General features: G+C 37.4%; 2 pseudogenes; one reads left to right on the top strand and one right to left on the bottom strand.

The window, feature by feature from the left end:
• The first annotated feature begins 20,352 nt into the window (after positions 1-20,352).
• Positions 20,353-44,012, top strand: LOC108177896 (gamma-aminobutyric acid receptor-associated protein-like 1 pseudogene; annotated as a pseudogene).
• A 5,134-nt stretch (positions 44,013-49,146) lies between these two features.
• Positions 49,147-49,723, bottom strand: LOC149127083 (protein Mis18-beta pseudogene; annotated as a pseudogene).
• Positions 49,724-72,089: the final 22,366 nt, after the last annotated feature.

The raw sequence follows: 72,089 nt of genomic DNA, 5'->3' as shown, positions 1-72,089 counted from the left end.
TGAGGCAGCACAGGGCATCACATATCAAGAGGGAGTGCATGGGTCTGACCATCTAGTCTGTTATAAAGTGACCAGGATGCAATTCTAGGGACTCCACCCTAACAACCCAATCCCCTTCCAAAGCCCCACCTCCAAATACCATACTTGGGTTAAGTTTCCACCCTCTTAGTACAGTGAACATAAGACTCTGGGGCCCAAACCTTAAAAATGTATTTTAATTAGTTGTTTTTCTAAATGTCCATGAAACTGGATGAAAATGCATACTAAGTCCTTTCTTTTTTATTTTTTATATCTGTATTTTTTTGAAAGGCAGAGAGATGGGGAGAAAAATAGAGACAAGTAGAATCTTGCATCCGGTGATTCATTCAACAAAATGCTTGCAGCAGCCAGGGCTTGGCCAGGTCCAGGCCAGGAGCTGACAACTAACTCCAGGTCTCCACTTAAGTGTTACTGGCCCAGGTATGTGGACCATTACCTGCTGCTTCCCAGCCTGTGCGTTAGCAAAATGGAATCAGAAGTGGAGCTGGGATTCTAAGTTTAGGCATTCTGATACTGGATGCAGGCATTCCAGGTATCACCTCAACTGCTGTGTCAACACATCCCTAGTCATTTATTTTTCCAAAATTTATCCATGAAATTAGAATTCAATGTACATTTAAAATTCATAGATTAAACCAATGGAACTATCTTATTCATCATCGTCCTTCTCAATGTACAATTATACGCATTTGTAAAATTCCTAAAATCCTATGGATATTAGCTAATAGAATGAAACATTTTAATTAATGTAATGTCATAATTTGAGGATTAATGATATAATGCCATACTCAATAATATACATGAGACTATACATAAGAGTTGAATGTAGCAGAATTATAAAACACTTGTTTTATATATGTAAAATTTTGGAACAGACTTTGAGGAAAACAAACACAGCTAAAGTTAAGAGGTGAAGAGAGGATCCAAGATGGCCGAATAGTGAGAAGTCACACCGATCTCAGCCACAGAGAGGTGACAGAAAAACACAGGAAAGAGAGGAGTGACAGAACAGAGCAGAGTCTCTGTAGGACAGATAGGAAGAGGACAAACACGGGGATATGCCCAGGTGGGCCACCAGTCAAATCTTCATCCACGCAGCTGGCTGCTAAGTGCAAGGTAGGAAGAAACTGCTGTGCTGCCTTAACTCCAGCAACTTTAACTGATGTAGAATTTCACATCTTCTGCCAACTTCAATTCCAGCCTGGGGAACTGACTGGAATATGATCAGATACATTGCTCTCTCCTTTGCCCTCCGTTCCTCCTCAAACTGCAAGACTCAGTTGAGTGTGGTAGAGTCTGTTCTGACTTAGCAGACAGCAAAAAATAAAGTTTCTAGCAGATGCAACTAGATCCAGAGTCTAAGAATTGATGAGATCAGACCCCTTGTACCCTGCAACTGTGGGAGTGCTGGGCATAAGCCCCAGAGCTAAGCACACCCAGCCTTCATGATCCAGGGTGTTTCCCTCAGCTTCATGGGGATAGTATCAGCAGAACCTATAACATATCCTGACCCTACCTGATAATATCAGGTTCCACTTGTAAAAACCCCAGCATCACCCTTGCAAGCCACCTGAGAACTGGAGGAAGTTCCATCTGCCCGTTGCAGTATTAGGACTGCTTATGTTAGTACAATAATCTTTGAAATAACTTGCACTCACTCATGTTACCTATGATAATGCTCTACTGCATTATTCTGCTTCAGGCAGGTGACTACCAACATCACGAACACCTAGCTCCCACCCTTAGAGACCTGGTTAAAGACCATACTGCAACCTACAACACCAGTACTGTTAACAGTCAGTGATAATTTCCTCAAACCCACTGGAATCTAACTGGGATCTAAGGAAAAATCTACCTGCATGTCACCTCTGTAGACTCATACCTTCTTATGTTAAACCTCCTGCATCCTTTTCACCCTAGGACTAGAGCAGTCCATATCCCTCAGTCCTGGGAATAAAGTGTTTGGAGTTATGAGCCCAGCACCAGTCACACTCTCCCAGCAGAATATGAGGAATATCATACCCACATCACACAGTCCCGTAGCTAGAGCTGTAGGTGCCACAAGCTCCAGAATCACTCCGGCTTCCCAGTGGGACCACAGGACTGCTCACTTTGCCTCCCTCAGCACCGAGAACAAGGCCCTGGCTGTCACAATCACTAGTGCAACTGACACCCAACTCACATTCATCTCAAAGTCACACTTCTTGCCCTACAAACTGCTACCGCACAAGATCTCTGTGTTACTTGCAGACACAACTGATATTGATTAAAGCAAAAGAAGTCACCCAGAGATTACATTGCTGGGCTCATCTAGAATCAGACAAAGCAACAAGGCAAGTGATATCCTACTCTGTAAATAAAGCCCACTCTATAAAAAAGTGGATATTACACCAGATGTGCAAATACCGGCCTAGGAAGACATGAAACATGAAGAAGCAATGTAGCATAAAACCTCCAAAGAACACAATAGCTCTCCAGAAATAGATCTTGATCTGAAAAAATCTATGGAATGTCAGAAATAAAATTCAAAATAATGATTGTTTGGAAACTCAATGCAATCCAAGAGACTACAGATAGACACCTTAAAGGATGATGAAAACAATAGGTGACATGAATGAAACATTTTTTTAAAGATTTATTTATTTATTTGATAGGCAGAGTTACAGAGAGGCAGAGGCATTGATAGAGAGAGATCTTCCATCCTCTGATTCGCTCCTTAGATGGCTGTAATGGCTGGTGGTGAGCTGCTCCGAAGTCAGAAGCCAGGAGCCAGGAGCTTCTTCAGGATCTCCCATGCGAGTGCAGCAGCCCAAGGGCTAGGGCCATCTTCTGTTTTCCAGACCATAGCAGAGAGCTGGTTTGGAAACAGAGCAGCTTGGACTCGAACCAGTACCTATATGGGATGCCACCACTGCAGGTGGCAGCTTTACCCACCATGCCACAGCAGGCCCCAAAACATTTATTATTAAAGAGATAAAAATTCACAAAAGTTTCCTACTACAGAGCTATTGCCATCAAGTTGGAGTTAACTTTGAAGCAGTACAATGAATTAATCTAGAGATTCATGCAAACATTTCCAAAATACTTGGAATTTTATTAGTTTTAAAGGGAACATCATAATTGACAAAAATTTTAGTTAATGAAAGAATATGTTGAACAAAAAGAGAAAATTCTAAAATCCTACAAAAATATGACATATGGAAATTATGCCTATGAATTTTTTCTCAGAAACAAACAGATAAGAGGCCTAACATGAAACTTAATCAATGTGTATTTTTATATTTTAAAAAAATTGAATAATTATTCTTCTTTCCACAGTACCTTGCTATCAAAGATCCTATATATTTTTCAATTGATTTTCATCTTTTCTTTTTTTTTGGGGGGGGGGGGTTTGTACTTTTTTTTTTTAACTTTTATTTAATGAATATAAATTTCCAAAGTACGATTTATGGATTACAATGGCTTCCCCCACATACCGTCCCTCCCACCCACTACCCTCCCATTTCCCACTCCCTCTCCCCTTCCATTCACATCAAGATTCATTTTCGATTATCTTAATATACAGAAGATCAGCTTAGTATACATTAAGTAAGGATTTCAACAATTTGCTCCCAGACAGAAACGTAAAGTGAAAAATAATAGATGATTTTTTTTAAATGATGATGAAATCAGATCAGACCTATTGTCATGTTTAATCCCAGTGAGAGTCAAGTTGGGAGTTGATAATTTTTTTTTTTTTTTACAGAGGATCAGTTTAGTGTACATTAAGTAAAGATTTCAACAGTTTGTACCCCCATAGAAACACAAAGTGAAATATATTGTTTGAGTACTCATTATAGCATTAAATCTCAATACACAGCACATTAAGGACAGAGATCCTACATGAGGAGTAAGTGCACAGTGACTCCTGTTGTTGATTTTACAAATTGACACTCCTGTCTATGGCATCAGTAGTCTCCCTGTGCTCCAGTCATGAGTTTCCAAGGCTATGGAAGCCCTCTGAGTTCTCTGATTCTTATCTTGTTTAGACAAGGTCATAGTCAAAGTGGAGGTTCTCTCCTCCCTTCAGAGAAAGGTACCTCCTTCTTTGAAGACCTGTTCTTTCCACTGGGATCTCACTCGCAGAGATTTTTTGCCAGAGTGTCTTGGCTTTCCATGCCTGAAATACTCTCATGGGCTTTTCAGCCAGATCTGAATGCCTTTAGGGCTGATTCTGAGGCCAGAGTGCTATTTAGGACATCTGCCATTCTATGAGTCTGCTGAGTATCTCACTTCCCATGTTGGATCACTCTCCCCTTTATTTATTCCATCGGTTAGTGTTAGCAGGTACTAGACTTGTTTATGTGCTCCCTTTGACTCTTAGTCCTTTCATTATGATCAATTGTGAACTGAAATTGATCACTTGGAATACTGAGATGGCATTGGTACATGCCACCCTGATGGGATTGTATTGGAATCCCCTGTTATGTTTTTAACTCTACCAATTGGGGCAAGTCAGCTCGAGCATGCCCCAAATTATACATCTCTTCCCTCTCTTATTCCCACTCTTATGTTTAACAGGGATCACATTTCAGTTAAATTTCAACACTTAAGAATAACTGTGTATTAATTACAGAATTAAACCAGTCATATTGAGTAGAACAGACAAAAAAAAAAATACTATGAGGGATAATGTATTAAGTTGTTCATTAACAGTCAGGGCTATGCTGATCAAGTCACCGTTTCCCATAGTGTCCATTTCACCTCAACAGGTTTCCTTTTTGGTGTTCAGTCAGTTGTCACCGATCAGGGAGAACATATAGTATTTGTCCCTTTGGGACTGGCTTATTCACTCAGCATGATGTGTTCCAGATTCCTCCATTTTGTTGCAAATGACTGGATTTCGTTGTTTCTTACTGCGGTATAGTATTCTAAAGAGTACATATCCCATAATTTCTTTATCCAGTCTACCATTGATGGGCATTTAGGTTGGTTCAAGGACTTAGCTATTGTGAATAGAGCTGCAATAAACATTAGGGTGCCGACCTCTTTTTTGTTTGCCAATTTAAATTCCTTTGGGTAAATTCCAAGGAGTGGGATGGCTGGGTCGAACGGTAGGGTTATATTCAGGTTTCTGAGGAATCTCCAGACTGACTTCCATAGTGGCTTCACCAGTTTGCATTCCCACCAACAGTGGGTTAGTGTCCCTTTTTCCCCACATCCTCGCCAGCATCTGTTGTTGGTAGATTTCTGAATGTGAGCCATTCTAACCGGGGTGAGGTGAAACCTCATTGTGGTTTTGATTTGCATTTCCCTGATTGCTAATGACCTTGAACATTTTTTCATGTGCCTGTTGGCCATTTGGATTTGCTCTTTTGAAAAATGTCTATTGAGGTCCTTGGCCCATCTCTTAAGTGGGTTGTTGGTTTTGTTTTTGTGGAGTTTCTTGATCTCTTTGTAGATTCTGGTTATTAACCCTTTATCTGTTGCATAGTTTGCAAATATTTTTTCCCATTCTGTCGGTTGTCTCTTCACTCTCCTGACTGTTTCTTTTGCAGTGCAGAAACTTCTCAATTTGATGCAATCCCAATAGTTAATTTTGGCTTTGACTGCCTGTGCCTCCCGGGTCTTTTCCAGAAATTCTTTGCCTGTGCCAATATCTTGAAGGGTTTCTCCAATGTTCTCTAGTAACTTGATGGTGTCAGGTCGTAGATTTAGGTCTTTAATCCATGTTGAGTGGATTTTTGTGTAAGGTGTAAGGTAGGGGTCTTGCTTCATGATTCTGCACGTGGAAATCCAATTTTCCCAGCACCATTTATTGAATAGACTGTCCTTGCTCCAGGAATTAGTTTTAGATCCTTGATCAAATATAAGTTGGCTGTAGATGTTTGGATTGATTTCTGGTGTTTCAATTCTGTTCCATTGGTCTATCCATCTGTTTCTGTACCAGTACCATGCTGTTTTGATTACAACTGCCCTGTAGTATGTCCTGAAATCTGATATTGTGATGCCTCTGGATTTGTTTTTGTTGTACAAGATTGCTTTAGCTATTCGAGGTCTCTTGTGCCTCCATATAAATTTCAGCACCAATTTTTCCAGATCTGAGAAGAAGGTCTTCGGTATCTTGATTGGTATTGCATTGAATCTATAAATTGCTTTTGGGAGAATGGACATTTTGATGATATTGATTCTTCCAATCCATGAGCATGGAAGATTTTTCCATTTCTTGGTATCCTCTTCTATTTCTTTCTTTAAGGTTTTGTAATTTTCATCGTAGAGATCTTGAACGTCCTTGGTTAAGTTTATTCCAAGGTATTTGATTGTTTTTGTAGCTATTGTGAATGGGATTGATCTTAGAAGTTCTTCCTCAGCCATGGCATTGTCTGTGTATACAAAGGCTGTTGATTTTTGTGCATTGATTTTATACCCTGCTACTTTGCCAAAATCTTCTATGAGTTCCAATAGTCTCTCAGTAGAGTTCTTTGGGTCCCCTAAATAAAGAATCATGTCATCTGCAAAGAGGGATAGTTTGAGTTCTTCCTTCCCAATTTGTATCCCTTTAATTTCTTTTTCTTGCCTAATAGCTCTGGCTAGAACCTCCAGAACTATATTGGATAGCAGTGGTGAGAGTGGACTTCCCTGTCTGGTCCCAGATCTCAGTGGAAATGCTTCCAGCTTTTCCCCATTCAATAGGATGTTGGCTGTGGGTTTTTCATAGATTGCTTTGATTGTATTGAGGAATGTTCCTTCCAAACCCAGTTTGCTTAGAGTTTTCATCATGAACGGGTGTTGTATTTTATCAAATGCTTTCTCGGCATCTATTGAGATAATCATATGGTTTTTCTTCTGCAGTCTGTTAATGTGGTGTATCACATTGATTGTCTTGCGCACATTAAACCATCCCTGCATACCAGGGATAAATCCCACTTGGTCTGGGTGGATGATATTTCTGATGTGTTGTTGCATTCTATTGGCGAGAATTTTATTGAGGATTTTTGCATCTATGTTCATCAGGGATATTGGTCTGTAATTCTCTTTCAGTGCTGCATCTTTTTCCGGCTTACATTATTTTTCCTAAGTCAAAGCTTCCTTTACAAAAATGGACAATAAAACTAAATGGAGGGGTGCCGGCGCTTTGACAGAGCAGGTAAAGCCACCACCTGTAGTGCCAGCATACCATATTTGATTCCCGGGTGATCCACTTCCAGTCCAGCTCTCTGCTGTGGCCTGGGAGAACAGTGGAAGATGGCCCAAGTGCTTGCGCCCCTGCACCCATGTGGGAGAACCGGAAGGAGCTCCTGGCTCCTGGCTCTGGGCTTCAGATCAGCACAGCTCCGGCCATTGCTGCCAATTGGAGAATGAACCAGAGGATGGTAGACCTCTCTCTTTCTGCCTCTCTTTCTCTTTCTGTGTAACTCTAATTTTCAAATAAATAAATAAATATTTAAAAAAATAAATGGAGTAACATTAGAAATCATATAAAGGCAGGTGTTAGAAGGAAAGTAATAAGCCGGCGCCGTGGCTCAATAGGCTAATCCTCCACCTTGCGGCGGCGGCGCACCGGGTTCTAGTCCCGGTCGGGGCGCCGGATTCTGTCCCAGTTGCCCCTCTTCCAGGCCAGCTCTCTGCTATGGCCAGGGAGTGCAGTGGAGGATGGCCCAAGTCCTTGGGCCCTGCACCCCATGGGAGACCAGGAAAAGCACCTGGATCCTGGCTCCTGCCATCGGATCAGCGCGGTGCGCCGGCTGCAGCGGCGGCCATTGGAGGGTGAACCAACGGCAAAGGAAGACCTTTCTCTCTGTCTCTCTCTCTCACTGTCCACTCTGCCTGTCAAAAAAAAAAAAAAAAAAAAAAGAAGGAAAGTAATAGAAATTGCCAGAAATGAGATTACTAGTTGTGAGTAAAGGAGACAAGAGATCTCAGGTTAAGGGAGATGACACTTAGGGAGTTACTTTAATTCTATGAGTCTGTGGTGGTCAAGGCCAAGACTTTAATTATTCAAACATCTCTCATGTAATAGTTTTTTGTAAGTCCTATACTTGTGTTTATAATTTGGAAGAAAATAACAAACATGACATTCTAACTGAACAAATGAAGAAAGAAAAATGGAACAGCATAGAAAAGAAAGACATAATAAACACCAAAAAAAAAAAAAATAGTGATGAGAGGGAAAAAAGACAATAATGGCAAGAAGAAAATGAATCACAAAATTTCAATATAAATTATTTAGGTAGACAGTCTAATATAATATGTCATCATGAGTTCAGGGAAATATAAAAGTTTTCTGAATGATGAAAACTAAGGAATGATGAAGTAATAGTCATAGTACAGTAGATCATAGTCTAGTTTTCCTAAGTAACGTAACAATATTTTTCTTTAATATACAGTCTATCTGAATTTTCATCCTGATTTTCCCTTTACTTGTGTAGCCCTCCATATTTATAATAGTAAATAATGCGTACACATTTAGGACATCACATTTGTCTTGGAAACTCCAATAAAGATTTATTGGCTAGATCTAAAATATTTTTAAATAATAACACACATGTGGGAAGACAATTAAAAATTTATCTTGCCTTATTTTAATTAAGTCATCCATATTTTTAAGTATTTTCTACAGTTCAATAGCATAGTGTCCTTCAGTCTCTTAAGTGTGCTATTTCCATCTCATTTCATATTGTAACCTAAAATTAAACTTATGCAATTATGATATACATTCATATATGTATGTTTATTTTGTGTATAGAACATTGTTATTGAGGGTGTTTTGCTTTTTATATTTTCCTAATCTATACAAAAGATACTTATTAATATTTTATTTTTCTTATAAAATATTAAAGTAGAATATGAAAATACAACTGTGAAATTTAATTATGTGCACTGTTGCAAAATGTAATTAAGCATCTGTTTTGAAAAGACAGTAAAAATTCTATAAAATAAATCCTACAGCTAAGGGAGTACTATTTTAAAAAATCAATTATACTCTGAAACACAGGAAGCTGCTTTTCAGAAATCATAACAAAGTGAACTGCTGGTAACCATCCTACTGTATATCCATTTCTCAAAATAGTACAAGTGCTTTCACAAAAAAATGCCAAGTCATTCATTATAAAATGACCCCAAGGCATAGATTTTCTCCAAGTGAGCTCCACATTTCTCCTTTGCAAAGAAAATCAACTTTTTAAAAATAGTGAGAAATGCTTAGCAACAGCAATTCAGTTGCTTTAAGTATGTACTGATTATAGAGTGTATAAATATATAGATACTTGAATACTATTAATACTTATAATTTAAATACTTGAGTAGATATTTTCACTGAATGTTTAAATGCACAGCCCATTTGCAATAGCATTCATTATGCTCCATACCTATGTACTTAAAGTAAAAATTCATATAATAACATTTGTAAGCTTCTCAAGAAATAATTATTAAAATTATTTTAAGTGCAAATAAATAATTTCACTAGGTGGGTTCTTACAATACAGCCTCCTCAACATGTATAATCTTCAAAATATTTGAAATTATTCTTTTGAACCACTACTTCCAAATATCCACTTTGGTTACTTTGCCCAGAAACAATATAATGTTATTTTAACACCTAGTGGCAGTTATTTTAGTTTCTGTTTTGGAGTTTTACAGATTCATACTAATTAAAATATTTTCTCATTATATTAATGTAGTTAGATAAAATGAAAAGAGGCTTATTAGAACCCGAGTGCTGTAGTTTTGTAGAGATTGGTTTTTGGGGTCTGTAATTTAACTCATCCAAACAATACCATCTGGAAAATAAGTAGACAATTTTGGATAGTGTTCTGTTTACCCTTTGCACAATATTTAGCGAATTTAGCGACATATTTTAAAGTATATGAAAATTATAACTATGCAAATACCTTTCTTTTCTTTTAAAATTGTCTTTAATTATTTGAAAGGTAAAAAGATTTCCCATTTACAGGTTCATTTACAAAATGCCTAAAACAACTGAGGTTGGTCCTGCTGGAAGCAAGGAGCCAGAATCTCAACCCAAGACTTTCAGGTGGGTGGCTAGAGCCCATTTCTTAAGCACCACCACTGCCTCCCAGGATCTTCGTTAGCAGGATCTGGAATCAGGTATTCAACAGGTGTCGCTCCCCCATTCGCAGAGGAATGACACTGGACCCTGCGCTGTTCTTTCTGCTCGGCTCTTCCCAGGTTAGCTGCCGGTCCCTCACTTGTGGAGGAATGACGCCGTCCCGGGTTAGCTGCCGGCCCCTCCACGGAGGTGGAGGGGCCGCTTTCCCCGCTTCCGCAGAGGAACGGCACACCGCCGGCCAGCTCTCTCGGGGGCTGCTCAAATGTTATCCGGATGTTCCTGGTGCATGTTGTCTCTCTCCTCCTTTATAGTCCTCTTCCACCAATCCCAACTCTGCTACCCACACGCCGAGCACGCTGCTCCTCCAATCAGGAGCAGGATCAGCTCCTGCAGCTTATCAGTCAAATTGGCGGGAGGCAGCCACGTGGAAGTTGTTTGGACTCTCTCTCAGCACCATATTGTGGGAGAGCAGATGCATAGAATAAGTCTTAATTCCAGTAACTTAGTCTAGTCTCAGTTGCTCCCCACAAACAGGTACTACACTAGCTTTAATTACTAGGCTAAATGCATGACCCAGTACATAGACTTTTCTTATTTTTCAGGTTATAAATCCTTCTTAGTGTTAGAATGACAAACCCAAAATAGTCAACCATGCCACACACGATTACTGGGAGTCATGTTTGTATATGTAAAAATCTAGCCTAGTTTTTGAGACACGACTGTTTTCTTGAAATACTGGAAAAGAACTTGCCTATACCTTTAATCATAAGTCATATTTATTGTTTCAGTAGACTGAGTGTCTAGATATCTGTAATTCTGATTATTATATCTTTAGACATGCTCTCAACTGGCTACCTCTAAGGTAAAAATAGAAAAAAAAAAAAAAACCCTGTAAAATGAACAAATTCATCTTTGTTTTCTTAGCTTCATGAAATATTTTGGAGATAATATTAATTCATGGGCATAAAACAAAATGTAGATATGTTAACATGGTACAAAGATAACATCATTTTATTTCTGTGTTAGATTTTAATTTTAGTTGCTTCACATGTGTATCTTTGAAGCTCAAAATAATATACTAAACTAAGTGCTGCCAAGAGATCATGATGTTATTAGAGATGGGAAATGGAGGCTCAGTTTCTGTGCATCAAAAATCACAGGGCTGTAAGAATTACCCTTGTCTTCTATATTAAAAATGGTTTATTCCTGGTATTTCCTATGAGTTTTATATTCCATTACATCAGAAGAACCCATCACTTTTCCTTCCACTGGCCTGCATATTGCATAACTTTATATATTTCAAAAAGCATATATAAATTGTATGTATTTGGAAAAAGTTAGATCTACCTTTATTTATTGTCATTTTTAAACAAGTTTGTATGTAAGGGTTTTCAGAAATTAATTTAACATTCCCAATATTTTTACAATTAAACAGTATGAAATAAGGAGATTGACTCAACTTTGATGTTTTATTGCTGGCGAATTTTAAGTCCCACAATTTTCATTTATCTTCTGCATTACATCTGGAAATGTCTGGATGTCCCTTCTCTTGATACAGATAGGAAGCTTCAATTCTGAAAGGCCTGGCCCTTCTTCATAAAAAACAAAAACAATAACAAAACAAAACAAAACCAGACAAAACCTCCCTTCCTGACTACACCCCATAATCATCATAAAATCCCAGTCAGTCTTTTTTTCCTCCTGACAACATTTTAAAGATTTATGTAATCAAAAGGTGGAGCTACAGAGAGGCAGAGGTAGAGAGAGAGAGAGAGAGCGAGCGCATCCATCCACTGGTTCACTCCCCAAATGGCTGCAATAGTCTGAGCTGAGCTGCTCCGAAGCCAGGAGCCAGGGGTTTCCTCCAGATCTCCCACACGGGTACAGGATCGCGAGCACTTAGGCCGTCTATTACTGCTTTCCCAGGCCATAGCAGAGAGTTGGATCACAGGAGGAGCAGCCTGATCTCCAGCTCGCACCCATATGGAATGCCAGCACAGCAGACAGCAGCTTTACCTGCTATGCCCCAGCGCCAGCCCCCCGAGATCACTTTTCAGTCAACTTGGAAAACTGTACTGTACTCCACAGAAAGTCTCATTATGGATGCAGCATAACTTTCCATTCTGCCTTCCTGAATGTGGTGTCGTCAGCAATGCCTTTTTTTTTTTCTTTAATTTTAGATTTATTTATTTATTTGAAAGTTTGTTTTGGTGAAAAGTTTTTGATGAAACAAAAACTTACTGTTTCATATTATTCATTTCCTACGAGCTTTTTGAAAATTTCTCATGACTCAAAAAGAAATGTAAGTGAATTAAATTTATAATCAATGCAGAATGACTGCTTGCAAGGACATAAAACAACATCATCTCAGATCTGTGAGTCTTTAGATTTTTTTTTTTTTGACAGGCAGAGTTAGACAGTGAGAGAGAAAGAGAGACAGAGAGAAACGTCTTCCTTTTCCATTGGTTCACCCCCCAAGTGGCAGCTACAGCTGGCGCGCTGCACCGATCCAAAGCCAGGAGCCAGGTGCTTCCTCCCGGTCTCCCATGCGGGTGCAGCGCCCAAGTACTTGGGCCATCCTCCACTCCACTCTCGGGCCACAGCAGAGAGCTGGACTGGAAGAGGAGCAACCAGGACAGAATCCGGCGCCCCAACCAGGGCTAGAACCTGGGGTGCCGGCGCCGCAGGCAGAGGATTAGCCTAGTGAGCCGCTTCGCCTGCCATAGATATTTTTGTTAAAATCAGCCCATTTTCTTAATCATATCTTATTTTAATGTTCTGGTATTCTGAATGTGCCTATCCCATTGGCTTACATGAATATATTTACTGTGAATTATACGTTGTTGATATTTGAATACATAACCACTCAATGAAATTCTCTATACTTAAAAAGGGTTGACTCTATTTTGTGTGGCTAGAAAGCCATCTAATACCTTTACATGTTAACATTTTGCTATAACTGTGAATCATCTTTTAAAATAATCTCTTGAGTTGCAGTTGGATGTATAGGTGATATAATTTTCCCCATTGTCAATCACTTATCATGATGTAAAACATTTAACCAACAAATAAAATTAATTTAGTCCCCAGCAAGGTGTCTTTGCTGTCAACAATAAGGATCATATTTCTGCTAAAATTCATAACTATTTCTCTGCCATGTGAATATCTCATGCATACATCATCTGTTTTAGATAGATATTCTATACTATAGATACGATGTCAAAAGTATAATCATCTATTTGATCCATAGCATCATATTTGTTCTGAAAAAATGCTTCTCTATTTGTTTAAGCATAGTCTTATATCAGTGGTGGCAACTTTTTTTTTATCAATTTCTATGAATTTTCACACTGACCAATTGGGATTCAAAGTGTATTTCATGTACTGGACTGTGTGATGCACATCTTCATTTTCTATCATTACTTTGGAAAATATTCACAGTTTGGTTTTGATTCATTGGTAGTCTTTTTTTTTTTTTTTTTTTTTTTTTTTTTTTTTTTTTTTTTTTTTTTTTATCTAAAGCTGTGCTAACCTCCTGGACCTGGAGATATTTAGCATCCTGTCAGGCCAAAGAAGGAAAAAAAAATTACAAACATAAATAGGAAATCTTTGTAGGACAAATGATTTGAAGGAAAACCATGGGAAGTTGAAGCCCAAGTCATAAAATACCAAACAGGTTTGGCATTTCATTTCACATTTCAAAATTCCTTCCATTTGATATTTGGTTCAACAAGAAAAGGGTTCCATTAAGGTAACAAGAGATCTTGCGAAAAAATCCACTGCAACAGTTAAGAAAATGAGTTAAAAATAATACAACAATAAAAAGAAATGTTGAAAGTGAACAGCATTCTGGCTAGCAATTAACAGTAGGAGGTCAGTTTTATCCTTTCCTCATGTCATCATGCTTACCAATCCATTTTATTTCATTACTGAAATCCCTGTATACTCAGCACATGCATGCTAGAACTCCCTAATTCTTTCAACCATAAATTACCTGGAATCAATAATTACAAATATCATATCACTTTGGCAATCTGGACTTTGTTCTCTATGCTACAGCATATGCTTCCGCTTAAGCAATTTGCACTTTGAAAATGTACTCCCTGTTGAACCTCTGACTACCTGAATTCTTTATTTTATTATTGCAAGCAAGAGAGATAATCAGAATTCTGTTCTTGAACTAATTTGGAGAATATGCATGGGTCACTTAACATAGCTGAGAACCCTTTTAATATTTAGGTCCTTGCAGTCTCAAAATCACACAGAGAGGATGATAATAGATTTTTATATCAGTTCTCTCAAAGGGAAAAAAAATGACATTGTTTTAAAAATTTTAAACTTGGACAAGTGTTGTGGCATAGAGGGAAAAGCCGCTACCTGCAGTTCCGGCATCCCAAATGGGTGCCAGTTTGAGTCCCGGGTGCTCAACTTCTGATCCAGCTCTCTGCTATGGCCTGGGAAAGCAGTAGAAGAAGGCCCAAGTCCTTGGGCCCCTGCACCTGCATGGGAGACCAAGAAGAAGCTCCTGGCTCTTGGCTTAGGATCAGCGCATCTACGGCCATTGTGGCCAATTGGGGTGTGAACCAGTGGATGGAAGATTCTCTCTCTCTCTCTCTCTCTCTCTCTCCCCCCCTTCTCTTTCTTTCTCTTTTTAAATTTATTTATTTATTTGTTTATTTATTTATTTATTTGAAAGGCAGAGTTACAGAGAGCTCTTCCCCTGGTTCACTTACTGATTGACCACAATGGCCAGAGCTCAGCCAGGCTGAAGCCAGAAATTCCATCTGGGTCTCCCATGGGGTTGGCAGGGACCCAAACACTTGGATCATTTTCCACCCCTTTCCCAGACAAATCAGCATGCAGCTGAATCAGACGTGGAATGGTTGGATTTCAACTGGTACCCATGTGGGATGCCAGCATCGCAGGTGTCAGCTTAACCCACTGTGCCATGTTGCCAGGTCTGGTTCCCTTATTGTCAATTCCAAATCATACATATTCAATATTTCTCCTAAGACGTTTTCCTAGCAATGTTATTTTGCTTCTAATAATTTCCATCTTCCCAATATTGGCTCTTGTCTTCCAAATATTTATAGTTCTATAAAGTACATTTTTCATATAGTTGTTTTTGAGTCTCCCACACTATTATGCTCCTCATCTTTCTGTACATGTGCATATGCTTGTGTGCATGATATTGCTATTATCCATGTATAATATAGATATTGTATATACTTTTATTTACATTGTGAATCATGATTTTACATATTTTCAGTTTGATGCGTTAAACTTGAGTTAGTTAATGGGCTCATTTTTTCTGGAGTTATCAGCAATACTGCAATCATTTTTCCTAAAGGAGGATCAAAGAAGTACATAATTATGTACTGGTCCTGGTAAGATGAGGAAGAGGCCCAGTACCTGGAGAAAAACCAGTGATTAGATTCATTCATTGCTGTGACAGCACAGATTACTGCTGGTATGGATTTATCCCTGGAACTGTTGACATAGAGCACCCATAGGGAAATACAGGCTTTCAACCAACCCAGGCGTTTTGGACAGCAATTGGTCAGGGGAATAAAGGCTCAACTTTACCTTGTCAGTCTGCATATGTGTTAATAAAACCCTCACTTGAGCAGAAACCTATAAAGCTTCTTTTATGTTTCCTTCTGGTCTGGGTGGCTACCTCTAGTTTGCTAAAACTAGAATGACAAGATATGACTATCCTCAAGCAAATGAGAAGAAAGGCAACTTTTCACGAGTCTTTATTTTCCAAAGGTGGGTCTCTCTCCCTCTCTCTCTCTGTCTCTCTCTGTCTCTCTCTCTCTTTCTCTCAGCTAGCTACTGCAATCTATGTATCCCTTTAATTTCTGTAGATCCTCTATTTTTGATATTTAGACAGAGAATTATCCTCCTCACTTATATTGGGAGAAATTATTTAATTCTGTTTGGTAAATATATTATTTAATTACATAGATGTTATTCTTCAAAATTGAAATCTACAGAGACATATCTTATTATATATGTTAACACAATTCTGCCATTCCACTTTGTTTCTATCTTCATCATGACCTTGCTTTAAAATAAACTCTTAGAATGGAAAAAATTTTAGCTATTAAGAAGAATTAAATTCTACCATTTGCAGAAAAATGTATGCAACTTGAGGAAACCATGTTGAGTGAAATAAGTTAAATACAGAAAGACAATAATAGAATGTTCTTCATTTTATGTGGGAGTCAATTTATAGAAAAGAAAACAAAAAATGCTTGTGTGTATCTGCATTGCTTTAAACATAGTTTTGTAAAACTTTGCTTTACACTTTTTTCAAACTAATGGTTAAGAATTATACTATTGTTTTAAAGATCTGTGATTACTTTAAAATTTACAATATGTAGGTGAATTCTTCATTTTTCCATTTTATTATTGCCTATATTTCCTCTAAACTGGAGTCTTTTTGCTTTTTACTTGATCAACTCTTTATTTACTGGAGCCTTAACCCCTGACTTCAATGTAAATTAAATATTCCTAAAAACTTATTTTAATGAACAACGAAAATCTCTGTCCCTTTGATAAAAATAAATTACTTAAAATTAATTGAATCTCTAAAAACTCTTCAAAACATTCCTACAAATCATCATTCATTATCATTCCAAATATTATATCATACTCATTATCCTGGATTGTAGGATCATCCTAAACCAGACTCCAAAATATGTAAATACCCCATCTTCACTCTATCTCACTTTAAGATTCTATGTGTAGTGCTCTCCCATGCCAGTTAGAGTAAATTCAGGCTTATATCATCAGTCCTTTATTGTAGCGGTATTTGAAGAAACTCGGTATTTAATAATTTTAGAGGTCTACCAAGATCCAGATGGGACACCTCCATTATCCTGGTCAAAGATTCTTAAGTGGGAATTATTACAGTGCTCTGAGGCCCCTTGGATTTTCAGGAAAGACAAATTTCACGGACAGGTGGCCTGTGCATTCACACAAGTCCCACATTTATATGGCTCTCATGCTAATTTGAAGGATTTGCTATTAATACCTTAAATTTCATAGTAATGGGGTTGGTGCAGTGGTGCAGTGGGCTAAAACTGTGGCCTGCAGTGCTGTCATCCCATATGGGTGCCTGTTTGAATCTTGGCTGCTCTACTTCCAATCCAGCTCCCAGCTAATGTGCATTGGAAAGTAGTGGAGGATGGCCCAAGTTCTTAGGCAGCTGCACCCATGTGGGAGACAGAAGGAAGTTCTTGGCTTTGGACTTTGGCATGGCCTAGCTCCATTATTGTGCCTGTTTGGGGAGTGAACCAGAGGATGGAAAATCTTTCTGTCTCTCCTTCTCTCTCTGTATAACTCTGCCTTTTAAATAAAGAATTAAATCTTTTTTTTTTAAATCCACAGTAATATTTTAGAAAGAGAGCACTTCGTATATCTTTTGCATGGGGTCCCACACTGTTATAGTCAGTACTGCCTCTCTCGAGATTTGTTATAACTCAGTATGCAATGTTTAACATAAACATATTTGAAAATGGGTAAACATATGAGTAATTAATGCTTCTTTTCTTGATGTGCATTAATAAAAGAATAATCCCTCAGGGCATTTTTAACACTGCTGAAAGACCTTTCACAATGTGCACCTTTAATTAGATTTGGATATTGTAAAGCACACACTTATGAAGCGTTCTTCACAAAGATTACTATGGTAGAAGTAAGTGCATACATTCTATTTCTTGAGTAAAACACAGTAGTGTTAAAACATAATAGTAACAAATGATATTAATTTTGTCTGTGTTTTCCCATAAAAATGGATTAGGACATAAAGAGTAGTTCAATTATTATTTTTAAGCATGCAAATATTTAAAGCATAAACTTATTGTCCATTCAAAATAGAAAATATTTTAAAAGTTCATTGCTAACTATCTTTTAAAGGTAAATATCCATTTCCCAATAAAATATCTAAACTTGATAAATAATAAAAATTATCATTTTTAAGAGAACACTTTCTTTACAGACATTATCTCAATTTTTCTTTATAACAAACCTGTTAAGTGCCATGCCTTTGGATTCAGACATTTCAAATTCGACGTTTCTACATTAGTCAGCTTACATTACTACATTATTAGTCAGTTTTTCATTATTACAGCAGAAATTCCTGAAAGAAGCTACTTTGGAAAGAAAAAAGCTTACTTTGGCTCAGAGTTTTGGTAGTTCACAGTCTAAGATTGGGTGGCTCCAGTGTGTCTGGATCTGATGAGAGAAGACAGCAGGAGTCCTGCAGAGTGAGGTGAGCCAGGAAGAGACTCCGGGAGCACTTTCATCCATGTGGTCTCTGGTTTTAAAACCCCATTATATCCTCACAGGGCTCTACCTTAGCAACCTAACCCAATTCAATCACTTATCCAAGGCTTTGTATTCAGAGACTGTAATTGGATTAAGTTTCTACCCTCTCAGCATCATTAATGAAAGACTTTGGAGCTTAAATATCTCCATGAGCTGGGAAGCCAAAAGTTTTCAGACTATAGCACACTTCTTCAAAGGGTCGTTGAAATAATGCCTAAAAAAAGTGTAAGTATATCTCATTATTTTAGAGATGATATTAACATATTTAAAGAGTAATTATATAATTCAGAAAGGGAAAGTGTTTACCCAGTGCATATCAGATAGAACCTATATGTCATAGCCCAAATGAAAGCAACTGAGTACTGAGTAAATACTGAGGAAGCAGCATTAATATATAGCATATATGACACTTGTCCCTTTAGAGAAAGCAGAGGGTAAAAGCACTAGCATATTAATAATATTAATAGATTTTGTGTTTTAAATTTATTATATTTTATAATTTATTCTACCTTAACTTTAAAATTTTTTTCCTTGATGTATTTTTTAAAAGATTTATTTATTTTATTTGAAAGACAAATTTACCAACACACACACACACAGAGAAAGAGACAGAGATTTTTCCATCCATTTGTTATCTTCCCAAATGGCCTCATTGGCTGGGACTGGGCCAGGCCAAAGCCAAGAGACTGGAACTTCTTCTAGGACTTCCATTTGGGTAGCAAGGGCCTAGTACTTGAATGATATTCTGATACTTTCCAGGTGCACTTGCAGGGAGCTGAACAGGAAATGGAGCAGCTGGAACTTGAACTGGTACCTATTATGTGATGCCAGCACTGCAGGCTGCAGCTTAACCAGCTCCTCCAATTGTGTGTTTTTAAAATAGCCTGCCATCAAGTTCACTCATTCTTTCCTCTATTTGATCTACCTGCTATGAATGTCTTTTATCATGTTTTTAATTTCATTTAGCCTATTTTTTCAGTTGAACAATTTCTGCCTGATTTTATTTAATTATTTCCATCTATTTATCAAATCTCTATGTTGAATATTGTTCATTTCTCTGTTTTCTTGACTTCAATTGAGTTTCTTTTTTGAAATCCTCACGCAGATATTTGGAAATCTCAATTTTTAGGCGAAATTTCTGGTCGCTTATTTCGCTCTTCTGGAGAGGTTATGGTTCCCTGGAATTTTCTGATGCTTCTTAGGATATAAAATCTTTTGCCTAGAAATTCTAAATAATCTATTCTGATGCTAAGTGAGTTTACTTCTCAATACTTTACCTATCAGCCAAAGGTGATGCTTGCTTGGGGTATACCACAGCTCAGCCAAGACCATAGAACTCTACTGGGCATTGAAGCAAGCCCAGAAGCTGTGTCTGGGGTCACCGCTCTACAGATAAGAACCATTAGCATTTTCTCAATGCTAAGTTTTACAAGCTTGGCATTGAGTTCCAAAACAGTCCTGTGATTCCCTACTATCTGTGTAGAGATGTAAAAGGAGTGAAAAAGGTAGCTCCTAATCTACTCATGTGGTCCCTAAGTAGGTTACACCTTGGCCTCATAGTAACTGAGCCCCATATGATATTGAGAGTGCACACCAGGCCCACAAAAGACAGGTGATACTACGTACTAAATCAAGTCTGTCTTACTGTGCTGCAAATCCCCACTTAATACTGAGCAAGTCTAGATACTTCACATCCACTGGCCTAGGAATGGACACTTAGGACCTACCCAGTACTGGGTTTTTCCAATTCAACACTGACTTGCAAGACAAAGTCATTTGGTCCCTTGCTGTCTCTCAGAGTTGGAGGAGTGTGGTAATGGTCTCATGGATTCCCAGATTGTCCCCAGGCTGCTTACCTAAGTTTCTCAGACTCACAAAGCCCAAGTGGTGTCTTCCTGGTCCACCAGCAGAAAGCAGTGACACAAGCCTCAATGAATGTGGACCAATGGAGTGCTAGTCTGTCTGATGCTGGCAAGTTTGGAGGTCAAGAAGTCAGCACCGGCAGGGCGTTAGAAGTTCTTGGGCTTTATTTTGTACCAGGTCTTGGAACAGCATTCTCAGCTTTGATCACTAAGGGCAGCCCTAAGCGCCTTCTCCTGGCTTCTTTGTGTGCCTGGAGTTTTGCTTCTGTAACAGTTAGAGGAGCTCCATATTATAAAGTTTATTAAAATTTTCTATGCCAAGGCCGGCGCCGCGGCTCACTAGGCTAATCCTCCGCCTAGCGGCGCCGGCACACCGGGTTCTAGTCCCGGTCGGGGCGCTGGATTCTGTCCCGGTTGCCCCTCTTCCAGGCCAGCCCTCTGCTGTGGCCAGGGAGTGCAGTGGAGGATGGCCCAGGTGCTTGGGCCCTGTACCCCATGGGAGACCAGGAAAAGCACCTGGCTCCTGGCTCCTGCCATTGGATCAGCGCGGTGCGCCGGCCGCAGCGCGCCAGCCGCGGCGGCCATTGGAGGGTGAACCAACGGCAAAGGAAGACCTTTCTCTCTGTCTCTCTCTCTCACTGTCCACTCTGCCTGTCAAAAAAAAAAAAAAAAAAAAATTTCTATGCCAGACATGCCATGTTGACCTTTTAACTTTATTTTCCTGTGGTTGTCTATGGACTATATAATGTTCTCTTTGATTTTATTACTAATTTCAACATTTTATTTTCATGTTCTTGTTGATAGTGACTAACCATTTCATAACTTTGATATTTACTAATTAACTATAATTCTTATTTTATAAATTTCAAATTTTTACATAGCAAATTATTTTATAAATATGTTTTGAATGCAACAAGACTTTAAAATATTTTCTGACCAAAAACTAGATGTCACAGAGTAATTACTAGTAAACCTTAAAATATGTAAGGTAAGATGAAATTCTAGAATTCTCTTAAATTTATGTATCGAAAACATATCTAAGATTGGTATAAGAAATAATCTCAATCTTTTATATTTCTTCACCTAAAATGCTCACCAGGGTTACTAATTTCAATAGAGCCCCTAATGTCAGTCTATTCTCTACTCTCAGAGATTCATTTAAGTGGGTAAACTTCAGATAAAGCAAACATTTCTTAAACTTTGCTAATATGCTCCTCATACATACTGGATAAAATCACTCCACCCTCAGTTCCTACTGCTTTCTCTGGCTCATTTGAATCTTGCTACTCTGGTCATACACACTACAGCCAGGCATGCTTTGCTGTGTGATTAGTGACACCATTGTTCTCCCTACCTGAAATGCTTTCCCCAAGAACTTCAACACCAACCCCCTAAATTCTTTCAAAGTTTTGATCAAATGACACATTCTGTTTTTAGATATAGTTAGTTATAACCCCCTAATTTGTAGTTATAACCATTAACCTACCACTTCAAATTCTCACTACCTGCTTAGAATTAAATTTCCCAATGTATTTCTCATGTTTCAACGTACAAGAGAAGACCTGCAATCATAAACATATTCCATGAAGCTATGAAACTAACAATATCTTGAGTATACAGTTATTTGTGTATCCATATAAATTCAATATAAACACTATTTAATAAGATTGAGATGTTTAATAGATATTTTAACTGTTTAATAGATGCTGATTCTGTGTCACATATCAGAGTGCCTGCCATATCTTGCTGCCTCAAGCTTTCTAATAATAAAAACACTGCAAGGTAGCATTGATGGCACAATTTATTGGATTACTGCCGCCTGTGTAAGAAACCTGCACTGAGTTCCTGACTTCCAGTTCAGGCCTTGGCTCAGACTGGGATGTTGTGGGCATTTGGTGAGTACATCAGTAAATGGGAACTCCCTCCCTGTCTGTCTGTCTCTCTGCCTTTCAAATACATAAACCAAAAAAATTTTAAAATAAAAACTAAAACAATCCATTATTCAAATATGTAAGTGTGTAAATAGTGAGTGAATGGAATAGTGAATAACTCCAAGTTTTGAGGTTAAATAGATGATGGCTTGAGATAAAATTTAGACAAAGGTGAAATTTTGAGGGGTGGAAAAATAGTGGCAATGACATTAAATTCTATCTTTAATATGAAGGCTTGTGAGTGGATATCCATGGACACATGCTACTTTGGACTAGGAAAACACATTTATATCTATTTATTTATTTATTTATATTTATATATATATATATTATATATTTTATTTATTTACCTTCTCCTGGTCTCCCATACGGGTGCAGGGCCCAAGTGCCTTCCCGAGCCATAGCAGAGAGCTGGACTGGAAGAGGGGCAACCGGGACAGAATCCAGTGCCCCAACCTGGACTAGAACCCGGTGTGCCGGTGCCGCAGGTGGAGGATTAGCCTAGTGAGCCGCGGTGTAGGCCAAAAACACATTTATAGTAAAACGATATTTCATCTATGTGAATATTTGAATGCATATGCATGCGTGTATCTATTGCATTCATCATGTGAAGTTATCAAGTGGCTTACATTTGTTTGATTCTGTTCTTTATATCAAGGGTGATAATTCATACTCCTGTTCTTTAGAACTTTCATACTTCTTTTACATTTCCTACTTTGAAGTATTTAACTTTCACATTTAATTTGATTAATAAATGCACTATAGTAATAGCTTTTAAAATATATAATTTTTGTAATTATATGAGTGAGCATCCTTAATTGTTAAACTTTTCATTTAATTAGACAAGAAAATTTTCATTCTGATGGCTTTGATTATTGCTTTTGTTCTTACATTTCTAGTTCCTTTGTTGGGGAAATTATTTAATATAATATTCTTATCACCATAATCATCTTGTATTTTTGACTTTTTGATTCTCAATTTGAAGAACGCTTTCATGGCTTCTCCTTTGCATTATCATGTCACTACTTTTGTAGTTGGAAGTCTATTGACTTACTTTAAAATAATTTAATTCCATTTCCGTTTTCCCTGAATCTTTATTACATCAAACTATATAATCTTTTTTCTCACTGTTTCATTTTGGTATGTGTTTATCATTTTATACCTTAATTATTTATTAATAAACTATTTCAGAGGAAACAGTCATTTTAGAACCCTGTGTTTTCTTCTTCACTCAGGAAACCTTCACATGGAAGTAGGTTAGATTTATTTTGAATAATATGGTTTGGAAAGGTGAGTCTTTTACAACATGAATGAAGCTGGTGAACGTTTTCTAAAATAAAATAACTCAAACGCAGAAGAATAAACACTTCTTGATTTTACATTCATATGTGAAATTTTTACCAAACTCATGGAAGCAGACAATAGAAAGCAGAGGTTGGCAAGAACAGCAATGGATGGGGAAGTATCAGTCAATAATTTAAAATTTCAGTTAAATGCGATGAGTAAGTTCAGATTTATTGTGCAACGTGGTGACTTGTATGTGGTAGTATTGCAGACATTTTATTCATTAAAATCCCTGGCAGAAGCTTTAAATCATCTCAGATCAAGAAGAAAATAAAAAGGATGCATGTTACTCAGCTTTTTGTCACTAAAACAGAAGTATCTGAGAGAAGCTACGTAAGAAGGTAGGAGTTTTTGCTTCATTGTTTGGGAAATTCAGTCTGAGATGAGGCAGCCCATCAGTGACGTACGGTGATGGTAGTGAGTAAGGTAATACTACAGAGTAAAGGTTATGGGGTCCCCACTGTGGTGAGACTGGTTAGGCCCCAAAATGAGGTGCCAATATCCCAAATGGGCAACGGTTGGAATCCTGACAACACCATTTCAGATACAGCTCCCTACTAATACAACTGTGAAAGCAGTAGAGGATGGCCCAAGTTCTTGGGCCCCTGTACCCATGTGTTGAGATCTGGAGAGAGCTCTTGGCTTCAGACTTTGGCCTGGCCCAGACCTAGCCATTGCTTCCAATCAGGAAGTGAACCAGTGGAGGGAAGATCTCTCTCTCTCTCTGTCCCTCTCTGTCTCTGCAAAAAATAAAAATAAATTTAAAAAAAGATGAAGGATCATGTGATGAGCCAGGATACAGAGAAACACCAGGAACATGCTTACCCTCCATCTCCATGTAGCATATCTTTATAAGGATACCATGATTTGATCACTCCAACAACTTAATACAATCTAATCACTTTCCAAAGGTGTTTAGACATCAAAGATGGATTACATCTCTATCCTTAATTCATCAACCACAAATAAGGACTTCGGGGCAAGGTCCTAACACATGGACCTTTGAAGAACATCCAAACAAATATCTAAATTATAGCATTATCTGAGGACATGGATATGTTTATTACTTTGAATTAATCATTTCACAATGTACCGATATGTGACAAGTATATAAAATGTTAAATTAACTACTTAAAAAAAAAAAATTGGGGCCGGCGCCATGGCTCACTTCGTTAATCCTCCGCCTATGGCGCCGGCATCCCATATGGGCACCAGGTTCTAGTCCAGGTTGCTCCTCCTCCAGTCCAGCCCTCTGTTGTGGTCCGGGAGGGCAGTGGAGGATGGCCCAAGTGCTTGGGCCCTGCACCCGCATGGGAGACCAGGAGGAAGCACCTGGCTCCTGGCTTCGGATCGGCGCAGCACCGGCTGTAGCGGCCATTTGGGGAGTAAACCATCGGAAGGAAGACCTTTCTCTCTGTCTCTCTCTCTCTCTCTCTCACTGTCTGTAACTCTACCTGTCAAATAAAAAAAAAATTATAAAAAAAGAAAAATTGTTCTCTTTTTTTAATAGAAAATTTTCACAGATTATGTCATCTGAATTTGTTAGTTCTCTATGAGACTGAAATGCCTATTGTTTATATGATTAAATTGAAATAAACAATTTGTAAAAGACAATAGGAATTCTGTTATCTAAATTCTATTTAATGGATATAAATTCCATGGGGATGCCATGTGCAGATTAATACAGAACTCAAAATCTGAATATAGAAATTAAGCACTTGTGGGGAAATGTAGACAGAAATACTATACACATTCAGGAGGGTATCATTTACAGTTATAAATAAATGCAGAAAGAAACATGAACAAGTGTTAATGATCACTAATTTTATCTGATCGTTAAGCAATCATCAGGAATGCCCTAGAATAATATTTTCCACACATTACCAGCTTCAAAGATTTTCACAGTCATTCAAATGTAAAAACTAGTGATACAGAAAATGACTCCTTATTCCTAATTTGAACAAAGAATTTATCATTAAACCTGAACAATTCTGAGTAAAATGATTAGAATAAGTAAAATTATACAGGCTTTGAATTATTTAGTATTGACCAATAATAGTTAATAATATGAGTAAGATTACCGTAGCATTCTGATAACATTCTGAAACATTAAAATGAGGGGTTGATGCTGTAGAATACGCCACTTCAAGTCCTAACTGACTTGAAGTGGACTTGAAATGGACTGACAAGTCCATTTCCAATCCAGCTCCTTGCTGTTGTGCCTGGGAAAGCAGCAGAAGATGGCCCAAATGTTTGGACCACTACATCCATGTGGGAAACCCCGACAAAGCTCCTGCTTCCTGGCTTCATCCTGGCACAGTCCTGGCTTTTCTAGTCATCTCTGGAATGAACCAGCATATGGAACATCATTCTCCCTTTCTCTTTCTTTCTGTCTCTCCCTCTCTCTCTGTAAGTCTGCCTTTCAAATGAATAAATATTTTAAAAATCAATATGAGACATGTAAATATATTTTAAAGCAAATATAAAAATAAATTATATGTGTGGTATATTATTGTATGTTCTTATTTTACATTGTTCAGCTGATTTGATTGCTTTTGTTTGATTCTTCTATGGGTGTTAACATTAAATAGCTCTGGGCCAGCCCATATGGGATGCCAGCACCTCAGGCCAGGGCGCTAACCCACTGTGCCACAGCACTGGTTCCTCAAAGTAATTTTTAATTGAGAAATATGTTCATATAGATAATGAGGTCCCTGGAAATTCATGGCAGATTCTGATAATGAAAAGGAAATTTTTCTTCTATTTTGTTTTACAGAAAATGTTTTCTTTTTTTTCCACAATTTTTGGGAAGATGTACAATTCAAATTACCTTTAATTAAAAAAATATAATACTAACTCATCAAATAATTATCCTGTATTTGAAAATTGTGTTTTGCAAATTTGGTCATTGCTAAATCATAGGTCTTCTCAATTTTGTATCATCCTATCCTACTTCCAAAGATAACTTTACTGAATTGAAAATATGATCTAAATCTAGAGTCGCTTTGATAAACTGAGATTCTAAAGTATTATAATTACAAAATTAAATCTTGAAGATTTTTATCATCAAATATTTAATTTGTGTAATTATTCTCCTTCTACTATGGAGATAGATTTTATTTACTTTCTGCTTAGAAGTTTCACTTTTTTTTTTTTTTTTTTTTTTTACAGGCAGAGTTAGTGAGAGAGAGAGAGAGACAGAGAGAAAGGTTTTCCCTCCGTTGGCTCACCCCCCAAATGGCCGCTTTGGTTGGCGCGCTGTTCTGATTCAAAGCCAGGAGCCAGGTGCTTCCTCCTGGTCTCCTTGGGGGCCATCCTCCACTGCTTTCCCGGGCCACAGCAGAGAGCTGGACTGGAAGAGGGGCAACCGGGACAGAATCCGGCGCCCCGACCAGGACTGGAACCAGGGGTGCCGGCGCCGCAAGTGGAAGACTAGCCATGTGAGCCACGGCGCCGGCCAGAAGTTTCATTTTTTTTTAATAAATTTTAAGTCAAAGAATCTACAGAAACTGATGTGCTGAATAATTTTAATATAGATTCCCATTTGGTTATGAATGAAATTCAACCAAAATTTAAAGAAACCATTTACAAAAAAAGATTTACAAATCTTTTTATCTCATGGTAAAGCAGTTTTATTTAAAAGTATTTTTCTGGGGGCTCAATATTTCTAAAACATGATTTATTTCAGAAAGAAGGAAATAATCCTGCACTATTTTCAGCTGTGCTTTTCTTTATAAGGGTAATAATTTTGTACTTACTGTTTAACATTTAAATAGACTTAGATATTTTGCAATTACATGCTTCACTTTCTACAGAATAAATGTTAAAATTTCATTTTTAGTGTTTATATAGGATGAAGTCATCAAACAACTATTGGAATTAACATTTTTTTTCTATTTCAAATGTCTTAACACATATATATAAAACTGGATCATTAACTGTCCTTCTAATATTCTGTTCATACCTCCAGCACATTAAGAGATATCATTTTTCAGAGTGAGTGTAAATAAGCATGTCTTGAGAAATCATAGATACACCAAAGCTATTTCTATTGATTTGTTTTATTTTTTGTAAAGAGGAGATATATATGTATATGTGTGTCTATATATATATATACATGTGCGGAAGAGAAAGAACCTGACTAAAGCTAATATCAATATTTTTTTGTGAAAATATTTGATTGTATAAAAGCTACAGTTCAATTTGGAAACAACTCTTGGGAAGAACGGAAAATGGTAGTGAAGACAGAATTCTGTCTGTACTGATGATTTTAGAGACTATTCATGTATAATTCAACTTAGTAATAAGAGATTTCAAAATATGTACATTTTTTGGCCAGAAGAATGTGAAAGGCAATGAAAATTTTTACATAATTTGAATAAAGAATGAACATGCAATAGTCAGTATGTTTTCCAGTTAGTTTTAAGGAAGTGTTTCATGGGAATTGGGAAGGACACAGAGGTGTAAACATGAACATATAATGATGCCAGGAGTGGGGATTTGGCAACTTAAAAGAGAATGCATTGCACACATACAAACCTTTCGGGATTGCTGATTTGATCAGAGATGTATGTTGAAAGCATTTCACATCTATTTCCCATCTCTTGTTCTACTATGCAATTATTGGGAAAAGCAGTGCCAGTAGTTGAAAGGGTTTTTTTTTCTCAGGATAATTATCCTCTCAGAACTCATTTGGATTTTGGAAGTCATAAATGTCTGGTCTTGATTATTCACTTTGGTTTGCTGTCACTGACAGTTTCTGTTACTTACACAGTAACATGATTTAAATATATAAAAGAAGATAAAAAAAAATTAAAAAGAGAAAAATACAATTATCCAGAACACAATTTGTATAGCTTTTGTAAGTATTCTCTTGCTTTGTGCATATATATATATATTTATATATATATGAATATATCTTGAATTATATACAATGTGTTATAAAGCCCAATTCGTATATTTAAATTATTCATGATTTTTTTGATTCTTAAATAGATTTGTGAAAGTGATTCTTACCGGTGATGGCGCTGTGGCATAGTGGGCTAAGCTCCTCTTCTGATTCAGCTCTCTGCTTAGCCTGGGAAAGCAGTGGAGGATTGCCTAAGTGCTTGGGCCCTGCACTGATGTTGGAGACCCCGAAACAGCTCCTGGCTCCTGGCTTCCAGTTGACTCAGCTGTGGCTTTTGCAGCCATTTGGTGAGTAAATCTGGGTAGAAGACCTTTCTGTGTCACTCCCTCTCTCTGTCTGTAACTCTCTCTCTCAAAGAAATAAATAAAATATTTTTAAAAAATGGTTCCTCCCGCCTGAGGTTTCCACATGATTAATGTATTGTTATCATACAGCAAGTCACTTGTTACTGATGAACACCTTATTGTTGAACATCAAGTTATTTTTAAGTTTAAATCTTAGAATTAAGGGCACAGAAATATATTGCTTTATAGTCTTGCATTGAAATATAATTGTAATTTTTTATTTTATTTATACTTGTGAATTATGTTTTGTTCTTCTTTTCTTATTTTCCATACAAGGTTATTAGGTCTTTTTTTGTGTAATACAAATGACACTGAGTAAACATATTTTTGAAGATGGAAAGACTTCATTGTGCAAATATTTAAATAAGAAAAATGCAATTGAGACATTAAGTTTAAAATATGAAACGAGAGGGAGATTGGTAGCTTTTTGTAAGTTAAGAAGGAGATTATTTCATTATATTAATGAGGAAAAGAAGATAAAGCAGTGGTTAAACAAGATAAAAGTTTGCATTTCTTTTCACTAGGGAAACTCTCATTATTGAATTCCTATATGCTTTTGTCTTCTTGTATTATCATGCTAATATCTATGTTCCATCCAAAGAGATAATAATGGTGCTCATTGCTTTACCCAGGAACAATATAAAAAGGATTAAATTTCAAGTGAGTTACCCATTAATTTTCTTTTCTAGACTTCCCAATATATATTTTTGCTTTATCAATCTACCTAGGATTTTGTCAAATACACATAGACAAACAAAAGTAGTGAAATGTAATACTTTCATTGAGAGTACTGTTTCCCATAATAAAGTCAACTAGCATGTTCTTTTCATACTTAGAAAGATATGGTCTGAAAAATTCAATGATTTTATTTGAGATTTTAGTAATATATGTTAATTATTTTCTAATTTTCTTACAGATCATTGTGTGGCTCTTTCAAGTTTGGCATTATTTTAGCTTATTATAGTTTTCTGATTATTCCTCACTTTTGCCATCAATATTCTACGGAATATTCAATTGTTGCTTTCATTTTATATTTGCACACTACATTTAAAAATTTTAATTTACTATTTTTAGCAGTATTATAAATTTCCTGAGACAAGAACTACTATTTGAAGAAATGATGGATTAATGTGATGCAAATATGTTGAACACCATTAATCTACAGATTTAAGAAGTTCAATACACATCAAGTATATGACACATGAAGATCACTGTTATATTTAGTTACACATGCATATACATCTGCAGAAACTAAAAGCATATGATACCAGGGAAAAAGATCAAAGGAGATATATGTATCTACTTTATTATAGTTGTGTTATTGTGTTACGTATTTTTATAAAATATTGTCATTGCAAGAAATTGAGAAAAGAGCATGCTAGATTTCTTTGTATATATTTTCATAATTGACAGTAAATCGGCAATTATCTGAAGTTATTTTTTTTTACTAGCAACTAGATGGAAATAAAGATAATTCCAAATTTTTCTTGAGAGATAATTGTATGTGACAAGCAATCTGAAATACTTAATGAAAAAGCCCTTCTGTTTAAAATTCTGTACCAAAGTAAATATCTTTCACAAATGGAAAGAAATTTAAGGCTTTTTGAGAAATGCAATAATGGGAACAGCCCATCATTTAAGAGCATCACTATAGAGTGTTAATGTAAAATCAATGACAACAAATTAAAATATGGATCTGCTGGGATCAATGAAAATAATTTAAAATTATTACTATAAAGTTATTCTCTATAGTGAACTTTGTCCTGGAGAAATTGTACACATATCTGTCAATCTCAAAGTGTGAGCTATAATAAGGAATGATTGAATCAGTGGCTATGACTTTTGCCCAGCTTTCTCATAATCCATCCAACCATGCCAAAGTACAGTGTGACATTAACACAGAATGGTAGTTTTCTCCACTGGGTGGTAATGGCAAATGACATTTGCCACCACTTGGCCTTATTGACTACCAGAGGGTGAAACCCATAAAAATCAGCAAAACCTAGGACCTCCAGCACTCAGAAAACAGTGGTCAGACCATTGCTTCATTCCAAATACTCAGTCACTCAAGAAGTGGACGCCCAGTGAACTGAAATACTTCTTGGAAATGACTAGTGAATTCCAGGGAAATCACCTGCATGATTTCCTCACTTTGTTGGTAGACATGAGTCAGAGGATGCATAATCAGCTTGTATGAATGGAGCCACCTATAGACTGGATTTGAATTGGAATTTCATGGAGAATATGACCAACATTTATGTTAGCTTACAGGAGATGCTATGGGTGCCTGAACCCGTAGAACATGATTGTTTCTTTCTTGTAGGTTATCAATATGGACCAGGTACCTGTCACAATTAAGTGGGTTGACAAGTGCACCGTTACGTGAACTCTGCAATGCAGAATTTCTTTCACTAGAAAATGTACTGAATGATGTTACAGCTCTTTTGTGAACCTTATATTGGAAATAAATTTTAAACATTTGAAGTCATGTTGGTGTCTTAACATGTGTTTTTTGTTGTACATTTAACTGTTAAGGTGTTTGTCCCCCCCCCAAAAAAAAAAAAAAAACAGTAAAACAGTAACTTGTTATAAAGATAGGTCAAACACGATAAATAAATTACTGTTTTATAACTGATCATCCAGAGAATGTGGAGAAGAGAGAAATATTAAAATGTGAATTTCTTACAAAACTTAAGTTTTATGGGTTACTTATAGTTTGGGTGTCAGCCAAGGCCCTTGCATGGTATTCCTGGTTGACAACGTCTGATGATAAAGGTTAGTGGAGTGACAGTAAAGACTTGATAAAATTATTATATCTAGGACTGGACCCACTGAGAGATGTTTAGGTCACTGGAGATGTATTTCTCAACAGAGGGTTACTTATGAATTCTAAGCTGACCCAGGAGCTCTCTCTGCCTCCTGACTTGACATGCCATGTTTCCTCTATACATGTTCCACCATCGGCCACTCTCATCAGATACCAAGATATAGAGCCACTTGAACTTGCACTGTAAGCCTCCAAAACTGGAATGAAAAGAAACATTTTTGTTTACAAGTTAGTTTCTCACAGATACTTTTTTAAATAATGAAAGCTGATTAAATCGAAGAGCAATGGTTTTCATAAATCATGTAAAAATGTTTGAGTATTCCTTATAAATAAAAGGTATAATAATTCTGTGGCTGAATAAAACTGTTTCTTTCAGAAAAAGAAAAGTGTATAAAATTATGCATATTTTAAATATTATTTTTTGAGAATATTCTAAGCTTACTTAGAGAAACTTTGTGTATCACTTTAATAAGTTGTCATATATATATAATACACACATACATGCTTATTTTAGGTAAATAAATAGGAATTATAGCATAGGAAAATAAATTTAAGTGTTAGAAATAAATTGATGTTTAAAATAATGAGATTTTGAATTACATTTTTGAGGAATTGGGAAAGAAACACACGAATGCCGACTAACATTCATTATACTTAGTAATATCAAGAATTATTTGTTGTTATGGAAAACAAAAAGAAGGCAAAGAGATAGAAGACTTTGTACATATAATTGTCTTTGTCAGAACAAGAGGAATAATATAATTTTTGAAGGCAGGTTGGGTTAGCATTCTAAAAATGAATTATAGGATTCCTACTTTCACTACAGCTCTCCAAATCAGGGATGTAAATACTATTAATATTGTTATTTATAGCACTGCTAATAATAACTATAATGTAATTATTTTATGTATGTATGATATAACTATACTTACAATGTATATCGAATACTTGAGATTAATGGACTTTCAAATTGTGAAAAATAATATCAGGGTTGTTGAAGAAAATATAACATGAAAAATATCAAGGACAGCCCATACACAATAATATGAATAAACATTAAAGTGGCTTTAACAGGAATTTAATCTTTTAAGAATTTTCTTATGTCTCATTTTATATTTATTTGGGAAAATGCTAATGCAGTGCATTCCTCTATAATAGAAATATCCCTTTCCTCCAGAATTTCAAATAACATCCAAATAACTTTATTATATTTTTAAGATGTATTTATTTATTTGAAAGAGTTAAACAGTGAAAGAAGGAGTGGCAGAGAGAGGGAAGTCCTCCATCCTCTGGTTCACTCCCCAACTGGCCACAATGGCTGGAACTATGGTGATCTGAAACAGGGAGCCGGGAGCTTCTTCTGGGTCTCCCAAGTGGATCCAGGGGCCCAAGGACTCGAGCCATCTTCTACTGCTTTCCCAGGCCACAGCAGAGAGCTGGATCAGAAGTGGAGCAGCCAGGACTTGAACTGGCATCTGTATGGGATGCTGGCACTGTAGGAGGCTGCTTTACCTGCTATGCCACAGCATTGGCCCCCTTTATTATTTTTAAAGATTTATTTGTTTCAGTTTTAAGAAGTGTACAGTCATACTAGAATACAGAAAACTTAATAAACGTAGGAAACGCATTTTTATACTCTTGAGTCCCATTATATTAAAAATGGAGTTATTAAAATGGAAAGAAAAGAATTGATAACAGTCTTCTAAAACTGTCTATTCCTTTTTCTGTTTGTGTTCCTACTATTTTTAAAATAATATCTGAGACAAAACTTCTACATACCTGTGTTTTAGTCCAAACTATCTCAAAATATTTTCTGTGCTTGATACATTAAATTAATACACGTACTTAAAAGCCATGTAAAATTACATTCAATTGTGTTCTTAAATATTCCACTTCTGAGGTTTGTTAATTTCTTACTTTTGCTCAAATAATTATGCAATGCATATTGCATGCAAATTATTTTATTCTTGAGTATTAAATTGTATTTGTAAGACATTTTTCAATAGGAAACTGATGCATCTCAAATTTATTAAGTTTATTAAATATAAATATTTTATCAACTTACTTTATGAATATTGTTAAATGATAAAACTCTACATGTTAATTGATTAACACTGCAATTGATGAATTTCATTATGAGAAAATGCTAATTATTATAACTGCAAGATAAAATATTTATAATTTGTATTCCAATTTCAGTATTTTATTTTAAGTGATATTTTATTAGTAAGGAAATAGCATACAAATTTAATAAAACTCTAACTAGTGTCAAGTAGACTAATATGGAGTTTTACAATTGAATTCTTATGTCTTGTTTTTATAATTACTGGAATTAAGGAAGTTTTACTAAAAAATCATAACATTTTACAACATTATCCTTTATAGCTATTTGTTATTTCTTGGTTAAATGTATAATAATTTGTAATAATTTATTTATGTCAATATATCAATTTATTATTAAGTAATGTATAAATGTAGTTATATGTGTATGCATGAAAAGGTATATAGAAAGTAGGTTTCTATAAATTAAAGTATGACATAAAAATTTGGGCAAAATTCCTGACATATCTTTAGGAGAACATGGTATTTTTTTTAAAGATTTTATTTATTTATTTGAGAGGTAGTTACAGACAGTGAGAGGGAGAGATGGAGAGAAAGGTCTTCCTTCCATTGGTTCACTCCCCAGATGGCCGCAACGGCCAGAGCTACGTTGATCTAAAACCAGGAGCCAGGAGCTTCTTCCAGGTCTCCCACGTTGGTGCAGGGGCCCAAGGACTTGGGCCATCTTCCACTGCTTTCCCAGTCTGTGGCAGAGAGCTGGATCAGAAGTGGGGTAGCTGGGACTCCAACTGGCACCCAGGGGGGATGCTGGCACTGCAAGCAGAGGCTTTACCCACTATGCCACAGCACTGGCCCCAGTGTTAGTCTTGGTCCAAGCTCCAGCTTTTTCAACTTCTAATCCAGCTTCCTGCTAAAGTGCACCCTGGAATGCAGTAGGTAGATGATGGCTCAAATACTTGGGTCACTGCCACGTAAATGAGGGACTCAAACTGAGTTCTGGGCTCCTGCTTTGGCCTAGCCTGGCCTTGGTTGGTATAGACATTTTGAGAGTGAACCAGAACATTGAAGTGGCACTCTGTCTCTCTCTCTGATTTTCTATGTCTCCCTCTATTTCTATTTCTTTTTCTTACAAATAAAATATATACATATATAATTTATAAAAAAGAACAAGTTTAACAGTAAGCAAAGAGAATGACACAACAGTAAAGGAAACAAAATGGAGACACAGGCAAAGAAGCTCCCATTAAGAATGAGCTATGAAATTAGCTATAAGATGGTTACGAAACTCAATTAAAGAAGACAAATGTTCTCTGACTGAAATAAATGCAATAAAGCAACCATAAATTGTTTTAAAGTTAGTGTTTTAGGAACCTAAATATATTCAAGCAATAATATTACATGAAAATTATATGTGAATAGGAAGAATAAAAATCTCGAAAATAAAAAAAAAAAAGATTCCATTACAACTAGCTACTGACAAATGTACTAAAATAGTAAAGAGTGCTGAGTACCTTACACAGAAGTAAAGAATTTAAAAATTTGAAATTCATACTAAGAGTTTCCCATGGTGGGAAATCTGAGAAACATTAAGGAACATTTAGTAGTATTTTCAATAGAGTATAACAGAAAAACTTGCAGAGGCACACACTTGATGATAAAATATTAAAATCACCAATAAAATTCTACAAAAATAGACCACTCAAATTTTAAAATATCAACACATCAGCGCTGGAATGCGAGGTGAGCCGAACCTCAATAGCCCGAGACACCGGCGTGCAAGTGGAAAGAGGAGACTAGAGGGAACGACCCTGGGGGGAAAAGTTCACCAGGCTAACTAGAAGAGAGAGAGAGAGAAAAAAAAAAGTGACTGGTACGGACACAGGTTTCTCTCTCTCCGCTCACCTCTCAAAGGCGAACAAGACAAAGAGCAGGCGCCATCTTGGACATACGTCAAAAGCAGGGCGACCTCAGGTCTGCACCAGCCCCGAGTCTAGCAGAAAAACCTGATCTGGGTGGGGCGAATTAACAGGAGATTAGGACCTAGTGAATTTGTGGTGCTACTGAACTGAGACTGTGAAAAAAGAGATGGTGGGGAAGAGAACTCACGGAATTCACGAAAGTACTCTCCAGAGACGCTACAATTCCGTAACTTTGGCAACCCAGTGGGAGACTAAAGGAGAATTTGAGCCCACTCTGAGGGCAGAACAGATTCCCTGTGTGGTCCTTGGGAAAGAGCTTCCAATCTCTGGCTCCTGTGGGTATATCATTTGCCTGCTAACTACCTGCAACTTCGTTCAGCTGTGCGGAATTACTTCCCTTTTGAATCAAAAGAAAGAAAGAAAGAAAGAAAGAAAGAAAGAAAGAAAGAAAGAAAGAAAGAAAGAGAGAGAGATCTACCATGCCTAACCTGGGAGTGTCACCTTTGGCATACCAAACAGAGCTCTCAGGCCACACCCATCTCAAGCCTCTAAGGCTCCATCAGAAACAGACAATCCACTTAATCTATAGTCATAGTATAACAAGAAAAAGCACCAAGTGAAGAAACCAAATATCTCCAATATGCCAAATAACAAAAGCAAAAACCAAGGTAATAAAAACAAGGAAGTCACTATGACACCCCCAAATGAAAAAGACACCCCAATTCAAGATTATGAAGATGATGACATAGAAGAAATGCAAGAAGCAGATCTCAAAAAATTGATAAGAACATTAAGAAGTTCTCAAAAACAAATTCTTGAACTACAGAAATCCTTAATGGACAAGATAGAAAATCTCCCACGCGAAAATGAAATATTAAGGAGGAATAAAAATGAAATGAAAGAACTAGTAGAACAGGAAACTGTGATAGTGACGAGAAATCATAATGAAGTGAAGAATTCAATAGATCAAATGAAAAACACATTAGAGAGCCTTAAAAACAGAATGGGTGAAACAGAAGAGAGAATATTGGACTTAGAAGACAGAGAACAGGAAAGGATACAGTCAGAACAAAGAAAAGAAGAGGAAATTAGAAATCTAAAACATGTTGTCGGGAATCTTCAGGATACTATTAAAAAACCCAACATTCGGGTTCTAGGAGTTCCTGAAGGCATGGAGAGGGAGAAAGGATTAGAAGGCCTTTTTAGTGAGATATTAGCAGAGAACTTTCCGGGTCTGAAGAAGGACAGAGACATCCTAGTACAGGAAGCTCATAGAACCCCTAATAAACACGACCAAAAGAGATCCTCACCACGACACGTTGTAATTAAACTCTCCACAGTGAAACATAAAGAAAAGATCCTAAAATGTGCAAGAGAGAAACGTCAGATTACTCTCAGAGGATCTCCAATCAGATTCACAGCTGACTTCTCATCAGAAACCCTACAAGCTAGGAGGGAATGGCGAGATATAGCCCAGGTACTAAGAGAGAACAACTGCCAGCCCAGAATATTATATCCTGCAAAGCTATCATTTGTGAATGAAGGTGAAATAAAGACTTTAAATAGCAAACAGAAATTGAAAGAATTTGTTGGCACTGGTCCAGCCCTGCAAAAGATGCTTAAAGATGTGTTACACACAGAAACACAGAAACACAGTCATCAATATGAAAGAAGGTAAAGGAAGGAAACCTCACAGCAAAAGATCACAGGGAATTCAAAGCATATATTAGAACTTATCTTTGGCAAATGGCAGGGCAAAGTTACCACTTATCATTAGTCACATTGAACATTAATGGCCTGAACTGTCCAGTTAAAAGACACGGATTGGCTGATTGGCTTAAGGAAGAAAACCCATCTATTTGCTGCTTACAAGAAACACATCTGTCCAACAAAGATCCATACAGACTGAAAGTGAAAGGCTGGAAAAAGATATACCATGCCAACAGAAATGAAAAAAGAGCAGGCGTAGCCATCTTAATATCGGACAACATAAACTTTACCACAAAAACTGTTAAGAGAGACAAAGAGGGACACTATATAATGATTAAGGGATCAATTCAACAGGAAGATATAACAATTATCAATGTATATGCACCTAATTACAGGCCTCGGTTTATTTAAAAGATTTGTTAAGGAACTTAAAGGGAGACTTAGACCCCAATACAATAGTACTGGGGGACTTCAATACCCCACTCTCAGAAATAGATCAACAGGACAGAAGATCAACAAGGATACAGTAGATTTAATCGACACTATAGCCCAAATGGATTGAACAGATATCTACAGAACTTTCAATCCTACAGCTAAAGATTTTATATTCTTCTCAGCAGTACATGGAACCCTCTCTAGGATTGACCATATACTAGGCCATAAAGCAAGTCTCAGCAAATTCAAAAGAATTAGAATCATACCATGCAGCTTCTCAGACCATAAAGGAATGAAGTTGGAAATTAGCAACTTAGGAATCCCTAGAGCATATGCAAACACATAGAGATTGAACAATATGCTGATGAATGAACAATGGGTCATAGAAGAAATTAAAAGAGAAATCAAAAATTTTCTGGAAGTAAATGAGGATAATAACACAACATATCAAAACTTATGGGACACAGCAAAAGCTGTGTTAAGAGGAAAGTTTATATCAATAGGTGCCTACATCAAGAAATTGGAAAGACACCAAATAGATGAGCTTTCAATTCACCTCAAGGATCTAGAAAATCTACAGCAAACCAGACCCAAATCTAGTAGGAGAAGAGGAATAATTAAAATCAGAGAAGAAATAAACAGGATTGAATCCAGAAAAAACATTACAAAAAATCAGCCAAACGAGGAGCTGGTTTTTTGAAAAAATAAACAAAATTGACACCCCATTGGCCCAACTAACTAAAAAAAGAAGAGAAAAGACCCAAATCAATAAAATCAGAGATGAAAAAGGAAACGTAACAACAGACACCACAGAAATAAAAAGAATCATCAGAAATTACTACAAGGACTTGTATGCCAGCAAACAGGGAAACCTAGCAGAAATGGATAGATTCCTGGACACATGCAATCTACCTAAATTGAACCATGAATACATAGAAAACCTAAATAGACCCATAACTGAAACAGAAGTTGAAACAGTAATAAAGGCCCTCCCAACAAAGAAAAGCCCAGGACCAGATGGATTCACTGCTGAATTCTACCAGACATTTGAAGAAGAACTGACTGCAATTCTTCTCAAACTATTCAGAGCAATCAAAAAAGAGGGAGTCCTCCCAAATTCTTTCTATGAAGCCAGCATCACCTTAATTCCTAAGCCAGAAAAAGATGCAGCATTGAAAGAGAATTACAGACCAATATCCCTGATGAACATAGATGCAAAAATCCTCAATAAAATTCTTGCCAATAGAATGCAACAATACATCAGAAAGATCATCCACCCAGACCAAGTGGGATTTATCCCTGGTATGCAGGGATGGTTTAATGTGCGCAAAACAATCAATGTGACACACTACATTAACAGACTGCAGAAGAAAAACCATATGATTATCTCAATAGACGCTGAGAAAGCATTTGATAAAATACAACACCCGTTCATGATGAAAACTCTAAGAAAACTGGGTATGGAAGGAACATTCCTCAATACAATCAAAGCAATCAATGAAAAACCCACAGCCAACAATCCTATTGAATGGGGAAAAGCTGGAAGCATTTCCACTGTGATCTGGCACCAGACAGGGATGTCCACTCTCACCACTGCTATTCAATATAGTTCTGGAAGTTCTAGCCAGAGCTATTAGGCAAGAAAAAGAAATTCAAGGGATACAAATGGGGAAGGAAGAACTCAAACTATCCCTCTTTGCAGATGATATGATTCTTTATTTAGGGGACCCAAAGAACTCTACTAAGACTATTGGAACTCATAGAAGATTGTGGCAAAGTAGCAGGGTATAAAATCAATGCACAAAAATCAACAGCCTTTGTATAAACAGGCAATTCCATGGCTGAGGAAGAATTTCTAAGATCAATCCCATTCACAATAGCTACAAAAACAAACACCTTGGAATAAATTTAACAAAGGACGTTAAAGATCTATACGATGAAAATTACAAAACCTTAAAGAAAGAAATAGAAGAGGATACCAAGAAATGGAAAAAAGTCCCATGCTCATGGATTGGAAGAATCAATATCATCAAAATGTCCATTCTCCCAAAAGCAATTTATAGATTCAATGCAATACAAATCAAGGTACCGAAGACCATCTTCTTAGATCTGGAAAAAATCATGCTGAAATTCATGTGGAGACACAGGAGACCTCGAATAGCTAAAGCAATCTTGTACAACAAAAACAAAGCTGGAGGCATCACAATACCAGATTTCAGGACATACTACAGGGCAGTTGTTATCAAAACAGCATGGTACTGGTACAGAAACAGATGGATAGACCAATGGAACAGAATTGAAACACCAGAAATCAATCCAAACATCTACAGCCAACTCATATTTGATCCAGGATCCAAAACCAATCCCTGGAGTAAGGACAGTCTATTCAATAAATGGTGCTGGGAAAATTGGATTTCCACGTGCAGAATCATGAAGCAAGACCCCTACCTTTCACCTTACACAAAAATCCACTCAACATGGATTAAAGACTTAAATCTATGACCTGACACCATCAAATTATTAGAGAGCATTGGAAAAACCCTGCAAGATATAGGTACCGGCAATGACTTCTTGGAAAACACCCCAGAAGCACAGGCAGTGAAAGCCAAAATTAACATTTGGGATTGCATCAAATTGAGAAGTTCTGTACTGGAAAAAAAACAGTCAGGAGAGTGAAGAGACAACCGACAGAATGGGAAAATATATTTGCAAACTATGCAACTGATAAAGGGTTGATAACCAGAATCTACAAAGAAATCAAGAAACTCCACAACATCAAAACAAACAACCCACTTAAGAGATGGGCCAAGGACCTCAATAGATATTTTTCAAAAGAGGAAATCCAAATGGCCAACAGACACATGAAAAAATGTTCAAGATCACTAGCAATCAGGGAAATGCAAATCAAAACCACAATGAGGTTTCACCTCACCCCAGTTAAAATGGCTCACATTCCTAAATCTACCAACAAAAGATGCTGGAAAGGATGTGGGGAAAAAGGGACACTAACCCACTGTTGGTTGGAATTTAAATTGGTTAAGCCACTATGGAAGTCAGTCTGGAGATTCCTCAGAAACCTGAAGATAACCCTACCATTCAACCCAGCCATCCCACTCCTTGGAATTTACCCAAAGGAAATGAAATTGGCAAACAAACATGCTGTCTGCACATTAATGTTTATTGCAGCTCAATTCACAATAGCTAAGACCTGGAACCAACCCAAATGCCCATCAACAGTAGACTGGATAAAGAAATTATGGGACATGTACTCTATAGAATATTATACAGCAGTCAAAAACAACGAAATCCAGTCATTTGCAACAAGATAGAGGAATTTGGAAAACAGCATGCTGAGTGAATTGAGACAGTCCCAAAGGGACAAATATCATATGTTCTGCCTGATTGGCAACAACTAACTGAGCCACAAAGGGGAAACTTGTTGAAGTGAAATGGACACTATGAGAAACAGTGACATGATCAGCTCTTGTCCTGACGGTTGATGTACAATGTAATACTTTATCTATTTTAGTATTTTTTTTGTTCTAGTACCATTGGTTGAACTCTGTAATTAACACACAATTATACTTAGGTGTTTAAATTTTAACCGAAAAGTAATCCCTGTTAGGAGTTTGGAAAACATTATGCTGAGTGAAATATGCCAATCCCAAAGGGACAAATACCATATGTTCTCCCTGATCGGTGACAACTAACTGAGCACCAAAAAGGAAACCTGTTAAAGTGAAATAAACACTATGAGAAACGGTGACTTGATGAGCCCTCACCCTGACTGTTGATGAGCAACTTAATATGTTAACCCTCTTAGTATTTTTCTTTTGTTTGTTCTACTTAATACTTTTGGTTGAATACTGTAATCAATACACAATTCTTCTTAAGTGCTGAAACTTAACTGAAAAGTGATCACTGGTAAATATAAGAGTGGGAATAAGAGAGGGAAGAGATGTGCAATTTGGGACATGTTAAAGCTGACTTACCTCAAACGGCAGAGTTAGAAACATACCAGGGGATTCCAATTCAATCCCATCAAAGTGGCATGTACCAATGCCATCTCACTAGTCCCAGTGATCAATTTCTGTTCACAATTGATCATAATGATAAGACTAAGAACCAAAGGGATCATATAAACAAGACTAGTATCTGCAAATACTAGCTGATAGAATAAAGAAGGGAGAGAATGATCCAACATGGGAAGTGAGATACACAGCAGACCCATAGAATGGCAAATGTCCTAAACAGCACTCTGGCCTCAGAATCAGCACTTAAGGCATGCGGATCCGGCTGAAAAGCCCATGAGAGTATTTCAGGCATGGAAAGACAAGACACTCTGGGGAAAAAAAGAAAAAAAAAAACTAAATGAAAGATCTCTGCGAGTGAGATCCCAGTGGAAAGAATGGGTCATCAAAGAAGGAGGTACCTTTCTCTGAAGGGAGGAAAGTACTTCCACTTTGACCATGGCCTTATCTAAATATGATCAGAGTCGGTGAACTCAGGGGACTTCCATAGCCTTGGCAGCTCATGACAAGAGCCTAGGGTGATTACTGATGCCATAAACAAGAGTGTCAATTTGTTAAGTCAACAACAGGAGTCACTGTGCACTTACTCCTCATGTAGGATCTCTGTACTTAGTGTGCTGTGCATTGTGATTTAATGGTATAACTAGTACTCAAACAGCATTTTTCACTGTATGTTTCTGTGTGGGAGCAAACTGTTGAAATCTTTACTTAATGTATGCTAAACTGATCTTCTGTATATAAAGAGATTTGAAAATGAATCTTGATGTGAATGGAAGGGGAGAGGGAGTGGGAAAGGGGAGGGTTGCGGGTGGGAGGGACGCCATTGTAATCCATAAGCTGTACTTTGGAAATTTATATTCATTAAATAAAAATTAAATATTTTTGAAATATTAAATACGATGAACTACTCTTTTTTTTGCTTGCAAATAAATAAAATAAATTTTAAAATATTGTACCTTTGGGGAGCTGTTTGGCCTCGTGTTTAAGACAGCTTTATCCTATGTTGTAGTGTCTGGGTTCAATTCCCAGCTCCAGTTCCCAACTCCAGTTTCTCATCGAAGCTTCTGCTTCTCCATATGCTCAACAGCACTTCATATTGTTGTGTTTTTTGCTTTCAAATAATGTTTTAAAAAGTATGAATGTCAGGGGCCAGCGCTGTGGCACAGTGGGTTAAAGCCCTGGCCTGAAGTGCCGCATTCCATATGGGTGCCGGTTCTAGTCCTGGCTGCTCCTCTTCTGATCCAGCTCTCTGCTGTGGCCTGGGAAATCAGTAGAAGATGGCCCAAGTGCTTGGGCCCTTGCACCCATGTGGGAGAACCAGAAGAAACTCCTGGCTCCTGGCTTTAGATCAGCACAGCTCCGGCTATTGTGGCCATCTAGGGAGTGAACCGATGGAAGGAAGACCTCTCTCTCTGTCTCTACCTCTCTTTGTAAATCTGTCTTTCAAATAAATAAAATAAATCTTTAAAAAAAAGTATGAATGTCATAATTTTAATTTGTATCCCTCTGGTTATCAATGAGTCTGAGAAACTTCATATTTCCATATTATGCTAATGAATCTATGAATTTGCTATTTATGCCTTCATCAATTTCTCCATTTATTCCAGTACTTTAATTTTTAGTTTATGAAATTTGTTTACATATTGTGAATATTACTTTTAATTATTTCTTTCTGTGACTTTTCATCCCTTTCTTAATGCTACCTTCTCATACCAAAAATAAAATCAGGCCTGGGTTTCTAAACCTGACCACCTTCCCCCTCCAAGCTGTGGCTCAAGGGCTCCCTCCTAAGCACAGGTGCTTCCAAGGCAATCTTGTTACCAGAGAAATCATCAGCAAGAGAGGCAGGCCCTGTCCAGGGAGCTCAGATACTCTGTGGTCCATCGCAGAGTTCGTGAATAAAGGAGGCTCAGCCCTATGAGTACTGGAAAAAGGAAGGAGAAAGGATTCAGAAGAAATATGCAGACAGGGTCTCCATAATGGTAGAGAGGGCACCAGATCTGGACAAGAAGAGTCACCTAGGGCCCTTTGACCTCACTGTTCGCCACTTTTTCTTCTTAATGCAGAAGAGGATTCTCCTGAGACCCTGAGAATACCTCATTCTTCAGTGTCAACACCCTCCTGCTAGTGCCAGCATGGGCCATCTGTATGTGGACAGCAGTGAGGAAGGCTATTTGCTGTATGTGGCCTATGTAATGAGAATGTCTATGGGAAATGAGTGTTGGGAGCCCAGCAGAAGGGATCGCCTGGACTTGAGGATAGGGGAGGGGGTTTTGTGATCTCCTGCCATGGAGAAGACAGAACATGAGGAAATTAAGAAAAATTGCACCTAGTCTACTGTCTTATTTTCACATACTCAGTTGACATTTTTTGCTGCTTCCTGGGCCCATGGAGAAAGTGTTAGAACAAAGCTGATGGAGCGGTTTGATAGAGTAACAGGCATGGTATAGTTTCACAGCATCGCTGAGAATTTTTGTGTGATTTCAAAGAAGGGTTAGAGGATGGGCCAGTAGGGGCCAGAGGCGACTATGGTCCAAGAGGCACTCCCTTCTGACTAGATTCTGTTTTTGATATTCACATGAGACAAATAGAGGAAGGAGACAGGAATGTTTACGACTTGTGGTGATAGACCTGTTGGGGGACCAAGTCCATTCCAAGTGAAGTATTATGTCCCTCTCACCCCCTCACCTCCATGCAAGTCTTTTTTTTTATTTTTATTTTTTTTTTTATTTTTTTGACAGGCAGAGTGCACAGTGAGAGAGAGAGACAGAGAGAAAGGTCTTCCTTTGCTGTTGGTTCACCCTCCAATGGCCGCGGCGGCCAGCGCGCCAGCGCACCGCGCTGATCCGATGGCAGGAGCCAAGTACTTATCCTGGTCTCCCAAGAGGTGCAGGGCACAAGGACTTGGGCCATCCTACACTGCACTCCCAGGCCACAGTAGAGAGCTGGCCTGGAAGAGGGGCTACCAGGACAGACTCCAGCGCCCTGACCAGGACTAGAACTCAGTGTGCTGGCGCCGCCAGGCGGAGGATTAGCCTAGTGAGCCGCGGCGCCGGCCCATGCAAGTCTTAGGTCACACTGCCACACATCTCAGCAACACCCCAGCAGCGGCAAGAGACGTAGACTCAGAAATTGCGATTCAACTCTCTCACCCTGAAAATAGAGTCAGGCATGAAAGTGGTTATGGTTAGGAGGCAGTTAGGCTAGTACTGCACTGGAATTAAAAGTGTTTAGCCTCTCTGGCTAACCTGCTCCTCTCTCTCTCTCTCTCTCTGTTTTTCTGATGCCGCTTATCCCACAGCCACCTTGGAAAGTAATAGACTTCAGGCCTTTCCAGTTGCAGGCTGATGCTACTTCTTGGCATATCCTGCAGCGTTTCCATGTGTAGGGACAGGTATGTCTGAAGTATGAAGAGGCAGGCAGACCTCCGCCTTCAGTTCACCCTGAGTTCTCCCCTCCTAGCTGCTGTCCCTCCAGTCGCGCAGGCACAGGAATGCTCACTGCTGGCCAGCTGCTTTCTCCTGTGGGTGCCACCAGGGAAGCTGCTCATTAGAGAAGTTTGCAGGGCTGATTTTCAGTCATTCATGGTGATTTTCCTGACTGATTTTCACTTCAGGTGTTATGTGGGGGTGGGGTGGGGACTCAGGAATTGCACTGAGGCCATTTCACTTCATCTCTGCTGGTAGAAAGTCTTCTTTGTTGAGGGAAAACTATGTGTCAGTTCTGCCAGCTGCAGGTTGTTGCATCACAATGTCAATGCTGTCAGGCCTTGAAATTAAAATTCAAATTTTAAATTTAAATTAAAAAAAACTTAGCAATACATTTTAGTGCTTTTTAATAGATTTTTAAAGCTACAATGATGCAATTATTTTTATTAAAAACATTCTAACATTCTTAGATATTTAAAAACTTAATCCTTATCACCTTACTTTTTGCTATGGTATGTGGCAAAAACATATTATTTTTCAATATAGATAGCTAGATTACTAAACCATCTAGACCGCTCTCACATTTTTTATAGTTCATGTGCTATGTGGATATATGAGAAATATAGAAATATAGGTTACTTTTCAGTAAAAATTATGCCACTGTAATTCAATTTTGATTACAATTGAAATGAGTACTTTCTCTTAACAACAGACCAATGATAATATTTATATTATGGAGTCATGACAAGTAAACCCTAAACATTTTTGAAGAAGAATAATCTAAAAAAGTCACCTTCAAAATATCAACTTACTATAAAGCTATAGTAATTAGAATAATGTGATTTTTACAGTGATGGCAACAGATTATGTGAAGACAACACAAAATAATACTTCATGTATATGGCAATTTGGCTGTAATTCACCAGAAAGAACCAGTAAGAATTTAGAGATACAACAACAATCCATGAAATACTGCATCCCTTTAAGGTTCCTTGGTTTTGAAATAGTATTTTCAAGGCAAAGTTATTTTTAAAATGTGTCAAATAACATGATATTTTCTGCATCCTCAGAACCAGAGAAACTTTCTTCTTGTACTGTTCTGTTTTACATTATTAGAAATTCATAAAGGCCAAGTGTTTTATGCTTTGTGGCATGATTTCTATTGAGTGACACTGAGGGGGAATATAAGCCAAAGAAGCTCAAAACCTATTAAGTGTAAGAGAAAAGAACAAATATAAACATTTTGAAACACCAATGGAATAGTTGCACATGTTCATTTACATTTACAATGATAATATGGTTTGAAAGCATTTAATGGCAAATTAAATACACTTTGTGAGTCTATTTGCACAATTATTCTCCCTAGTACTACTCTGAAAATTTTGAAGCACAGAATGATGAAATTACTTGCTCAAAATTACATTGTTAATATTTGAGGAGAGTCCTCCCCCATACCATTCTAGATTGTCTACGTTATTTTAAAATAGCAACAATTTACTTCTATGAATATTTAATGTCATTAACCTAAAAACCAAAATTAAAAAAAAAAATTAGCCACTGGGAAACATCTTCTAATGGAGATTTGTGTCCAAATTAGTCCCCTAGCATGTAGTAACTCTTTCTGCAAAAATCATACTTAGTCTAACAGTTAATTAAGACCCAGAGCTATTCTAGTATTATAGCGTAACTTCTCTGAGAAGACTAAACATGTCCTATTCATCTTTGTATTTTTCACAACATTAGGAAATGTTTTACACAGAGGAAATTCTTAATAATTATCTAGATAATTACAAATTAATATGTTTATATATGTTATTTATTCGCACTGAAGCATTAAATTTACAACAGAAATATTTTCTTTAAAGTAGTGTGCAATGGATGGAGTACAGGTGCAGGAAGATGGCCGAAGCACTTTTAGATGGCTGAGCTCCGAGGATGTGTCTGTTTCTATGCTGCAGAGGGAGACTGCCTGTGAGGGCTTCCGTGACTTTGCTCCAAAAACACTTACTGCATAGGTTCTAAATCCTGTGCTTACTAACTCTGTACTTGAGATATATAAAGTGACTTCTGATTTCTTGACAAAAGACTGATGTAAAATTGGAGGAAATAAAAAAAGATAAAATATTCACCTGTACTGTTTCAATAAATCATCTGTTTTTGACTTCTGCATCTTTTACTTTTTTATGTCTGTGTGTTATTCAGTGCATGGGTCAGTGTAATTTTACTCAAATATAACCAATGTTAAGTAGATATTATATCAATATCCTCATTGAGACATAACATCATATCTTAATTCTCATCTTGCCAATATTTATATTTTAAGAAAAGCATGGTAGTCCATTACGTCAATATGTCTTCACTTTAAATCTGAGATTCAAAATCATTGCTTAAAAAGTTATGTGTGTAAGCTCCTTTGTTTTTGAAGCTTTTTCTAATTGTTCAGTAATGCCAAATTTATCTGCTTAAAGATTTTGCTAACAAGTTTACATCAACAAGCTATGGATCACAAGATAATGTTTTCTTCTTTTAAGCTAACCATAAGTTAATCAAAATTGTGCATGTTCTTGGGTCTCTTTTCTTTTTCCAGTATTATGTTTTTGAAATTTTAAACTGTGTAGTAGAAGTTGGTTTTCAATATGAACAGAAAATAGAATAGATTTGAAAATAACATAATATGAGGCTAGCATTGTGGCTTGTGGGTTAAGCTGCCTCACGTCGTGTCAGCATCCCATATGGATATCGGTTCGTGTGACAGCTGCTCCAGTTCTTATCTAGTTCCCTGCTGTGGCCTGGGAAAAGCATTGTAAGATGGCCCAAGTGCTTGGATCCCTGCTACCCATGTGGGAGACCTGAAGGAAACCTGGCCCTACTCCAGTTATTGTGGCCAACTGGAGAGTGAACCAAAAGGTGGATGATTCTCTGTTTCTCTCTGTCTCTGTCTCTCTCTCACTCTCTCTCTCTGTGTAATTCTGCCTTTCACACAATCTTTAATAAAAGAAAATAACACAATTTAATTTTATTTTTAGTGAATAGTTGGTAGTTTCAAATTTCTATCAGTATAAATAACGCTGATCTGAACATCTAGTCCTTAAGTGTTATCTCTTTGATATAAGCATTCAGAAGAAAATTGCTTGAATTTGGGTGTGTATAGTTCTGACTTTATTTGACGTTAAAAAGTTTTCTGAAGTTGGCAATAAATTTACATTTTTAGAGGACTGAGAGAAATTGTTCTGGGACTTCATACCAGCAATATGACTTTCAAATCATACTTTAGGATGTTTCCCTATGGGAAAGATATTTCTCTGGATATTGAACAAGTAATTGCACTCTTTGGGAATTTAAGGTAAGGGAAGTAAATATAATAGAGAGAAATAAGGTTTCTGTCCAGGCCTATTATTCAACTGACACTGCCTACAACTTTCAAAATGGTGACTATAAGATCCTCTTCAAATTTATTTAATTAATCCACATGTAGACACTTAACTATGCTTGCTAATTGAGTAAACTTTCCTTGGGAAGTTTGAGAATGAGGTTCTTTTTACAGATTGCCAGCATCCTAAAATAAAAGTGGGAGCTGTAGGGTTGAAAATATGGCACCGTTTTATGCAGACTAAAGAAATAGACTTGATGTTCAGAAACAACAGAGAATGGTGCATATAGGAAGAGAGGTAGGAAATATAATACATTCCTTTACATCAGAATCATTAACTTCGCCAAATGGTTCGTTGCTTCTTAAACCTTCACTCTCTTATTCCTTATCCGCTGTTCTCTTGAATTTATCTTTTGTCATTTTGTTGCAGTGATTCTTACATCCATTTATATCTATTTTTCCTTTTTTTCTGCATTTTATTATTTTTATTATCCTGCTAAGCTCAGTTTACAATGGGAGACAAATTGTATACTATTCAATTTACTAAATATTGCCTACAGAATGTTATATACATAGATTTTACATTTGTGAATGTGACTATGTGTTAGCATTATCTTCTCTTTCAGCTTTGCAATTTCTTTCTAGTAGGGGTATACTGTAAATGTTCATCTGAGATACATCCACTACTGCTTTTGTTTTCAAAAGATGGCAAGTCTTTTTGTCACTGAAAGGCACAAATGATCTCTCAAGGAAGCCAGGGCAGCCTGGGTAGAGTACAGACAGAAACCAATGGGAATCCCACAGGAATTATAGAACAAAAGGTTTTAAGTGCAGAATTTGGGTGAACTTGCTATGCTAACTGGGAAGGGCTCTTCCAAAATGACTTTGTTGGTGACTGGAGAAGACCATGGCCCAGAGGGATCATGACAATTCCCAAAAGAGATGTACCGAGTGGGAGAGCCCCACATAACACTGCGAGCACTGGCACACCTTGGGGCAGAGGGGTGAGGACCACTGCACCACTTGTGTGTCCCACTCCATGGAGGCTGTAATAGAAGGCTTGTGGGTTGCCTCCTTAGCAACATCACAGAAGTCACCACGGGGTGACCTTGCATAGCACAATGGAACCATCCACAGCAGGGATGCTATCTTCCTAAACCTGGCACCTCTGTTTCCTTGACTTTTATTTTTATTTAAAGGCAGCAAATAAAAAATACTGCAAAAAAGTAATTTCTAATAAATTATGATTTACACATAGAACTTGATAATCATCAACATTTTATACATTAAAGAGCTATCAAAGTTTTGTAAAATTTGCTAACCAACATCATAAAAAATATGTCTTAAATTATTGATTCTAACAAATATGTCTTGGGGACACAGAGTACTTCTTATTGACTCTTTGTCATTGTGGGAAGTAGATTTTACATTTCTTAGCCTAAAATTTCAGTGTAATAATGATTTTTGAGAATAATAATGATTTTTGAGAAAAATATTTGATGTCTTCCACATGAAAAACATATGTGAGGAACAGGGCTTAGTCCTAGGCATACAAAGCTTAAAAACCACAAAGTAGACCAGTAGCCTTCAAACAGTTTACTACCAGACTACAGTTATTGTAAGTCATAATCTGCCTTTAGGAGGGTAATATATGCATGAGGTATGTTATAGTAGACTATGACTCTATTGTGCCCCTGCATGGCCCTGTGAAAATGGATCTGCAGGTCACAGCATAAGGAACACTGTTGTAAAAAAGCATACAATGGCCGACATTTTTCTGTAAGTCTTATTAGGACTACCAGCTACCAGGTTTAAATTTTGTACAAAGCATTTCTGTCCTAAGGCAATGATTAAAAGCAGTACTTTTTTTCCTTTTTCTTTTTTTGCTCTGTTCACCTCCAGAGCTCATGAAGAGCTCAAAATCTTTAACACTGATGTTGACTACGAGGGAGATGAAGGCAATACCATCAATCAACAGTGACACTTCCCTCATCTCATTTTGTCAAGTGCAGCAACACGCATTGAAGACATCTGTTTGGTGATATATTAAATGAATTGCTATACATATCTCTTTTCAGATGCAAACTTTGCTACACACTGAAGATAATTCACAAGAAACATACAGATTTTAGTTTGTATAAGTTGCCAAAAACATCAAAATATATGGATTCTTAATTCATGTGTGTCTGTTATATTTCATCCAGTTATAAATTACTTTAAGCTAGCACATTAAGGAGACCTATGTGTTGTCATCCATATAGAAATGTTTAGAGGATGCAGAAAATTTCCAAGTGTAGAATTCTGAATCAACTCATTTAACTCTATGTTATATTTTAAAATAAATAATTTATGAACTATATTAAGATAATATACAAGTGTGATCATCTGAAAATGTTGAAATAAAATGTTTTTAGTATAGTATTTACCTAGTGTTGACACTCAGGATAAATATCCTTAGCATTTAAAATAACATGAAGATAGGAATTTAAAGTTCCCCAGCCTCTGCGTCATATTTCCCACTTTTGAACCTTCCTGAGTTCCTATTATTTTCCCATACCCTCTGAGCCCCTGAGTACCTTCTTGAACATGTTATAGATTTTCTTCCCTGTGTCCCATCTGCTTAACTGACGTTGATTAATGTTTGATACATACTAGAGATCTCAGAAAAAATAAAACGGCACACTCCTGTCTCAAGGTTTCAAGATTTAGCAAATAAAAATTCAAGATTACCCATTAAGATAGAATATCACAATTAATAAAATAATTTTATATCTGCAGTACACTTTATGTAAATCTCGTTTGTTATCTAGTTTCAACTTTAACCAAGTGTGCAACATTTCAGCATCAACCTTATCCTGTTCTCAGGGTGTTCACCATTTTGCTGGGAATCCTGGCGTATATATAAATAACTGCAACAAAATGCTCACATGTCAGATTTTGGATTTTTCACTAATCCTCAAATATCTGTTGAGTACTGGTACCTCTGTGGTAATTCCACTCTTGGAATTGTGTGTGTGTGTTTTGTTTTGTTTTGTTTTGTTTTGTTTTTTTGGACAGGCAGAGTGGACAGTGAGAGAGAGAGAGAGAGAGAAAGGTCTTCCTTTTCCGTTGGTTCACCCCCCCAATGGCCTCTGCGGCCCACACGCTGCGGCTGGCATACTGTGCTGATCCGAAGCCAGGAGCCAGGTGCTTCTCCTGGTCTCCCATGCGGGCGCAGGGCCCAAGGACTGCATCCTGGGCCACAGCAGAGAGCTGGACTGGAAGAGGAACAACTGGGACAGAATCCGGTGCCCTGACTGGGACTAGAACTCTGGGTGCTGGTGCCACAGCGGAGGATTAGCCTATTGAACTGTGGCGCCAGCCTTGGAATTTGAATATAAAGAAATAGCATTAGGCTTCTCAAGGGAGTTAATGAAAAATAACAAAACAGTAGAAATTTAGGTCAGGTGTTTAGGGAAGTAATTTAGAAATCTTCAATACATGTGAAGTAGTAAAAATCACAAGTGAGTCATCCAAAAGAAGTAGAGAATGCAAACTGTGAAGACATCCAATGGCAGAACTTTACAGCATATTTACAGGGGATAGAATGGAAGACAAAGAAAAAAGAGGGCTCAAAGAAAGAATAATGAAAAAAAAAAATGCCTTGGAAAGAGGATAGTTTTACATGTCAATAGACAGCAGAAAACTTTCCAAAAATAAACTACATTTTTTTAAGATTTTTTTATATATTGTCAGAATTGCAGAGAGTGAGAGCTAGAGTGAGCGAGAGAGAAAAATCAATCTTCTGATGTCCTAAACAGCACTCTGGCCTCAGAATTAGCCCTTAAGGAATTCAGATCTGGCTAAAAAGCCCATGAGAGTATTTCAGGCATAGAAAGCCAAGACACTGTGGCAAAACAAAAAAAAAAAACAAAACAAAAAAAAAAAAAAAAAAAAAAAAAAACACCTAAATGAAAGATCTCTGCAAGTGAGATCCCAGTGGAAAGAATAGGCCATCAAAGAAGGAGGTACCTTTCTCTGAAGGGAGGAGAGAATTTCCACTTTGACTATGGCCTTGTCTAAATAAGATCAGAGTTGGCAAATTCAAAAGGCTTCTTCCTGGTCTCCCAAGTGGGTGTAGGGACCCAAGCACTTGGGCCATCCTCCACTGCCCTCCCGGGCCATAGCAGAGAGCTGGACTGGAAGAGGAACAACTGGGACTTGAACCCGGTGCCCATATGGGATGCCGGCGTCACAGGCAGAGGATTAACCATGTGAGCCATGGCACCAGCCCCCTTAACAGACTACTTTTAAAATGGTATTATGTTAACCAAAGTTCCAGCATAAAGAGATGATGTTCTTCAATTAGCATAATTTGGGGGACAACCAATAAATATTATTTCTAAATATTGGGCAGTATAAATCCCTAAGCTATAATGCATTTCTCCAAGTTGATAATATTCTTGAACCATTCCTTGACCTGAAAATATGACACATAGAAGTCTGTTAGTGTGGGAAGACTGTGTGAACAGAGTGGTTCATGTAGAGAATGTTACCTTACAAAGGTGAGAACTTCCATGCAAAGAAACCATTTAAATGGCAACAGAAGAATAAATATCTCCATTTCAATACCTCTCCTAGCATTCAGCTGGGGGCTCTGCATTGGCTAGAACCAGGTTAAAAGGAACATGGAATCCCTACCACTCAGACTATATTAGATCAGGTTCTTAGAAAACAAAAAGGTGAAGAAGGACAAAGTATAGACATGCGAGGCAATTGGGAAGTTTCCAGTACAATCTCTGGCAAGTTGACACAGTCAAATCCAGCCAAATAATATGTGGTATTCAGAGTTTCCACTTCAAAACTCATCTTGACTCTTTATAATTTAATTCATATTGCAAAATTGCCATAGCTCAACAGTATATGGATTCTAGGCAATTTTCCACAAACATGGAAAGTGTTTAGGACTATAAGCTAAGACTTGGAATAGTTCCTGATTTTTAGCTCCTTAATTTGATCTGAAGTTTTTGTGTCCTTCTGAAAATTAAGAGGTAACTTTAAGCCAGAAAATATATGAAAATGAACATACCTCAGATTAAAACTTTTTAATTAACAACAAAGTCACTTTTTCTAAAATAGAAATGTTTAGTTGGTTCTTATAAGGTAAATTTAAATTCCCCTTGTCCCATGGCAGTTTACAAAATCTAGACATCTCATTTATCTTTATCAAGACCAAAAACTTTCAACACAGGGACAATTCTTCAGAAAACAAATTAAGCTATTACTTTAGAACTATCATGTTGTCATTAAACATCTTTAAAATAACATTAGAATCAATGTATTTTTGATGAACCTTTAAAATATGTACTGTTTTGTGAATTTTAGAAATTTTTCTAGTTATCTAAATGTATTTTTAGTCATTCAAATGTGTTTTCAAGTTGTTTATGTATATTATGTATATATAATATGATTTACATATGCTATAGATTTACTCTAACAATAAACATTCAGTAGAATAAAAATGTTAATTAAAAACTGTTTTCATGAATTGGAAGACTCAGTAAATATGTTGTCTGTCTAAACTTAAATCTATAAGATTTAAAACAATACCACTCAAACGTCCAGCAGGAATTTTCATGCATACAGGCAAGCTGTTTCAAACACTTAAAGAGAAGGAAAAAATATTCAACTAGCTGAAACAATTTTAATTTTAAAAGTTAAAATTCTTAAAATCAGCTACTTATTTTTGGAAGGATAGAAACATAGTTAGATGGAAGATGAAAGACCATCCAAAAATAAATCTATACAATCATGAATTAAGTTTTGGTGAAGGTACAAAAGCCAACTGATGGAAAATGATAATTTTTTTCAACTAGAATGTGTGCAAACAAAAAGTAGTATCTCAGTTTAAACCCACACTTAATATAAAACTGAACCCAAATGATCAAAACCCTAAGTGTAAAATATATGAGAGTATCTCAAAAAGTTTATGGAAAATGGAATTTAAAGATCAGTTTAGGGACAGCTTTTTGGCACAATGATGTGCCAATTGGAATACTAATGCTAACTGGAATACATGTATTTCATATAGGAGTATCTGCTTTCTGTACAGACTTTGATCCAGCATCCTTCTAATATGTACCCTGGGATGCAGGAGATGATGACTCAAGTAATTGCATCCCTGTCACCTATATGCTAGACCTGAACTGATCTCTTAGCTTCTGGTTTCAGGCCGACACAGTCCTCCCATTCATGGGCATTTGTGGGATGGAAGAGTGGATGTAAGATATCTCTCTTTCTCTCTGTCCTTCAAATAAAATAGAAATATGTAAATATGTTTTTTAAAGCACAAATTCATTTTGTTATAAAATACATTTAAATCTTATTTACTTGAAAGGAGGAAGGGAAGGGAGGAAGCAAGAAAGAGAGAGAGAGAGATTTATCTACCAGTGTCCACTCTCAAAACACCTGCAACAGCTAGAGCTGGGTCAGGCCAAAGTCAGGAGTCTGGATTCCATTCATGTTTCCCATATGGGTGATAGAGATTCAGATGTTTGTTTCAATTTTCACTGTCTTCCCAGGTGCCTTAGCAGGAAGCTGGATCAAAAGCAGAGTAACTAGAATTCAAATTAGGAACTATATATGAGATGGGGGTAAACCAAGTACTACCTTCCCCATTGTGCTAGAACACCCACCCTACAAAATATTCATGAATTCATGCATATGAGGAATTCTCAAAGAGTCCATAGAAAGTACTTAATCTGAAAAAGTATGTATGCATAGATTTCAAGTGTTGTTTGAACCAAAATAAACTTAATTGTTAATTCCACAATGTTTGTGTAGTACTTGTGAATAATAACTATAAATATTTTAGTAGAAAATATGAAAACAACATTGAGAGTTGTGAAAAGCACACTAAGTAAATATGTTAAAATGGTTTACATTATAATAACAGCAAAAAATCTCTGCAAGAGACACAGAGAAAGAATGAAAAGGCAAGGCATATATGAAAATCAGACACTTGAAAAAGGATTTTTGTCCAGAATATATTAGGGATCTTCAACATCATTAGTAAAAAATGGGGGCAAGCACTGTGGCATAGCCAGTAAAGCCAGTGCCTGAAGTACCAGCATTCCATATGAGCACCAGTTCCAGACATGGCTGCTCCACTTCTGATCCAGCTCCCTGCCAAGGCCTGGGGAAGCAGTAGAAGATGGCCAAAGTCCTTGGGCCTCTGCACCTGCATGGGAGACCTGAAGGAAGCTCCTGGCTCCTGCCTTCAGATTATCACAGCTTTGGCCATCGCAGGCATTTGGGGAGTGAACCAGCAGATGGAAGACTTCTCTCTCTCTGCCTCTGCCTCTCTGTAACCCTTTACCTTTCAAATAAATAAGTAAATAAATCTTTTTTAAAAGAAAGTAAAACATGGGCCAGAGCCATGGCTCACTTGGTTAATCCTCCACCTGCAACACAGGCATCCCATATGTGTTCCGGGTTCTAGTCCTGGTTGCTCCTCTTCCAGTCCAGCTCCCTGCTGTGGCCTGAGAGGACAGTGGAGGATGGCCCAAGTGTTTGGGTCCCTGCACCCACATGGGAGACCAGGAAGATGCACCTGGCTCCTGGCTTCAGATCGGTGCAGCGCCGGCCACAGCGGCCATTTGAGGAGTGAACCAACGGAAAGAAGACCTTTCTCTCTTTCTCTCTCTGTTTATAACTCTACCTATCAAATAAATTAAAACAAAAGAAAAAAGAAAGTAAAACATGAACAACCCACTTTAAAATAGGTAAAAGACTAAATAGATACCTCACTCAACATGACATATTAATGGCAAGAACACATGTGAATATATTCAACATTTATTAGCTGTTAATAAAATATAAATTAAAACCATTATTAGTTAGCACCACACACCCATTGGAATGAGTAAAAAGAGAATAAAAAGAGAACTATTAGCATTTTCTTTTTTTTATCTTAATGAATCATTTATTTGTTTTTTGTTTGTTTGTTTGTTTGTTTTTGTTATAGTCCATTTTTATTTTACTTTTATTTAATGAATATAAATTTCCAAAGTACAGCTTATAGATTACAATGGCTTCCCCCCCATAACGTCCCTCCCACCCGCAACCCTCCCCTTTCCCACTCCCTCTCCCATTCCATTCACATCAAGATTCATTTTCGATTCTCTTTATATACAGAAGATCAGTTTAGCATACATTAAGTAAAGATTTCAACAGTTTGCTCCCACACAGAAACATAAAGTGAAAAATACTATTTGAGTACTAGTTATAGCATTAAATCTCAATGTACAGCACAAAAAGGACAAAGATCCTACATGAGGAGTAAGTGCACAGTGACTCCTGTTGTTGACTTAACAAATTGACACACTTGTTTATGGCATCAGTAATCACCCTAGGCTCTTGTCATGAGCTGCCAAGGCCATGGAAGCCCCCTGAGTTCACTGACTCTGATCATATTTAGATAAGGCCATGGTCAAAGTGGAAGTTCTCTCCTCCCTTCAGAGAAAGGTACCTCCTTCTTTGATGACCCGTTCTTTCCACTGGAATCTCGCTCGCAGAGATCTTTCATTTAGGTTTTTTTTTTTTTTTTTTTTTTTTTTTTTTCCCCCAGAGTGTCTTGTCTTTCCATGCCTGAAATACTCTCATGGGCATTTCAGCCGGATCTGCATGCCTTAAGGGCTGATTCTGAGGCCAGAATGCTGTTTAGGACATCTGCCATTCTATGGGTCTGCTGTGTATCTCACTTCCTATGTTGGATCGTTCTCTCCCTTTTTTATTCTATCAGCTAGTATTTGCAGACACTAGTCTTGTTTATATGATCCCTTTGGTTTTTTGTCCTATCTTTATGATAAATTGTGAACAGAAATTGATCACTGGGACTAGTGAGATGGCATTGGTACATGCCACCTTGATGGGATTGAATTGGAATCCCCTGGTATGTTTCTAACTCTACCATTTGAGGTAAGTCAACTTGAGCATGTCCCAAATTGCACATCTTTTCCCTCGCTTATTCCCACTCTTATATTTAACAGCAATCACTTTTCAGTTAAGTTTCAGCACTTAAGAAGAATTGTGTATTGATTACAGTATTCAACCAAAAGTATTAAGTAGAACAAACAAACAAAAAATACTAAGAGGGATAACATATTAAGTTGTTCATCAATAGTCAAGGTGAGGGCTGATCAAGTCACTGTTTCTCCTAGTGTTCATTTCACTTTAACAGGTTTCCTTTTTGGTGCTCAATTAGTTGTCACCTATCAGGTAGAATAAGTGGTATTTGTCCCATTGGGATGGATAGACCAATGGAACAGAATAGAAACACCAGAAATCAATCCAAACATCTACAGCCAACTCATATTTGATCAAGGATCCAAAACCAATCCCTGGAACAAGGACAGTCCATTCAATAAATGGTGCTGGGAAAATTGGACTTCCACGTGCAGAATCATGAAGCAAGACCCCCACCTTTCACCTTACACAGCATTTTCATGTGCTAAAATGAATGTGGAGCAACAGAAATTCTCCTACAATACTGTGGGCAAAAAACACTTTGGAAAAATGTTTCACTTTTTTTTTTATAATGCCAAGTGAAACAAACTCACCACCTGACCCAGAAATTCCACTTTTAGTTTATTTACCACAGAAAAGTGAAAATTTACATTCTTAGAAACAAAGTATGCAAGTATATGATTGTAATCACTCAACCCAAGAAAAAATAAATGCTTTTAAACTGAAAAACAAATGATGTAACATTAATACAATGAAATTCTTTTTAGCCTAACAATGACTGAACTATTAATATCCATAGAATTTAGGTTGAGCTCAAAGATATGACTATGAGTGAAACAAGCAAGCCTTGGAATATTATATAATTTATGATTCCATTCTGATGTCACTGTCCAGAACATGGAAGTACAGTGATGGAGAATGGATTACTGACTGCCAGATCTTGGATGAGGCAAGGAATATGAAGATGGAGTTGTTTTGGGTGAAAAAACTGTTCTGTCTTATGAACATGGTAGTGGTTTCTTTAATCTATAATGTACTGAAATTTGTAGAATTCTTTATAATTACACAATTATACATATTCATATGAACATACAATTCAACTATATATAAAACTTAATTATATTTTTTAAAAACAAAAATTTCACAGAGATGCAAACAAATTCTTGGTTCATTCAATGTTCAGTTGAATTACTCTAAAGTCATTACAAGAACAAGAGGGAATAATTATATTTAAAATAACATTTTAATGTAGTAACTTAAAATCTTAGATATAGACTATTTTTTATTATCTATTGAAATAAAATTCATATAAACATAAACATAAATGTGGGATTTAAAACATCATATGAGTTAAATCAAATCATAGTTATTTAGATAAATAATAAAATAACAATTTTAAAATAATAACATATAGATTATATTGTTTGAATGTTATTTCATAAAATTCCAATAAATCCATCTTTTTTTAAATTTTTTTAAAGAATCTCCTTGTAGGAAAAAATTCCCTCAATTATGTGAAGATATGTTTTCCTTTTGGGAATTCTGAAAATGAAAGAATGCAGTAGTAAATTAATCATTCCATTTCAGGTTTATGGAGGAAAATGACTTTGAGGAAATGCTTTGAACTATCTCCTTGTTTAAATAAAGGAGAGATTTGGGGTATGCATTGTCATGGAGTGAGTTGAACAGCCACTTGGGAGACCTGCCTCCCATAATGAGTGTCTGAGACGAAATCCCAACTCTGGTTCTGATCCTGCTTTCTCTTAAAACACACCCTGATTGGCAGCAGATGATGAGCAAAGAATTGCATTCCTGCCACCCCAGCATAGTAGACTTAGCTCCTTGCTTTGACCTGGTCCAGCCCTGGGTTTCAGGAGATATTTGGAGAGTCAGTAGATGCACGATCTCTCTCTGTCTTTCAAGTCAATAAACATCAATATAAATGTTCTTAATGGTTAATTTTGAATAAATAAATGAACATAAGGGAGTTTTAAATTCAGCGAATATTTAGTAGTTTTTAATTATGAGAAAATATCAGGGTCTAATATATTTACCTTAATTAAAAAATAACTGAATTGTATGCATTTTATATTGACAATTAAATTTATAATTAGGTCTGATTCTTTGTTACCATTAGGAATCAACTGATTTTAAAGTAATCCTCAGTTTAGATGACCCTAAGAAACATATTCTATTTTATTTTCTGTATAGTAAGTACTTTGCTACAATTTAAGAACATTTAGCTGAATTTATAAAGAATGTAATTACTTTGTGTGACCTATCTAATAGTTTACCTAAAATTTCACTTACTAATTTAAGTTGGCAAATAAAAATTGTATGTATTTATCATATACTGCATGTTGATTGTAATATTTAATGTTGTGGAATGGTTTAGTAGAATTAATTAACATATGTTATACATTTTGTTATTTATGAAAAAAAATCAGCTTAAAGTTATAGAAACTGTTTTATCATATTTACTATTTCTTTTAAATTATTTTATGGGACTGGCATTATGACACAATGGGTCAAAACCCCAGCCTGCACATTCCACTTCTGATGCAGCTATCTGCTAATACACCTGGGAAAGCAGCAGAATATGGTGCAAGTTCCTGGGCTCTTGCATCCATGTGACAGATCTGGAAGAACTCCTGGCTCCTGACTTTGGCCTGGCCCAGCCCCTGTCATCGCAGCCATTTGGGAAGGTAACCAGCAGATGGAAGATTGCTGTTTTTTCAAATAAATAAAATAAATCTAAAAATATCTTATATTGCTTTTGGAAAAATTTGGAATAAGCCTCCAAAAGATCACTATACAGCACGATTTAAATTTTTCAATCATATTTTAAAAGCGTACTTTCAGGCTGGTGCCGTGGCTCACTTGGCTAATCCTCCACCTGTGGTGCCGGCACCCCAGGTTCTAGTCCCTGGCAGGGTGCCAGTTCTGTCCTGGTTGCTCCTCTTCCAGTCCAGCTCTCTGCTGTGGCCCGGGAAGGCAGTGGAGGATGGCCCAAGTGCTTGGGCCCTGCACCTGCATGGGAGATCAAGAGGAAGCACCTGGCTCCTGGCTTTGGATTGGCTCACGAGTGTGCCGGCCGTAGTGGCCATTTGTGGGGTGAACCAACAGAAGGAAGACCTTTCTCTCTGTCTCTCTCTCTCACTGTCCAACTCTGCCTGTCAAAAAAAATTATTCTTGTTCATTTGAAAGACAGATTTATAGAGAGAGGCAGAGCCAGAGAGAGAGGTCTTCCATTCCGCAAATTCACTCCCCAAATGATCACAAAGGTCAGAGCTGCGCCAATCCAAAGCCAGGAGCCAGGAGCTTTCTCCAGGTTTCCCACACAGGTGCAGGGGTGGAAGGACTTGGGATACCTTCTACTGCTTTTTCAGGCCCTAGCAGAGAGCCAGATGGGAAGAGGAGCAGCCAAGACTTGAACCGGTGCTCATATGGTATGCCAGCACTGCAGGCTGGGGCTTTAACCCGCTGCCCCACAAAACATCACTCACCCATTGATTTTGGTATCTGCAGGGGTCCTATAACCAATCACATACCAATTATAAAGGATGATTATATTGAAAGAGAAAGTGTCATCATAAGAAATAACCTATTCATCTTTCTGGAAATAATAAAACTTCCTGAATTGCTTAGGTACAAATCATATGCTCAGATTGAGAATTCCAATTTCACATTGAAAGTAAAGAAAATTTAATCCACAACTGAACATTGCCAAAATTAAAACTCCCAAGCTCTTCTAACCATATAACTAATATGAATTTAAAAACCTGAGTTCAAGAAAGCACTTCGACCACATGCTCTAAAAAGAGACATATTTATTAATAAAATTCTGTAAAATTTCAATTTTAATTTTCTAAAATCTAATTGTTGAAATATAAAATATAATTATATCAAATATAATTTTGTTTTATAATGACCAACAGCAGCATCTATTGAGAATTAAATTTTTTTCAATTACAGTTTCCCTCAAAAATCTTCAAATATAAAATGACATCCCTTTCTTTGTTTGCAGTTAATGTTAAACCTCTCAAGTGGTAAATATTAAGAACATAATAATTGAAAATAATTTTCAACACAATGTCTCATTTATAGAAGTAACAGAATACTATTTTTAAATCACTCATAAAAGATTTTCTTCCTTAGAATTTTAGGCACCTTACAAGCTTTTCTTTTTCTTTTTTAATAGTATAAGTCACCAGTTGTACCTCTACTCTACTACTCAGTGGTTAAAAGAGGACGGAAGGAAGGAAGGAAGGAAGGAAGGAAGGAAGGAAGGAAGGAAGGAAGGAAGGAAGAAGGAAGGAAGGAAGAAAGAAGGAAGGAAGGAAGGAAGGAGGGAAGGAGGGAAGGAGGGAAGGAGGGAAGGAGGGAAGGAGGGAAGGAGGGAAGGAAGGAAGGAAGGAAGGAAGGAAGGAAGGAAGGAAGGAAGGAAAGAAAAGACTTATTGTCTTTTGCAACAAAATGGATGCAACTTATGAAATAAGCCAGTCCCAAAAAGATAGATACTATATGTTTTCCCTGATCTGTGGTAACTAATAGAGTACCTAAAATGTAATGCATTGGGGTGAAATGGACATTTTGAGATCAAATGATTGTTTACAGCCCTTTTCTCTACTATTAAAGAACAGTGGTTTTTTTCTTCATATTATTTCTTGAACTCTACTTAGTATAGGATTAATTTATGACTACAAAGTAAATTGAAAATAGATTTTTTTTTTTTTGACAGGCAGAGTGGACAGTGAGAGAGAGAGACAGAGAGAAAGGTCCTCCTTTTTCCGTTGGTTCACCCCCCAGTGGCCACCACGGCTGGTGTGCTGCGGCCGGCGCACCACGCTGATCTGAAGCCAGGAGCCAGGAGCCTCTCCTGGTCTCCCATGTGGGCGCAGGGCCCAAGGACTTGGGCCATCCTCCACTGCCTTCTTGAGCCACAGCTGAGAGCTGGACTGGAAGAGGAGCAACCGGGACAGAATCCGGCACCCCAACCGGGACTAGAACCCGGGGTGCCAGCACTGCAGGTGGAGGATTAGCCTAGTGAGCTGTGGCACAGGCTGAAAATAGATCTTTGTAAAATCTAAGAGTGAGAATAGGAGAAGAAGAAGAAAGCAGTGCGGGAGTATGGGTGGGAGGGGTGATGTGGGAATATCACTGTGTTCCAAAATTTGTATATATGAAATACATGAAATTTATGTGCCTTAAGTAAAATCTAAAAAAAATATATATATAATACAACTAACTCATCAACTGTATCTCATTTAACACCATTACTTGAACTCATCTGTCTTTTCTGCTTTAGCTTGTTATTATCTAACTTTTGAACACATTGCCATAGAGGAGTATAGATGTCAAAACTATTAAAAATTGTTTTGAAGATTTATTTTATTTATTTGAAAGGCAGAGTTACAGAGAGAGTGAGAGAGATAGAGAGACAGGAAGATCTCCTGTCTACTGATTCACTCTCCTAATGGCCACAATGGCCAGACTGAGGCAGGCTGAAACCAGGAACCTGAACTCCATCAGAGTCTCCCACAAGAGTGGCAGGGGCCCAAGTAGTTGAGCCATCTTCTGCTGCATTCCCTCGTGCATTAACTGGGAGCATGACTGAAAGTGAGGCAGCCAGATCTTGGACTGGCACTCATATGGAAGGCTTAACCTGCAGCCCTGCAATGACTGTCCCAACACTAAATGTTAATTGTGTCATAATCTTGTGCATTGGAGACGTCTAGATCCAAAACTTTGTATTCATGATTAAAGACTTCTTTCTTGTACATTGGTCAAAATATTTTTCAATTTATATCCAGGCTTTGCTTTTAATGAGTTTTCATTCTCTGTTTTTATTTCTCTTTCAATAGCCACATATTTAAATAAGATCAATGTTAATATGTTAATATGATTAAGATTTAACTTCTTCACATATAAAAAGATAAATGGATTCTTTATCAAATGATATGTGTGAGAATAATGAACAAATTATGAAATCTGAACATATATCTATAGCCATTAAAAAATTTCTGCTTGCAGATAACACTGTGTCTCTCAAGCTGATTTTTCTGTATGGAGAATGCTTCTTAAGAAGCAGAATTGTGAGCCTAATAATTGCATCTTCCTTTCCTTTCTCACATCCTAACCTGTCACTAGCCATGCAGAGAGCTGTAAGGAAAGACATCCTCCTTTCCCTTTTCACATTCCAATTAACAAAAGCTGAAAGCTAACATGTGGCTAGTCAGAATGTTTGCTTAGCAAATAAATAAGGCTTGCCTAAGAAATGGTTAGAAAGACAGACCTCAGATAAGAAAGGAATTTATGAACAGCCAAGTCCATAGCAAAAAAAAAAAAAAAAAAAAAAAAAAAGAAAGGAACACAACAACCTCCACCCATTTGGCATAAGAATTGACTATCAGAATAGATCCTGGAAACTTGCCTGACAATCACTTAGACCTATTATCTCCCTTAAGCTCCCTTAAATACGCTTTCTCCTTTAAAAATGTTCCTAGTAACTTGCAAAATGAGAAAAGCATTTTTTAGGCTGAAGGTATTTGCTTTCCCCTCAAGATTGCTAGCCCCTTAAATTAAACTGTCCTCTTGCATCAATTATGCTCTTCATAATTTGCCCATCCAGAGTTGAGTAGATTGGGCCTAATTTTAAGGGTTATAAATATTCTTTTGAATAACTGTAAAAAGACTGTGTAATCATATAAAGAAGTCTAAGCCACATTTAGGACTATGTTCAGCTTTATCTTCTGTCATTCACACACCAAACAATAATTGATCCCTTTTAAAGTTGTATTTCTTTAAATTCTCAACTATCTTTATTTTATTTGTGAAAATTCAATTTACCAAAATATAATGTAAAACATTTTAAAATGCATGGAGTCATTATTTATAGCATAACTGATATTATTGTCATCAAAAGCTCAGTTGCTGTCCTTGGTGCCAAACCAAATAACCAGGACAAGATTTGGGATTGAAAGAAAGAGAACTTTTAATCTGTCAACAAATGAGGAGCAGCAAACTGTCATCTTAAGGACCACCTCCATCCTGAATGAAGATGTTTTGGGTCTTTAAAGAGGGTGCAAGGAACAGGGAGCTGAGCTGGTCTGCTGAAATCATGATGGAGTAAAAAATCTCAGGGGTTAAGTTAGCTGCATAGATAACAGCCTATGTTTGTCAATTATGCCCAGGGGAGGATTTTTCTGGAATTCCATACTCAAAAAGCCATCCAGCCATCAATTTTCCAGAAGATAAAGGAAGGGAGGAGAAATGGGGGACCCATACTCATATCCACAAAATCTCCAGTCTGAATACAAAGTGGTCCATCAATTCTTTACTGAGATGCCCACCTGATCTGTCAGGTGTACTCTTTTCATTAACTTTGGATAGCATGCTTAACAATTCTGTCTCATTCATGTTAGTGAAATAGTGCCATCTTATCTGAGGCGCCATCTTAAGTCCTTGGTGCCATCTCAGGCTCTGAACCAGTTGTCATCTTGTTCAATAAGTTTCAGTTTCCAGCCTGGCTCACTAGAAGTCAGGTGACCAAAATAGTCCAACTACAAGTGTCAACTCAACCCCTACCCTAATGGGATTCTCTGCTCCCACTTCCCTACCTATTTTCCTGCACATTGTCTTGCTCTCTCTTGCCCTCTCTCCCTAGCCTGTCAGGTTCCCCCCACTCTGGCAATAAACTTTTCATTTAACTCCAGTTTTTGGTGTGTTTTGTAGTGTCCTTTCACTGGTGCTGTGACTTGGATCCAGGCACTCTGCCACTGACCTTGCTCTCCCATCAGGGATCTGAGCTGCCTCAGGATCCTGGTTTCCTGCCAAGCACACAACTCAACCCTGAACGTTCTATGATTCCCATGCACACATCGGCCCACCAAATCCTGAGGTGAGATCGGGAGTGGGGAATTATCCCTCTGCAACCTCTACCTCTATTTTGCTTCATCTCAAAGTCCTGATACCAGGCGCCACAACCTCCATGGGTTTTATATCTCTCCACGGGCTTTACACCTCAGGTAACAGTATGTGCAGGTGACAACCCCACCCTTTTCTTTGCCCCTTACCCTCCTCATTGGACTGCTATGATAGAGGGAATGCTTGTTCTCTACCAGCCCAACCCCACAGGTCACTATGGGAGCTTCCTTATCCCACATTTCATCCATCTTTCCCCTCAATTGTCTCCTAAATAATCTTGTCCCTTTCAAATTGGCCCCAGATCTCAAACACTGTCAGCTCATCTTTCTTTGTAATTAGGCATGGCCCATATACGATCTTGGAAATCAGTCTACATGGCTGCTTAACAGCATGCTCAACACTTTACATTATTCAGGGGCTTTACCACTTCTGTGAGCATTCCGGAAAGTGGTAGGAAATTCCCTATATTCAAGCTATCCTGTACCTCATGTTCTCCAGCTCAGGTTCTCTTAGCCTCCAAGGTTCCCAACAAAGATCCAGAGCATGGGCCAAAACCCCTTTTGCTTTCCATCCTGAAAATGAGCCTCCATCCAGCTGCCCCCACCTTACTGATCCCACCCACAGGCACTAGCTCGGCCCCTCCCAGCTCAGGCCCCGGCACAGTCAACTCCCACTCAACAACTTCAAAGCCCACCATCCCCTCCAGTTCTCACTGTCTTGTCAGCACCTCTCCCTCCTGCCCAGAGATTCCAGGGGGCAACATCTGCTTCTGTTTGGGCTCTCACTGTGCCTCCCCCTCCTTCCCAGGAATTCTGTGAGGTGGCATCTATTTCTATCCCTCCTGTCTTATGTCAAGTCTCCTGCTTGCCCTTATCTCAAACCCAGCCCTTGCTTCCAGTTTCACCTCCCCCATTCCACTGAGCCAACATACTATACTCATCACTGCTTAAAGCCCTGGATGCCCCCTCTCTGGTGCCCAGTCCCTGAGTCACTCACTCCTGAATGGCAGCCAGGGAGCCCACCTCCATGCTACCTCTGTGGGAAGTGGAGGGGCAGAGGGCAGAGTCAGGGTCCATGTTCCTTTATCACTAGCTGATCTCTCTGAAATCAAACAAAAATTGGGTTCCTTCGCCTCTTGCATAATGGTGTACATTAAAGAGCTTCAATATTTAACCAAGTCCTATGATCTGACTTTGCATGATGTCTTTATGATCCTCTCCAATACCCTCCTTCCAGAGGAGTGATGGCGAGTTTGGAAGCAGACCTGTCTCCATGATGATGGGACCCATCAGACTGACCCTGATCATCTGATAGGAGCAAATGCAGTCTCCAAACAGGAGCCTAATTGGAATTACAACTCTCCCAATGGCATAATGGCCAGAAATCAATCCACTACTTGCTTATTAGCTGGTCTCAAAAAATCCACCAGAAAGGATTTAATTATTATAAACTGGGAGAAGTTATTCAAGGTAAAAAGGAACATCCTTTTGCCTTTTTATAGCACCGCAGGCAGACTCTCCTCCAATATACAAACCTAGACCCAGAGTCTCCCGATAGTCTTAGCCTCCTCATGAACCATTCCTTTGCCCAAAGTTTTCCTGATATCAAAGCAAAGCTAAAGTGGTTCAAAATGGGCCCATTAACTCCACAGGTAGAAATTCCAGAGGTGGCCTTTAAAATATATAAAGGGAGGGTGAGAGAGACCAAAGGGAAAAATTTCAAATGCTGGCCAAGGTTTTTCAGTGACCTGCTACCTCCAGTAACCCCACTGATCACAGGACTCCTGCTGACCACAGGAGTTCTCTTGATCCATGCTTCAAATGTGGCCAAACGGATCATTGGGCCAAACTATGTCCTAATCCCTGAGATCCATCGGGTCCTTGTCTTCAATGTCACCAAAGGGCTATTGGGAAATGAACTGTCCTCTTGTCTGTCAAGTCAGTAGTCCATCCACCCCACCTATGCCCCACGTTGACCTTCTAGGGCTGGCTACTGAGGATTGAAAGAACCTGACTCCCACCACCCAATTATGGTCATCACTCTGCAGAGCCCAGGGTAACTGTGACAGTTGCAGATAGGCCAATTTCTTTTCTTATTGACACAGGGCAACTTTCTTAGTCCTTGCCCATATTGGGGGCCCACCTCGACTGCCTGAACCTCCATAGTTGGGGTAGAGGAAAACCTTACCTCTACAGACTCCCAATCTACTTGCATGATTGTTGGGACACCCTTCTTTCACTCTTTCCTTGTTATACCTCAATGTCCTGCTCCACTTCAGCAAGGTGAAATACTCTATCAGTTTGATACTCAGGTAGTTTCACCCTCCAGTCATTGGAAAAAGGATAAGTATGGTTATTTTAGATTACTAAGAGCAGAAAGAAATTCTAAGCACTTGATGGTAATTAAAAATAGATTCCAAGAAACTATTACTGAAACTGCTTTATTGTTCTATCTTGTATAGGTCTAGGCCTTATAACTGGCAAGGCCTTAAAGCCTACCTGATTATTATCAAGTTTCTTCTGTTAGAGTCTGTTGGCCTCTCAATGGGAAAACTTGCTCATGGTTTAGACAGCACTTTTCTTAAGCCCTTTAATAATGATTCCGTCCTTTGTTTTAGACCTTGTCTACCTCACTAAGGGTCTCATTCCTTTGTAATAATACCCTCTACTCTTATATCAATGGTTCTACTCCCATCCTGTGTATATTGGTGGTCCTCTTCTCCACTTAATTATGATTATTAATAATTCTACAGACAAACCCCTCAACCATCAAGTCAGGTGGCCTTTCCCAGTTTTGATTGGGATCAATTTCACAGCTTCCCTCTCCTCAGTAGTGATCTCAGTAAAAGCATTGGGCCACAGTGTTATCTCAACCAACTGACTCCAAAAACAACTCCAATCATTACAAAATGTCACTAGGTCCATCCAAGATCTGCAAAGCCAAATCACCTCTCTAGCAGGATATATAACAGATAAAAAGGGAAAACTTGTATCTTTCTGGAAAAACGATATTGCTAATATGTTAATAAATCAGGCCAGGTAGAGCAAAATATTAAAACACTCCAACAAATTGCCACATCTATTAAACAATCTTGCCCTAGGGTCCAAAAACCCCACCTCTCTCCCTCTGTATGCAGCCCTTTCATTACTTGTTAACACCATTCATAAGACCATTGGCTACAATTCTCACCCTGGCTTCTATGCTACTTTGCATGTTTAAGTGTTTACAGGAGGTGATAATGGAAACAACCAAAGCCTTCACCAACCAGGCAGTCAACCAAATGATACTATAGGGATATATATAAGCTCCCCACCTAGGAGACCTTGACTTAAGATGTTGTCCCACTGTGGAGAGTGTCTCATCACCCTATGTCAGCAGGAAGTAGTTCTAGAAGATACGTCATCTTCTCTCCACTCCTCCTGGGCTTTTGGGGCCAATGTAATCCCATACAACATTTGCTTTATAAAAAAAGCAAAAGGGAGGAATTTTAGCAAAATGGTGCCATCTTATCCCCAGCACCATCTTAAGCCCCAGGTGCCATCTTAGGCTCTGGTCCAGCCCCCATCTTGTAAAATAAGTTTCAGTTTCCAAAATGTTTCTTGTACAATAAGTTTCAGTGACCAAAATGGCTCAACCACAAGTGTCAACTCCATCCCCACCCTAATGTGATTTGTTTTTCCAACTGCCCTTGCCCTGTTTCTCCAGCTTGTTGGATACCCCCCACCCTGATAACAAACTTTAGCTTTAACTCCAGTGATTGGTGTGTTTTGTGATAGCCTTTCAACTCACACACACACACACACACACACACACACTAGTGCATACATACAAACACAAACACATGATGCAAAGAGATATCCAGGTTATGATTATTCTTACCAAAAATTTACAACTGTATGAGCAATTAGGGGAGCCTACAATGTGTTGTAGTGGGTGGGACTGCCGATTGCAGTGCTGGCATCCCATATGGGTGCCAGTTAGAATACCAGCTGCTCCACTTCTGACACAGCTCTTTGATATGGCCTAGGAAATCAGTAGAAGGTGGCCCAAGTCCTTGGGTCCCTGCACCTGCTTGGGAGACCTGGAAGAAGCTCCTGCCTTCAGATTGGCACAGCTCCAGCCATTGTGGCCACCTGGAGAATGAATCAGCAGATGGAAGATCTATCTCTCTCTAACCCTGCTTCTGCCTCTGTGTAACTCTACCTTTCAAATAAATAAATAAATCTTTAAAAAAATTAGGAAGAATGAAAATACTCATAAAAGAATATGTGATTAAATCTATATTTTAATTTTTTCAGAAATGTATGAAGAATATATGCTTTAAAATTAGCTTTATATATTAAATATAATAATGCTATTAAGTTTTGAAAACCACAAAACCCTACCCTTATAGCCACCACAAAGTTGGTTGTTCAAAATTTGGGGATTCTAACAAATGGCTTCCTTTTGTATATTTCTATTCACCAAGTAACTTTTCAAATTAATTCTAAAATGTATTTCAACAAATTGAGTAAATATTATTGATCTTTCCTTGCTTAAGTTTATTGAGAAATTCCTAAGGCCAAGTGTATTCATTTTAAACTTCACATAATCTGTTTTAAAAGACTCAGGATGTGTTTCTTTCCATTGAATGACTTTTTTTTTTCTTTTCTCTATTGTGAGGGCTCCATGCTTTAATTCTTAATTTAATGTGTTTATTGCTTGCGAGAATTGGCATAATTAATTTTCTGTCTTTCAATGACCTTTCTCTATTATATGTTCATTTACTTATTCAATGATCTTTCCTTGTGGTAGGATTCAATATCCACCTTGTTTATGACTATTGTTGGATTTAAAAACTATGCATACTCATTTTGTGGCTGGTGCTGTGGTGAGGGTAACACCACTGCCCATGGCACTGGTACCCCATATGGGCACCAGCCGGAATCCTGGCTACTCTTCTGATCCAGCTCCCTGATAATGTGCCTGGCAAAGCAGAGAAAGATGACCCAAGTATTTGGACCCCTTGCTCCTGGCTTTGGACTAGTCATGTTCAAGCCATTGAGGTCCTTTGTGGAGTGAACCAGGAGATGGAAGATCTCTCTCTCTCTCTCTCTGTCTTTCCTCCTCTCTTTCTGTAACCAAGCCTTTCATGGAAATGAATAAATATCTATTTAAAAAAAGAACACTAATTCTACATAGTTATAACATAATTAAAAGTCATTTACAAATCAGTTACAACCCTAGGGTTGCAGATACCAAGCCTGCTTTTATTTGTTTCATCCATTTTCCTCTGATAAACTGAAATATCACTAGTGTTGTGATTGAGATAATTTATGGAGTAAACAAATAATCTTCCAGGTTTTGTATAACTTTAGTTGAAGTATTATGCGTGCTGTCATATCATCTTTAAAATCTTTATCTTTGCTGCTTTGTGATTTGTTTGAGACTTGGCTACAATTTGTAATCCCATTGATTTCTAGAGTTGTCTTGTCTGCCAAGATGGATACCCTTATCCTGGAGGCAATACAAGAGTGAAATGGGTTTTTTTCCCAGTCACAGTGTAAAAGTAGATAATTCAGTGTCCAGGGCTCCAAACAAGTTTTCAAATTCTACAATGTAATCTTATTTTTATTGTTTTAATTTGTTGCAGAAATATTTAGATTCTCAGAAACTTTCCTATCACTTGTTCCATGTGAATAGTAAAAATTTCTAGAGTTTTTGCATGTTAAGTTGCAATGCTTCTTTTTTCATATACATTTGTATTTAGTCATATAGAAAATAATAACTGTGTGATACACAGCCATACCCAGGTATTTGAATGTGATTTGTGCAAATGATTTTCTAAAAGTCAAATCTAAGTTTATTTGATTTCTAAAGTATTTTAGCAATGACTACTGACTATGGGTTCTTTGAAAATTTATAGTAAAAATATAATGATTCAAAAATGAGAAGCAAATTGTTCTACTTTCTCATTTTGATATTGCTGCTGCTTTTACTTAAGTGATGCTTATTTTAGTAAGGAGAAACAGAGATGTTATACTATTTTGAGATTTATCAGTAGGAAAACCAGACTTTGTTCAATAAGACAGTGTTGACAAATACATTTATTATGTTTAACTGAAAGAAAAATCAATAACTTTTTATTGTGAAACATATTCTATGCTGTTTTTGGTTAAGATTCTTTTCAAGAAGTTATACTCCATTGCAATTGTTTCACACAAATTTACCTCCTGACTCTGCCTCCTTTACCTACAAAGTCAGAGGAGTATTAAAGTGCCAGGTGCGAGCCAGCTACATTTAATAAATACCTATTTATATCATCATATGTGTCTCCATCTCTCTTCTAATTTCCACTACATTAATGATCTTATAGCTTATTCCTATTTCTTTACCCCCAGTGATGGAACAAGGACATAGCCTCAGCCATTCTAGCTCCTTCACTGAAAGAAGTTGAAATCCCAATTTACCTTTTACCCATATATCCTTTGAAGTCCCAGAATTTACTCATAATCCTTGCATTCCTTCTTCTTTAAATTTATTTATTTATTTTGACAGGCAGAGTTAGACAGTGAGTGAGAGAGAG

The sequence above is a fragment of the Oryctolagus cuniculus genome, chromosome 4, assembly GCF_051225735.1.
Source record: "Oryctolagus cuniculus isolate XC-2025 breed Fujian yellow rabbit chromosome 4, ASM5122573v1, whole genome shotgun sequence".
Taxonomy (NCBI): Eukaryota; Metazoa; Chordata; class Mammalia; order Lagomorpha; family Leporidae; genus Oryctolagus; species Oryctolagus cuniculus.
Note: the sequence above shows the minus strand (reverse complement) of the source record. Positions and strands in the feature narration are given on the sequence as shown.